Genomic DNA, 72,089 nt, shown 5'->3' on the forward strand with positions numbered 1-72,089 from the left:
ACTAAACAGTCTTTTCCATTTATAGCAACTGGGTCTCCTGTACACTGTTGGCCTAAGCAGTGAATGGAAGGCTTTCCAAAAATTATGAGGAACTGCAATGCCCCTTGAAACAGACGTGGATTACAGCGTACTAAAAACCTTCTACCCATTTTTGGGGAGTGGGTCTCCCTTAGTGTTCGCCTATGCATTGAAAAGAAAAAGCTGACTAGAATTAGGAGGAAATGCAATGCCCGTTGGAATAGTCTTGGAGGTTAGAGATAATTAACAACAACATTTCAATGCCCCTTGGAAGAGCTGTGGAGTTCAGAGTGGTTTAACAAGTCAGTTTTAATGCCCCTTGGAAGAGACTTGGAGGTCACAGTAGCTTAACAAGACAGTTTTAATGTCCCTTGGAAGAGTGGTCGAGGTCCCAGTGGAATAAAAAGACAATATCAATGCCCCTTGAAGAGTGGTGGAGGTCGCAGTGGATTAAAAAGACAATATCAATGCCCCTTGGAAGAGTGGTGGAGGTCGCACTGGAATAAAAAGACAATATCAATGCCCCGTGGAAGAAAAGTGGAGGTCACAGTAGCTTAACAAGCTGATTTTAATGCCCTTTACAAGAGCCATGCAGTACAGCATATTAAAAACATTAATTCCATTATTGGGGAGTGGATCTCCCATAGTCTTTGCCTATACCTTCCAAGCAAAAGCTGCCAAAAATTAGGACGGAGGAACTTGCAATGCTGGCAACACGGACCACGGTCACCCTGGTGGTATAGTGGTGGTGGAGGCTGAGGATAAGGAGAAGAGCAAAAAAACAGCTGAAATGAGGAAGCGTATACCCATGTGTGGGTGTGAAGCGGTGCATGGGAATACACCTCCCGAAACAACACAGTGGATTGGACTGTATATTACTCTGCTGTCATTTGGTGGTGATGAGAAGTCTGGCCCAATTCAGCCCTTGTTCGTTTTGATAAGGGTCAGCTTGTCAGCGTTGTCAGTTGACAGGCGAGTGCGCTTATCAGTTATAATTCCCCCAGCGGCACTAAAAACACGCTCCGATAACATGCTAGCGGCAGGGCAGGCCAGGACATCCAAGGCGTACAGAGCGAGTTCATTCCAAGTGTCCAGCTTGGATACCCAATAATTAAAAGGCACAGAGAAATCACGGAGGACGCTGGTACGGTCGGCAAGGTACTCCCTCACCATCTTTTGAAACTTGACACTCCTTGTGAGAATACCCCGCACCTCAGGGCCTGTAAGCTGGGCGGGTCTCAGAAAACTGTCCCAGAACGTTGACAGTGTTCCCCTGCTTCTGCTGGATTGGAGTTGCGTCTCTCTCGCCTGTACGCCTTGGTTGGTCAACGAACTGTGACCTCTGCCGCTAGCGTGTTCAGATGGGAATTTTTTTAACAGTTCTGCAGCAAGGGCCTTCTGGTACTGCCCCATTTTTGTAGACCTCTCCACCTCAGGAATAAGAGAGTGAAAGTTCTCCTTGTAGCGAGGGTGTAAATGTGTCACCAACCAGTAATGACTGTCACCCAACATTTCGACAACACAAGGGTCACGGTTAAGGCAGCGTAACATAAAGTCAGCCATTTGTGCCAGACTGGTAACGGGCAAGACTTCCGTGTCCTCACCAAGATGACGACTGACCATGCTCTCCTCCTCCTCCCCCCTGTCCTCAGGCCACCCACGCTGAACCGACGGTATGACAGTTGTACAGGTACTACCGTCTACAGCGCATGATACCAGCTCCTGCTCTTCCTCCTCCTCCTCCTCCTCTCCCTCTTTGTCCCCCAATGCACGTTGGGATGAGATGAGGCTGGGCTGTGTGTAATCGCCCACTACGGCTTCTTGATCCATCTCATCATACTCTGACTGCAATGCCTCCTCTTTAATTCTCTGCAGAGAGCGTTGCAAAAGACAGACAAGTGGGGTGCTGACGCTAATGACGGCGTCATCGCCACTCACCATCTTGGTGGACTCCTCAAAGTTTGTCAGGATGGTACATATGTCAGACATCCAGGTCCACTCCTGAGGTCTTATGTGTGGAGTCTGACTTGAATATCGACGGCTTTGTTGCAGCTGGTACTCCACAACTGCTCTCTTCTGCTCACAAATCCTTTGCAACATGTGGAGGGTAGAGTTCCAACGTGTGGGGACATCACACACCAGTCGGTGTGGCGAAAGCTGCAAACGCTGCTGCAAAACAGCAAGGGTAGCGGAAGCTGTAGTCGACTTGAAAAAATGAGCTGATAGACGGCGTACTTTGACGAGCAGATCTGGCAACTCGGGGTACGATTTAAGAAACCGCTGAACCACGAGGTTAAGCACATGAGCCAGGCATGGTACATGTGTGATCTCGCCTTGCCTCAGAGCCGCCACTAGGTTACGGCCATTGTCACACACGACCATGCCTGGATGTAGATTCAGTGGTCTCAGCCACAGATCTGCCTGCTCTTTCACAGTTGTTCACAACTCACAAGCAGTGTGAGGTTTATCACCTAAGCTTATGAGTTTCAGCACAGCCTGTTGCCGCTTGGTTGAGGCAGTACTGCAGTGCTTCCAGCTTGTAACTGATGTGGTGATATCTGAGATGGAGGCTGAACATGAGGAGGAGGATGATGCGCAGGAGCTGTACACTGTGGGGGCAACTCTGACTGACATAGGGCCTGCAATCCTCGGTGTGGGGAGGATGTGTTCCGTCCCAAGGTCCGACTGGGTCCCGGCTTCCACTATGTTTACCCAGGGTGCCGTCAGGGAGATGTACCATCCCTGGCCACAAGCACTTGTCCCCGTGTCTGTTGTCAGGTGGACTCTCCCTGTAACTGCGTTGTTGAGGGCACGGCAGATGTTTTGGGACACGTGCTTGTGTAGTGCGGGGATGGCACACCGGGCAAAATAGTGTCGACTGGGTACCGAGGGACGGCCACCGCCATAAGGTTGCGGAAGGATTCCGTCTCCACCAGCCTAAAAGGCAGCATTTCCAACGCAAGCAGTCATGAAATGTGCGAATTTAGGACTGTGGCCTGTGGGGCGTTGGCTGCGAATTTGCTCTTTCGTTCAAAGGGCTGGGATATGGACAATTGAACGCTGCGGTGGGACGTGGACGTTGATGCTGTTTCTTGAGAAACAGTGAAGACTGAGAGGAGGGGGCATCTTTGCATGCAGAATGGACAGGGGATTGCCTTGCACGCACAACAGGGGGTTCTCTTACACGCTCAACAGCGGAAGAAGCAGTGGTGACACCCGCTGACACTGGTCGTGGACCCTTGGGTTCGCCCCACAAAGTCTGGTGCTTTGCTGACATGTGCCTGATCATGCTGGTGGTGGTCAGGCTGGTACTTTTGTCACCCCTGCTGATGCTAGCATGGCCGGTGGTACAAATGGCCTTTTTGGGGTTATCAGCAGAGTCTTTAAAAAAATTCCAGACTCTGGAAGACCTACCGGTTGTACTGGCAACGTCCCTCGTGTTGGTGTACAATCCTCATGCTTTTTTTCTGCCAGGGAGATGCAGAAACGCTCAGGAAAAATCAGGAGCATTTCTGCATCGTGAGCACATAGCCTTACAGTCTCCTTAGGAGACTTGACTGTGTAATCATCCGATCACTTGTGCTATACATGGCTAAAATGATAATCTGCTATGAGCAATGGGCAATGCTCAAAGCAAATCGGCACAAGATCCTGCTAAAAAACAGATTGCAGTTAAACAAGAAAACAATTTAAGACATTCCCGTCCCCATTTAACTTAACTAATTTTGCATTGTACCTTTTCATTTCCATTTTTATCACCCCAAACAAATTCAAAAACAGGTATAACTACCAGACATGTGAACATAGCCTTACAATACAATGCAACGAATGATAGTCGTATTTAGTGCTTACGTTGGCTGCACCTCCTCATCCTCACTGTCTTCAATTATTGGGCGCTTTAAGCCTCTTATTCTGGACTTCCTTCCTAAAATATATAACAAAACTGATTATGATTCTCATTCACCTCCAGATTTACACATCATCAGAGAAGCAGTCTCCACCTCTCACCATGGAAGAAGTGGAACCTATCACACACTATAGGGATAAAACTATTGGGACACATACACATTACTCCTGGAGGAGTTACATGTTTAGGTACTGGATTTATATACCCATGGCAAAGGAACCAAAAGAGAAAACCTTAATTCAATGATTAGGAAGTGACTTTCCTTACTTGTTCATACAGTGTAAAGCCTCCTTCAGATGCACGTGTTTTCAGTACATGTGGCATTCGCTTTCACACGCATCGGAGACACGTATCCACACATACAGGTGCATCTCACTAAATTAGAATATCATCAAAAAGTTAATTTATTTAATTTCTTCAATACAAAAAGTGAAACTCGTATATTATATGAACATACATTTCAGTAGGCCCACATTTCGGATTTTAAAATCATTTTTCAAGCTGGTGTTATAAAGTATTCTAATTTACTGAGATAATGACTTTTGTGTCTTCATTGGCTGTAAGCCATAATCATCAACATTAACAGAAGTAAACACTTGAAATAGATCACTCTGTTTGTAATGACTCTATATAATATATGAGTTTCACTTTTTGTATTGAAGAACTGAAATAAATTAACTTTTTGATGATATTCTAATTAAGTGAGATGCACCTGTACCTATCATAATCTATGGTGATCTTCACATGAACTACACGGAGACCCGGCCGCTTTCTCCCGGCCGCGCAGATGACAAGGGCCAATACACGTTTATGGCTGCGTGTAAAACATCCTTGTGACATCCGTGTGCTGTACATGTTTAACATTGCAAAGTATAGGAGAAGCTTTGGAATTGATATTTCTTAAGTCATAGTGGAGGAAAACGAATGGCACACGGATGGAACACTGATGGTCCAAAATACTGAGCACACCGGTACCATTTTTTCCAGTACTGGTCTTATACGGACGTGTGACAGGTGGCTTAGTCAAAGCAATCTGTTAAATATGTCATCCATCAGGTAAAAAATCCTAAGCTGGAGGTTGCAGCGAGGCAGACATAGAGCTTTTTCCCGGGGTATTGTAACCTAAGTTTTTTCCTCTCCTTCTAATAAGAGCCATAACCTTTTTATATTTCGACATAGCTGCATTTTTGCAGAACACCATTTATTCTATGAAATAACTGGAAACGGTGAGGAGAAAAACAGTGTTTCAGCATTTTCTTTTTTCGGGTTTTGCATTAGCGCCACTCACTTTGTGGCAATCTGGTGGTGATCTGTTAACTTTGTTCTATGCGTCAGTTATGGGATACCAAATCTATGTAATTCTACTTTTCATTTACTACTTAAAAATAACATAATATACAAAAACAATTGGCTTTTGTCACCATATTCTGAGAGACATATTTTTTTTAAAAGTAGGCATCCGGCAGTCAAGATAACCCTTGTCAATCTGCATTCCTACTGCACGGGGGGTCCATGGTCAACAGAACTGATGGCCACTATGTTGAAGTCTGTTACATGCCACTATCACACTTGACAGTGGTATTAAAGAAGTAAAACTGATGTGAATAGAATAGGCTAGATACACAGTGTTTGTGCTCACTAGCAGGTGCATTCCCTCAAGTGGCACAGTCAGCATGGGTGTCAAGGCATCCGTGTGCCGTTAGGGTTCACTGTAAGGAAAACCTATACTGTACACTATACGTTTCTTTGCTGTGGCCTTCTGTGTAAGAAGGCACAGCCCACTGCAATTTAATTTTCCATTTTTTTACCAAGTTTTTAATTTATTTTTTTATGATGTTCACTGAAGGGGTTAACTTACATTTTATAGATCAGGTTATTTCGGATGAGACAATAACAAATATGTATACTTCTTTCATTTTTATATAAATATACCTATTTATTGGTATTTTTTTTATTATTTTTATCTTTGAAATTGTAAAATATTTTTACTTTTTCTTTTCTTTTTCACTTTTTTTAGTAAGTCCATCTATGAGACTTTAACTTTTATTACTCTGATTAATGGGGCTTTGCATTTCAATGCACCAGCACTGCAATGTATTACAACTAGTGTTGAGCGAGCACTAAAATGCTCGAGTGCTCGAAGCTCGGGCCGAGCTCGCCGTGATACTCGGGTGCTCTATCCGAGCAACGAGCCCAATGTTAGTCTATGGGAGATCCGAACATTTTTGCGGCGGCACCCACGGCAGTCTGTAAAAAGCCTAAAAAGTGCCCAAAACAATACTGTCAGTGCTCAGATGACATGGGGATCGCCCAGGAGGCATTTCTGACCCCCAGGTCACTGCTGTCAACAACGTGGTCAGAGGTATTAAGCCACTTTTACGGGCTCACAATAAAACGTTCAAAAACGAAACTGAAACTGTTTTCCTGCGAAATATGTTAATGAACATCCTTTCCAGGGTAAAGACTTGCGTATAAGGTAAAATCAATAACCAAAAACAAAAATACTCCTCCAAACCTTCGGCTATGTTCACAAGTAGCATTTTTTATGCATTTTTGCACCTTTGTATTGCTTTCAACCGTGACAAATGCATTCACCGGGAAATGTCATTTTAACATTTTACAATCTTATCTGGCCATGTGCTGTGTGACACATGCATACAGTGCTGAAAAGACATGGGAACAGCATGAGGAAGACCCCTGGAAGCATCTCTGACACCTAGGTCACTGCCTAAAAGTGTGCCCATCAGAAGTCATCCTTGCCACATCAGAAGATGCAGACTTTCAGCTATCCCCGTGCAAGTCCTTGTCCCAGGGCAGTGTTCAATTGTACCTCCCCGATTCCTTGCAATGCAAGCGCAAGTATGTAGCCTGCCACCCCCAGGCTGCAATACCATACTGCTTGCTTGCTTGCACTTGAAATTGGGCCTTTTAGGCATGTGGAGGCGGAATCTGGCCACCACGTCATGGCTGCGTCGGTGGCCTGGTATCCATACTCAGTCCCCAGCCGCCCGGCGGCCGGGTGTCCACGCTCGGTCCCCAGCCGCCCCTATTTGTCCCGGTAACCTTCCCCACTCTTTTCTTAGCCTGGCCTGCTTTAGGGCAGCATTGGCCGAGCCCACCTGACCACCAGACTCCTCTGGTGGGCCCTGGCATCTCCATCAGGAGAGTTGAGAGTGCCAAGGTGAGGAGCATGATGATGATGATAGAAGTTAGCATCTGCGTTGTTTTCTTGTAATGCAAGCGTAAGTGTACTGCCTGCCACTCACCCACCCCCAGGCTGCAATACCATACTGCTAGCTTGCTTGCACTTGAAATGAGGCCTTTTAGGCTTGTGGAGGCAGACGCCGGCCACCATGTCATGGCTGCGTCGGCAGCCTGGTATCCATACTCAGTCCCCTATTTGTCCCGGTGCGCCTTATACACAAGCACGCATACTAAAACATTACCTGTGCCCTCCCCAGTGCATTTAGTGGGAAGGACAGCCTAACCACAAACACATGGACAAGTGAATGTGGCCAGGGATGGTCCATCTCACCGACGCCTTCACACTGGGTTAATATTGTGGAAGCTGGGACACAGTTGGACACTGGGATGCAACACGTCCTCCAGACATAGAGGATTGCGGGTCCTGGGTCAATCATGCTTCAACACAAAGTTCGGATGGTAGACAGCAGCAGTGGTCGGCCTTCTACACAATGAGTAAATTATTCATGATCATGAGGCCATCCATCTCCTTAGCTTTCTGTTCCTTGGAATGCAAGAGCATGTATGTAATAGCGGCTAGGCCTGAGGTGGTCAGCGTCTTGGCGCATATCCTACCTCCTCCGAGGATTGCTGGATGTTTTCCTGGTACTTTCTCAGTTCTATGACTCCCGTTAAAACAAAGTTTCTGGTCATGAATGATGGATGAGGTGGTGGCAAAGGAGAAAGAGCAGGAGTAATAGGGACCATTCACATCAATATCAGGCCAGTCAACCACACATGTCTTGCATGATTTGTTGCTGTACAAAAAGGAGCGGTTCGGCTACACAGTTATAGGGCATACAGTGAGTGCAATGCGTACCAAAAATTTCGAAGCACTCCAATGCCCCTTGGAAGTGACATGGAGGTCAGAGGGCCTTAACTAAACAGTCTTTTCCATTTATAGCAACTGGGTCTCCTGTACACTGTTGGCCTAAGCAGTGAATGGAAGGCTTTCCAAAAATTATGAGGAACTGCAATGCCCCTTGAAACGTGGATTACAGCGTACTAAAAACCTTCTACCCATTTTTGGGGAGTGGGTCTCCCTTAGTGTTCGCCTATGCATTGAAAAGAAAGAGCTGACTAGAATTAGGAGGAAATGCAATGCCCGTTGGAATAGTCTTGGAGGTTAGAGATAATTAACAACAACATTTCAATGCCCCTTGGAAGAGCTGTGGAGTTCAGAGTGGTTTAACAAGTCAGTTTTAATGCCCCTTGGAAGAGACTTGGAGGTCACAATAGCTTAACAAGACAGTTTTAATGTCCCTTGGAAGAGTGGTTGAGGTCCCAGTGGAATAAAAAGACAATATCAATGCCCCTTGAAGAGTGGTGGAGGTCGCAGTGGATTAAAAAGACAATATCAATGCCCCTTGGAAGAGTGGTGGAGGTCGCACTGGAATAAAAAGACAATATCAATGCCCCGTGGAAGAAAAGTGGAGGTCACAGTAGCTTAACAAGCTGATTTTAATGCCCTTTACAAGAGCCATGCAGTACAGCATATTAAAAACATTAAGTCCATTATTGGGGAGTGGATCTCCCATAGTCTTTGCCTATACCTTCCAAGCAAAAGTTGCCAAAAATTAGGACGGAGGAACTTGCAATGCTGGCAACACGGACCACGGTCACCCTGGTGGTATAGTGGTGGTGGAGGCTGAGGATAAGGAGAAGAGCAAAAAAACAGCTGAAATGAGGAAGCGTATACCCATGTGTGGGTGTGAAGCGGTGCATGGGAATACACCTCCCGAAACAACACAGTGGATTAGACTGTATATTACTCTGCTGTCATTTGGTGGTGATGAGAAGTCTGGCCCAATTCAGCCCTTGTTCGTTTTGATAAGGGTCAGCTTGTCAGCGTTGTCAGTTGACAGGCGAGTGCGCTTATCAGTTATAATTCCCCCAGCGGCACTAAAAACACGCTCCGATAACATGCTAGCGGCAGGGCAGGCCAGGACATCCAAGGCGTACAGAGCGAGTTCATTCCAAGTGTCCAGCTTGGATACCCAATAATTAAAAGGCACAGAGGAATCACGGAGGACGGTCGGCAAGGTACTCCCTCACCATCTTTTGAAACTTGACACTCCTTGTGAGAATACCCCGCACCTCAGGGCCTGTAAGCTGGGCGGGTCTCAGAAAACTGTCCCAGAACGTTGACAGTGTTCCCCTGCTTCTGCTGGATTGGAGTTGCGTCTCTCTCGCCTGTACGCCTTGGTTGGTCAACGAACTGTGACCTCTGCCGCTAGCGTGTTCAGATGGGAATTTTTTTAACAGTTCTGCAGCAAGGGCCTTCTGGTACTGCCCCATTTTTGTAGACCTCTCCACCTCAGGAATAAGAGAGTGAAAGTTCTCCTTGTAGCGAGGGTGTAAATGTGTCACCAACCAGTAATGACTGTCACCCAACATTTCGACAACACAAGGGTCACGGTTAAGGCAGCGTAACATAAAGTCAGCCATTTGTGCCAGACTGGTAACGGGCAAGACTTCCGTGTCCTCACCAAGATGACGACTGACCATGCTCTCCTCCTCCTCCCCCCTGTCCTCAGGCCACCCACGCTGAACCGACGGTATGACAGTTGTACAGGTACTACCGTCTACAGCGCATGATACCAGCTCCTGCTCTTCCTCCTCCTCCTCCTCCTCTCCCTCTTTGTCCCCCAATGCACGTTGGGATGAGATGAGGCTGGGCTGTGTGTAATCGCCCACTACGGCTTCTTGATCCATCTCATCATACTCTGACTGCAATGCCTCCTCTTTAATTCTCTGCAGAGAGCGTTGCAAAAGACAGACAAGTGGGGTGCTGACGCTAATGACGGCGTCATCGCCACTCACCATCTTGGTGGACTCCTCAAAGTTTGTCAGGATGGTACATATGTCAGACATCCAGGTCCACTCCTGAGGTCTTATGTGTGGAGTCTGACTTGAATATCGACGGCTTTGTTGCAGCTGGTACTCCACAACTGCTCTCTTCTGCTCACAAATCCTTTGCAACATGTGGAAGGTAGAGTTCCAACGTGTGGGGACATCACACACCAGTCGGTGTGGCGAAAGCTGCAAACGCTGCTGCAACACAGCAAGGGTAGCGGAAGCTGTAGTCGACTTGAAAAAATGAGCTGATAGACGGCGTACTTTGACGAGCAGATCTGGCAACTCGGGGTACGATTTAAGAAACCGCTGAACCACGAGGTTAAGCACATGAGCCAGGCATGGTACATGTGTGATCTCGCCTTGCCTCAGAGCCGCCACTAGGTTACGGCCATTGTCACACACGACCATGCCTGGATGTAGATTCAGTGGTCTCAGCCACAGATCTGCCTGCTCTTTCACAGTTGTTCACAACTCACAAGCAGTGTGAGGTTTATCACCTAAGCTTATGAGTTTCAGCACAGCCTGTTGCCGCTTGGTTGAGGCAGTACTGCAGTGCTTCCAGCTTGTAACTGATGTGGTGATATCTGAGATGGAGGCTGAACATGAGGAGGAGGAGGAGGAGGAGGATGATGCGCAGGAGCTGTACACTGTGGGGGCAACTCTGACTGACATAGGGCCTGCAATCCTCGGTGTGGGGAGGATGTGTTCCGTCCCAAGGTCCGACTGGGTCCCGGCTTCCACTATGTTTACCCAGGGTGCCGTCAGGGAGATGTACCATCCCTGGCTACAAGCACTTGTCCCCGTGTCTGTTGTCAGGTGGACTCTCCCTGTAACTGCGTTGTTGAGGGCACGGCAGATGTTTTGGGACACGTGCTTGTGTAGTGCGGGGATGGCACACCGGGCAAAATAGTGTCGACTGGGTACCGAGGGACGGCCACCGCCATAAGGTTGCGGAAGGATTCCGTCTCCACCAGCCTAAAAGGCAGCATTTCCAACGCAAGCAGTCATGAAATGTGCGAATTTAGGACTGTGGCCTGTGGGGCGTTGGCTGCGAATTTGCTCTTTCGTTCAAAGGGCTGGGATATGGACAATTGAACGCTGCGGTGGGACGTGGACGTTGATGCTGTTTCTTGAGAAACAGTGAAGACTGAGAGGAGGGGGCATCTTTGCATGCAGAATGGACAGGGGATTGCCTTGCACGCACAACAGGGGGTTCTCTTACACGCTCAACAGCGGAAGAAGCAGTGGTGACACCCGCTGACACTGGTCGTGGACCCTGGGGTTCGCCCCACAAAGTCTGGTGCTTTGCTGACATGTGCCTGATCATGCTGGTGGTGGTCAGGCTGGTAGTTTTGTCACCCCTGCTGATGCTAGCATGGCCGGTGGTACAAATGGCCTTTTTGGGGTTATCAGCAGAGTCTTTAAAAAAATTCCAGACTCTGGAAGACCTACCGGTTGTACTGGCAACGTCCCTCGTGTTGGTGTACAATCCTCATGCTTTTTTTCTGCCAGGGAGATGCAGAAACGCTCAGGAAAAATCAGGAGCATTTCTGCATCGTGAGCACATAGCCTTACAGTCTCCTTAGGAGACTTGACTGTGTAATCATCCGATCACTTGTGCTATACATGGCTAAAATGATAATCTGCTATGAGCAATGGGCAATGCTCAAAGCAAATCGGCACAAGATCCTGCTAAAAAACAGATTGCAGTTAAACAAGAAAACAATTTAAGACATTCCCGTCCCCATTTAACTTAACTAATTTTGCATTGTACCTTTTCATTTCCATTTTTATCACCCCAAACAAATTCAAAAACAGGTATAACTACCAGACATGTGAACATAGCCTTACAATACAATGCAACGAATGATAGTCGTATTTAGTGCTTACGTTGGCTGCACCTCCTCCTCACTGTCGTCCTCAATAATCGGACGCTTTATGCCTTTTATTCTGGACTTCCTTCCTAAAACATATAACAAAACTGATTATGATTCTCATTCACCTCCAGATTTACACATCATCAGAGAAGCAGTCTCCTCCTCTCACCATGGAAGAAGTGGAACCTATCACACACTATAGGGATAAAACTATTGGGACACATACACATTACTCCTGGAGGAGTTACATGTTTAGGTACTGGATTTATATACCCATGGCAAAGGAACCAAAAGAGAAAACCTTAATTCAATGATTAGGAAGTGACTTTCCTTACTTGTTCATACAGTGTAAAGCCTCCTTCAGATGCACGTGTTTTCAGTACATGTGGCATTCGCTTTCACACGCATCGGAGACACGTATCCACACATACAGGTGCATCTCACTAAATTAGAATATCATCAAAAAGTTAATTTATTTCATTTCTTCAATACAAAAAGTGAAACTCGTATATTATATGAACATACATTTCAGTAGGCCCACATTTCGGATTTTAAAATCATTTTTCAAGCTGGTGTTATAAAGTATTCTAATTTACTGAGATAATGACTTTTGTGTTTTCATTGGCTGTAAGCCATAATCATCAACATTAACAGCAATAAACACTTGAAATAGATCACTCTGTTTGTAATGACTCTATATAATATATAAGTTTCACTTTTTGTATTGAAGAACTGAAATAAATTAACTTTTTGATGATATTCTAATTAAGTGAGATGCACCTGTACCTATCATAATCTATGGTGATCTTCACATGAACTACACGGAGACCCGGCCGCTTTCTCCCGGCCGCGCAGATGACAAGGGCCAATACACGTTTATGGCTGCGTGTAAAACATCCTTGTGACATCCGTGTGCTGTACATGTTTAACATTGCAAAGTATAGGAGAAGCTTTGGAATTGATATTTCTTAAGTCATAGTGGAGGAAAACGAATGGCACACGGATGGAACACTGATGGTCCAAAATACTGAGCACACCGGTACCATTTTTTCCAGTACTGGTCTTATACGGACGTGTGACAGGTGGCTTAGTCAAAGCAATCTGTTAAATATGTCATCCATCAGGTAAAAAATCCTAAGCTGGAGGTTGCAGCGAGGCAGACATAGAGCTTTTTCCCGGGGTATTGTAACCTAAGTTTTTTCCTCTCCTTCTAATAAGAGCCATAACCTTTTTATATTTCGACATAGCTGCATTTTTGCAGAACACCATTTATTCTATGAAATAACTGGAAACGGTGAGGAGAAAAACAGTGTTTCAGCATTTTCTTTTTTCGGGTTTTGCATTAGCGCCACTCACTTTGTGGCAATCTGGTGGTGATCTGTTAACTTTGTTCTATGCGTCAGTTATGGGATACCAAATCTATGTAATTCTACTTTTCATTTACTACTTAAAAATAACATAATATACAAAAACAATTGGCTTTTGTCACCATATTCTGAGAGACATATTTTTTTTAAAAGTAGGCATCCGGCAGTCAAGATAACCCTTGTCAATCTGCATTCCTACTGCACGGGGGGTCCATGGTCAACAGAACTGATGGCCACTATGTTGAAGTCTGTTACATGCCACTATCACACTTGACAGTGGTATTAAAGAAGTAAAACTGATGTGAATAGAATAGGCTAGATACACAGTGTTTGTGCTCACTAGCAGGTGCATTCCCTCAAGTGGCACAGTCAGCATGGGTGTCAAGGCATCCGTGTGCCGTTAGGGTTCACTGTAAGGAAAACCTATACTGTACACTATACGTTTCTTTGCTGTGGCCTTCTGTGTAAGAAGGCACAGCCCACTGCAATTTAATTTTCCATTTTTTTACCAAGTTTTTAATTTATTTTTTTATGATGTTCACTGAAGGGGTTAACTTACATTTTATAGATCAGGTTATTTCGGATGAGACAATAACAAATATGTATACTTCTTTCATTTTTATATAAATATACCTATTTATTGGTATTTTTTTTATTATTTTTATCTTTGAAATTGTAAAATATTTTTACTTTTTCTTTTCTTTTTCACTTTTTTTAGTAAGTCCATCTATGAGACTTTAACTTTTATTACTCTGATTAATGGGGCTTTGCATTTCAATGCACCAGCACTGCAATGTATTACAACTAGTGTTGAGCGAGCACTAAAATGCTCGGGTGCTCGAAGCTCGGGCCGAGCTCGCCGTGATACTCGGGTGCTCTATCCGAGCAACGAGCCCAATGTTAGTCTATGGGAGATCCGAACATTTTTGCGGCGGCACCCACGGCAGTCTGTAAAAAGCCTAAAAAGTGCCCAAAACAATACTGTCAGTGCTCAGATGACATGGGGATCGCCCAGGAGGCATTTCTGACCCCCAGGTCACTGCTGTCAACAACGTGGTCAGAGGTATTAAGCCACTTTTACGGGCTCACAATAAAACGTTCAAAAACGAAACTGAAACTGTTTTCCTGCGAAATATGTTAATGAACATCCTTTCCAGGGTAAAGACTTGTGTATAAGGTAAAATCAATAACCAAAAACAAAAATACTCCTCCAAACCTTCGGCTATGTTCACAAGTAGCATTTTTTATGCATTTTTGCACTTTTGTATTGCTTTCAACCGTGACAAATGCATTCACCGGGAAATGTCATTTTAACATTTTACAACCTTATCTGGCCATGTGCTGTGTGACACATGCATACAGTGCTGAAAAGACATGGGAACAGCATGAGGAAGACCCCTGGAAGCATCTCTGACACCTAGGTCACTGCCTAAAAGTGTGCCCATCAGAAGTCATCCTTGCCACATCAGAAGATGCAGACTTTCAGCTATCCCCGTGCAAGTCCTTGTCCCAGGGCAGTGTTCAATTGTACCTCCCCGATTCCTTGCAATGCAAGCGCAAGTATGTAGCCTGCCACCCCCAGGCTGCAATACCATACTGCTTGCTTGCTTGCACTTGAAATTGGGCCTTTTAGGCATGTGGAGGCGGAATCTGGCCACCACGTCATGGCTGCGTCGGCGGCCTGGTATCCATACTCAGTCCCCAGCCGCCCGGCGGCCGGGTGTCCACGCTCGGTCCCCAGCCGCCCCTATTTGTCCCGGTAACCTTCCCCACTCTTTTCTTAGCCTGGCCTGCTTTAGGGCAGCATTGGCCGAGCCCACCTGACCACCAGACTCCTCTGGTGGGCCCTGGCATCTCCATCAGGAGAGTTGAGAGTGCCAAGGTGAGGAGCATGATGATGATGATAGAAGTTAGCATCTGCGTTGTTTTCTTGTAATGCAAGCGTAAGTGTACTGCCTGCCACTCACCCACCCCCAGGCTGCAATACCATACTGCTAGCTTGCTTGCACTTGAAATGAGGCCTTTTAGGCTTGTGGAGGCAGACGCCGGCCACCATGTCATGGCTGCGTCGGCAGCCTGGTATCCATACTCAGTCCCCTATTTGTCCCGGTGCGCCTTATACACAAGCACGCATACTAAAACATTACCTGTGCCCTCCCCAGTGCATTTAGTGGGAAGGACAGCCTAACCACAAACACATGGACAAGTGAATGTGGCCAGGGATGGTCCATCTCACCGACGCCTTCACACTGGGTTAATATTGTGGAAGCTGGGACACAGTTGGACACTGGGATGCAACACGTCCTCCAGACATAGAGGATTGCGGGTCCTGGGTCAATCATGCTTCAACACAAAGTTCGGATGGTAGACAGCAGCAGTGGTCGGCCTTCTACACAATGAGTAAATTATTCATGATCATGAGGCCATCCATCTCCTTAGCTTTCTGTTCCTTGGAATGCAAGAGCATGTATGTAATAGCGGCTAGGCCTGAGGTGGTCAGCGTCTTGGCGCATATCCTACCTCCTCCGAGGATTGCTGGATGTTTTCCTGGTACTTTCTCAGTTCTATGACTCCCGTTAAAACAAAGTTTCTGGTGATGAATGATGGATGAGGTGGTGGCAAAGGAGAAAGAGCAGGAGTAATAGGGACCATTCACATCAATATCAGGCCAGTCAACCACACATGTCTTGCATGATTTGTTGCTGTACAAAAAGGAGCGGTTCGGCTACACAGTTATAGGGCATACAGTGAGTGCAATGCGTACCAAAAATTTCGAAGCACTCCAATGCCCCTTGGAAGTGACATGGAGGTCAGAGGGCCTTAACTAAACAGTCTTTTCCATTTATAGCAACTGGGTCTCCTGTACACTGTTGGCCTAAGCAGTGAATGGAAGGCTTTCCAAAAATTATGAGGAACTGCAATGCCCCTTGAAACAGACGTGGATTACAGCGTACTAAAAACCTTCTACCCATTTTTGGGGAGTGGGTCTCCCTTAGTGTTCGCCTATGCATTGAAAAGAAAAAGCTGACTAGAATTAGGAGGAAATGCAATGCCCGTTAGAATAGTCTTGGAGGTTAGAGATAATTAACAACAACATTTCAATGCCCCTTGGAAGAGCTGTGGAGTTCAGAGTGGTTTAACAAGTCAGTTTTAATGCCCCTTGGAAGAGACTTGGAGGTCACAGTAGCTTAACAAGACAGTTTTAATGTCCCTTGGAAGAGTGGTCGAGGTCCCAGTGGAATAAAAAGACAATATCAATGCCCCTTGAAGAGTGGTGGAGGTCGCAGTGGATTAAAAAGACAATATCAATGCCCCTTGGAAGAGTGGTGGAGGTCGCACTGGAATAAAAAGACAATATCAATGCCCCGTGGAAGAAAAGTGGAGGTCACAGTAGCTTAACAAGCTGATTTTAATGCCCTTTACAAGAGCCATGCAGTACAGCATATTAAAAACATTAATTCCATTATTGGGGAGTGGATCTCCCATAGTCTTTGCCTATACCTTCCAAGCAAAAGCTGCCAAAAATTAGGACGGAGGAACTTGCAATGCTGGCAACACGGACCACGGTCACCCTGGTGGTATAGTGGTGGTGGAGGCTGAGGATAAGGAGAAGAGCAAAAAAACAGCTGAAATGAGGAAGCGTATACCCATGTGTGGGTGTGAAGCGGTGCATGGGAATACACCTCCCGAAACAACACAGTGGATTGGACTGTATATTACTCTGCTGTCATTTGGTGGTGATGAGAAGTCTGGCCCAATTCAGCCCTTGTTCGTTTTGATAAGGGTCAGCTTGTCAGCGTTGTCAGTTGACAGGCGAGTGCGCTTATCAGTTATAATTCCCCCAGCGGCACTAAAAACACGCTCCGATAACATGCTAGCGGCAGGGCAGGCCAGGACATCCAAGGCGTACAGAGCGAGTTCATTCCAAGTGTCCAGCTTGGATACCCAATAATTAAAAGGCACAGAGGAATCACGGAGGACGCTGGTACGGTCGGCAAGGTACTCCCTCACCATCTTTTGAAACTTGACACTCCTTGTGAGAATACCCCGCACCTCAGGGCCTGTAAGCTGGGCGGGTCTCAGAAAGCTGTCCCAGAACGTTGACAGTGTTCCCCTGCTTCTGCTGGATTGGAGTTGCGTCTCTCTCGCCTGTACGCCTTGGTTGGTCAACGAACTGTGACCTCTGCCGCTAGCGTGTTCAGATGGGAATTTTTTTAACAGTTCTGCAGCAAGGGCCTTCTGGTACTGCCCCATTTTTGTAGACCTCTCCACCTCAGGAATAAGAGAGTGAAAGTTCTCCTTGTAGCGAGGGTGTAAATGTGTCACCAACCAGTAATGACTGTCACCCAACATTTCGACAACACAAGGGTCACGGTTAAGGCAGCGTAACATAAAGTCAGCCATTTGTGCCAGACTGGTAACGGGCAAGACTTCCGTGTCCTCACCAAGATGACGACTGACCATGCTCTCCTCCTCCTCCCCCCTGTCCTCAGGCCACCCACGCTGAACCGACGGTATGACAGTTGTACAGGTACTACCGTCTACAGCGCATGATACCAGCTCCTGCTCTTCCTCCTCCTCCTCCTCCTCTCCCTCTTTGTCCCCCAATGCACGTTGGGATGAGATGAGGCTGGGCTGTGTGTAATCGCCCACTACGGCTTCTTGATCCATCTCATCATACTCTGACTGCAATGCCTCCTCTTTAATTCTCTGCAGAGAGCGTTGCAAAAGACAGACAAGTGGGGTGCTGACGCTAATGACGGCGTCATCGCCACTCACCATCTTGGTGGACTCCTCAAAGTTTGTCAGGATGGTACATATGTCAGACATCCAGGTCCACTGCTGAGGTCTTATGTGTGGAGTCTGACTTGAATATCGACGGCTTTGTTGCAGCTGGTACTCCACAACTGCTCTCTTCTGCTCACAAATCCTTTGCAACATGTGGAGGGTAGAGTTCCAACGTGTGGGGACATCACACACCAGTCGGTGTGGCGAAAGCTGCAAACGCTGCTGCAACACAGCAAGGGTAGCGGAAGCTGTAGTCGACTTGAAAAAATGAGCTGATAGACGGCGTACTTTGACGAGCAGATCTGGCAACTCGGGGTACGATTTAAGAAACCGCTGAACCACGAGGTTAAGCACATGAGCCAGGCATGGTACATGTGTGATCTCGCCTTGCCTCAGAGCCGCCACTAGGTTACGGCCATTGTCACACACGACCATGCCTGGATGTAGATTCAGTGGTCTCAGCCACAGATCTGCCTGCTCTTTCACAGTTGTTCACAACTCACAAGCAGTGTGAGGTTTATCACCTAAGCTTATGAGTTTCAGCACAGCCTATTGCCGCTTGGTTGAGGCAGTACTGCAGTGCTTCCAGCTTGTAACTGATGTGGTGATATCTGAGATGGAGGCTGAACATGAGGAGGAGGAGGAGGAGGAGGATGATGCGCAGGAGCTGTACACTGTGGGGGCAACTCTGACTGACATAGGGCCTGCAATCCTCGGTGTGGGGAGGATGTGTTCCGTCCCAAGGTCCGACTGGGTCCCGGCTTCCACTATGTTTACCCAGGGTGCCGTCAGGGAGATGTACCATCCCTGGCCACAAGCACTTGTCCCCGTGTCTGTTGTCAGGTGGAATCTCCCTGTAACTGCGTTGTTGAGGGCACGGCAGATGTTTTGGGACACGTGCTTGTGTAGTGCGGGGATGGCACACCGGGCAAAATAGTGTCGACTGGGTACCGAGGGACGGCCACCGCCATAAGGTTGCGGAAGGATTCCGTCTCCACCAGCCTAAAAGGCAGCATTTCCAACGCAAGCAGTCATGAAATGTGCGAATTTAGGACTGTGGCCTGTGGGGCGTTGGCTGCGAATTTGCTCTTTCGTTCAAAGGGCTGGGATATGGACAATTGAACGCTGCGGTGGGACGTGGACGTTGATGCTGTTTCTTGAGAAACAGTGAAGACTGAGAGGAGGGGGCATCTTTGCATGCAGAATGGACAGGGGATTGCCTTGCACGCACAACAGGGGGTTCTCTTACACGCTCAACAGCGGAAGAAGCAGTGGTGACACCCGCTGACACTGGTCGTGGACCCTGGGGTTCGCCCCACAAAGTCTGGTGCTTTGCTGACATGTGCCTGATCATGCTGGTGGTGGTCAGGCTGGTAGTTTTGTCACCCCTGCTGATGCTAGCATGGCCGGTGGTACAAATGGCCTTTTTGGGGTTATCAGCAGAGTCTTTAAAAAAATTCCAGACTCTGGAAGACCTACCGGTTGTACTGGCAACGTCCCTCGTGTTGGTGTACAATCCTCATGCTTTTTTTCTGCCAGGGAGATGCAGAAACGCTCAGGAAAAATCAGGAGCATTTCTGCATCGTGAGCACATAGCCTTACAGTCTCCTTAGGAGACTTGACTGTGTAATCATCCGATCACTTGTGCTATACATGGCTAAAATGATAATCTGCTATGAGCAATGGGCAATGCTCAAAGCAAATCGGCACAAGATCCTGCTAAAAAACAGATTGCAGTTAAACAAGAAAACAATTTAAGACATTCCCGTCCCCATTTAACTTAACTAATTTTGCATTGTACCTTTTCATTTCCATTTTTATCACCCCAAACAAATTCAAAAACAGGTATAACTACCAGACATGTGAACATAGCCTTACAATACAATGCAACGAATGATAGTCGTATTTAGTGCTTACGTTGGCTGCACCTCCTCATCCTCACTGTCTTCAATTATTGGGCGCTTTAAGCCTCTTATTCTGGACTTCCTTCCTAAAATATATAACAAAACTGATTATGATTCTCATTCACCTCCAGATTTACACATCATCAGAGAAGCAGTCTCCACCTCTCACCATGGAAGAAGTGGAACCTATCACACACTATAGGGATAAAACTATTGGGACACATACACATTACTCCTGGAGGAGTTACATGTTTAGGTGCTGGATTTATATACCCATGGCAAAGGAACCAAAAGAGAAAACCTTAATTCAATGATTAGGATGTGACTTTCCTTACTTGTTCATACAGTGTAAAGCCTCCTTCAGATGCACGTGTTTTCAGTACATGTGGCATTCGCTTTCACACGCATCGGAGACACGTATCCACACATACAGGTGCATCTCACTAAATTAGAATATCATCAAAAAGTTAATTTATTTCATTTCTTCAATACAAAAAGTGAAACTCGTATATTATATGAACATACATTTCAGTAGGCCCACATTTCGGATTTTAAAATCATTTTTCAAGCTGGTGTTATAAAGTATTCTAATTTACTGAGATAATGACTTTTGTGTTTTCATTGGCTGTAAGCCATAATCATCAACATTAACAGCAATAAACACTTGAAATAGATCACTCTGTTTGTAATGACTCTATATAATATATAAGTTTCACTTTTTGTATTGAAGAACTGAAATAAATTAACTTTTTGATGATATTCTAATTAAGTGAGATGCACCTGTACCTATCATAATCTATGGTGATCTTCACATGAACTACACGGAGACCCGGCCGCTTTCTCCCGGCCGCGCAGATGACAAGGGCCAATACACGTTTATGGCTGCGTGTAAAACATCCTTGTGACATCCGTGTGCTGTACATGTTTAACATTGCAAAGTATAGGAGAAGCTTTGGAATTGATATTTCTTAAGTCATAGTGGAGGAAAACGAATGGCACACGGATGGAACACTGATGGTCCAAAATACTGAGCACACCGGTACCATTTTTTCCAGTACTGGTCTTATACGGACGTGTGACAGGTGGCTTAGTCAAAGCAATCTGTTAAATATGTCATCCATCAGGTAAAAAATCCTAAGCTGGAGGTTGCAGCGAGGCAGACATAGAGCTTTTTCCCGGGGTATTGTAACCTAAGTTTTTTCCTCTCCTTCTAATAAGAGCCATAACCTTTTTATATTTCGACATAGCTGCATTTTTGCAGAACACCATTTATTCTATGAAATAACTGGAAACGGTGAGGAGAAAAACAGTGTTTCAGCATTTTCTTTTTTCGGGTTTTGCATTAGCGCCACTCACTTTGTGGCAATCTGGCGGTGATCTGTTAACTTTGTTCTATGCGTCAGTTATGGGATACCAAATCTATGTAATTCTACTTTTCATTTACTACTTAAAAATAACATAATATACAAAAACAATTGGCTTTTGTCACCATATTCTGAGAGACATATTTTTTTTAAAAGTAGGCATCCGGCAGTCAAGATAACCCTTGTCAATCTGCATTCATACTGCACGGGGGGTCCATGGTCAACAGAACTGATGGCCACTATGTTGAAGTCTGTTACATGCCACTATCACACTTGACAGTGGTATTAAAGAAGTAAAACTGATGTGAATAGAATAGACTAGATACACAGTGTTTGTGCTCACTAGCAGGTGCATTCCCTCAAGTGGCACAGTCAGCATGGGTGTCAAGGCATCCGTGTGCCGTTAGGGTTCACTGTAAGGAAAACCTATACTGTACACTATACGTTTCTTTGCTGTGGCCTTCTGTGTAAGAAGGCACAGCCCACTGCAATTTAATTTTCCATTTTTTTACCAAGTTTTTAATTTATTTTTTTATGATGTTCACTGAAGGGGTTAACTTACATTTTATAGATCAGGTTATTTCGGATGAGACAATAACAAATATGTATACTTCTTTCATTTTTATATAAATATACCTATTTATTGGTATTTTTTTTATTATTTTTATCTTTGAAATTGTAAAATATTTTTACTTTTTCTTTTCTTTTTCACTTTTTTTAGTAAGTCCATCTATGAGACTTTAACTTTTATTACTCTTATTAATGGGGCTTTGCATTTCAATGCACCAGCACTGCAATGTATTACAACTAGTGTTGAGCGAGCACTAAAATGCTCGGGTGCTCGAAGCTCGGGCCGAGCTCGCCGTGATACTCGGGTGCTCTATCCGAGCAACGAGCCCAATGTTAGTCTATGGGAGATCCGAACATTTTTGCGACGGCACCCACGGCAGTCTGTAAAAAGCCTAAAAAGTGCCCAAAACAATACTGTCAGTGCTCAGATGACATGGGGATCGCCCAGGAGGCATTTCTGACCCCCAGGTCACTGCTGTCAACAACGTGGTCAGAGGTATTAAGCCACTTTTACGGGCTCACAATAAAACGTTCAAAAACGAAACTGAAACTGTTTTCCTGCGAAATATGTTAATGAACATCCTTTCCAGGGTAAAGACTTGTGTATAAGGTAAAATCAATAACCAAAAACAAAAATACTCCTCCAAACCTTCGGCTATGTTCACAAGTAGCATTTTTTATGCATTTTTGCACTTTTGTATTGCTTTCAACCGTGACAAATGCATTCACCGGGAAATGTCATTTTAACATTTTACAACCTTATCTGGCCATGTGCTGTGTGACACATGCATACAGTGCTGAAAAGACATGGGAACAGCATGAGGAAGACCCCTGGAAGCATCTCTGACACCTAGGTCACTGCCTAAAAGTGTGCCCATCAGAAGTCATCCTTGCCACATCAGAAGATGCAGACTTTCAGCTATCCCCGTGCAAGTCCTTGTCCCAGGGCAGTGTTCAATTGTACCTCCCCGATTCCTTGCAATGCAAGCGCAAGTATGTAGCCTGCCACCCCCAGGCTGCAATACCATACTGCTTGCTTGCTTGCACTTGAAATTGGGCCTTTTAGGCATGTGGAGGCGGAATCTGGCCACCACGTCATGGCTGCGTCGGCGGCCTGGTATCCATACTCAGTCCCCAGCCGCCCGGCGGCCGGGTGTCCACGCTCGGTCCCCAGCCGCCCCTATTTGTCCCGGTAACCTTCCCCACTCTTTTCTTAGCCTGGCCTGCTTTAGGGCAGCATTGGCCGAGCCCACCTGACCACCAGACTCCTCTGGTGGGCCCTGGCATCTCCATCAGGAGAGTTGAGAGTGCCAAGGTGAGGAGCATGATGATGATGATAGAAGTTAGCATCTGCGTTGTTTTCTTGTAATGCAAGCTTAAGTGTACTGCCTGCCACTCACCCACCCCCAGGCTGCAATACCATACTGCTAGCTTGCTTGCACTTGAAATGAGGCCTTTTAGGCTTGTGGAGGCAGACGCCGGCCACCATGTCATGGCTGCGTCGGCAGCCTGGTATCCATACTCAGTCCCCTATTTGTCCCGGTGCGCCTTATACACAAGCACGCATACTAAAACATTACCTGTGCCCTCCCCAGTGCATTTAGTGGGAAGGACAGCCTAACCACAAACACATGGACAAGTGAATGTGGCCAGGGATGGTCCATCTCACCGACGCCTTCACACTGGGTTAATATTGTGGAAGCTGGGACACAGTTGGACACTGGGATGCAACACGTCCTCCAGACATAGAGGATTGCGGGTCCTGGGTCAATCATGCTTCAACACAAAGTTCGGATGGTAGACAGCAGCAGTGGTCGGCCTTCTACACAATGAGTAAATTATTCATGATCATGAGGCCATCCATCTCCTTAGCTTTCTGTTCCTTGGAATGCAAGAGCATGTATGTAATAGCGGCTAGGCCTGAGGTGGTCAGCGTCTTGGCGCATATCCTACCTCCTCCGAGGATTGCTGGATGTTTTCCTGGTACTTTCTCAGTTCTATGACTCCCGTTAAAACAAAGTTTCTGGTGATGAATGATGGATGAGGTGGTGGCAAAGGAGAAAGAGCAGGAGTAATAGGGACCATTCACATCAATATCAGGCCAGTCAACCACACATGTCTTGCATGATTTGTTGCTGTACAAAAAGGAGCGGTTCGGCTACACAGTTATAGGGCATACAGTGAGTGCAATGCGTACCAAAAATTTCGAAGCACTCCAATGCCCCTTGGAAGTGACATGGAGGTCAGAGGGCCTTAACTAAACAGTCTTTTCCATTTATAGCAACTGGGTCTCCTGTACACTGTTGGCCTAAGCAGTGAATGGAAGGCTTTCCAAAAATTATGAGGAACTGCAATGCCCCTTGAAACAGACGTGGATTACAGCGTACTAAAAACCTTCTACCCATTTTTGGGGAGTGGGTCTCCCTTAGTGTTCGCCTATGCATTGAAAAGAAAAAGCTGACTAGAATTAGGAGGAAATGCAATGCCCGTTAGAATAGTCTTGGAGGTTAGAGATAATTAACAACAACATTTCAATGCCCCTTGGAAGAGCTGTGGAGTTCAGAGTGGTTTAACAAGTCAGTTTTAATGCCCCTTGGAAGAGACTTGGAGGTCACAGTAGCTTAACAAGACAGTTTTAATGTCCCTTGGAAGAGTGGTCGAGGTCCCAGTGGAATAAAAAGACAATATCAATGCCCCTTGAAGAGTGGTGGAGGTCGCAGTGGATTAAAAAGACAATATCAATGCCCCTTGGAAGAGTGGTGGAGGTCGCACTGGAATAAAAAGACAATATCAATGCCCCGTGGAAGAAAAGTGGAGGTCACAGTAGCTTAACAAGCTGATTTTAATGCCCTTTACAAGAGCCATGCAGTACAGCATATTAAAAACATTAATTCCAGTATTGGGGAGTGGATCTCCCATAGTCTTTGCCTATACCTTCCAAGCAAAAGCTGCCAAAAATTAGGACGGAGGAACTTGCAATGCTGGCAACACGGACCACGGTCACCCTGGTGGTATAGTGGTGGTGGAGGCTGAGGATAAGGAGAAGAGCAAAAAAACAGCTGAAATGAGGAAGCGTATACCCATGTGTGGGTGTGAAGCGGTGCATGGGAATACACCTCCCGAAACAACACAGTGGATTGGACTGTATATTACTCTGCTGTCATTTGGTGGTGATGAGAAGTCTGGCCCAATTCAGCCCTTGTTCGTTTTGATAAGGGTCAGCTTGTCAGCGTTGTCAGTTGACAGGCGAGTGCGCTTATCAGTTATAATTCCCCCAGCGGCACTAAAAACACGCTCCGATAACATGCTAGCGGCAGGGCAGGCCAGGACATCCAAGGCGTACAGAGCGAGTTCATTCCAAGTGTCCAGCTTGGATACCCAATAATTAAAAGGCACAGAGGAATCACGGAGGACGCTGGTACGGTCGGCAAGGTACTCCCTCACCATCTTTTGAAACTTGACACTCCTTGTGAGAATACCCCGCACCTCAGGGCCTGTAAGCTGGGCGGGTCTCAGAAAGCTGTCCCAGAACGTTGACAGTGTTCCCCTGCTTCTGCTGGATTGGAGTTGCGTCTCTCTCGCCTGTACGCCTTGGTTGGTCAACGAACTGTGACCTCTGCCGCTAGCGTGTTCAGATGGGAATTTTTTTAACAGTTCTGCAGCAAGGGCCTTCTGGTACTGCCCCATTTTTGTAGACCTCTCCACCTCAGGAATAAGAGAGTGAAAGTTCTCCTTGTAGCGAGGGTGTAAATGTGTCACCAACCAGTAATGACTGTCACCCAACATTTCGACAACACAAGGGTCACGGTTAAGGCAGCGTAACATAAAGTCAGCCATTTGTGCCAGACTGGTAACGGGCAAGACTTCCGTGTCCTCACCAAGATGACGACTGACCATGCTCTCCTCCTCCTCCCCCCTGTCCTCAGGCCACCCACGCTGAACCGACGGTATGACAGTTGTACAGGTACTACCGTCTACAGCGCATGATACCAGCTCCTGCTCTTCCTCCTCCTCCTCCTCTCCCTCTTTGTCCCCCAATGCACGTTGGGATGAGATGAGGCTGGGCTGTGTGTAATCGCCCACTACGGCTTCTTGATCCATCTCATCATACTCTGACTGCAATGCCTCCTCTTTAATTCTCTGCAGAGAGCGTTGCAAAAGACAGACAAGTGGGGTGCTGACGCTAATGACGGCGTCATCGCCACTCACCATCTTGGTGGACTCCTCAAAGTTTGTCAGGATGGTACATATGTCAGACATCCAGGTCCACTCCTGAGGTCTTATGTGTGGAGTCTGACTTGAATATCGACGGCTTTGTTGCAGCGGGTACTCCACAACTGCTCTCTTCTGCTCACAAATCCTTTGCAACATGTGGAGGGTAGAGTTCCAACGTGTGGGGACATCACACACCAGTCGGTGTGGCGAAAGCTGCAAACGCTGCTGCAACACAGCAAGGGTAGCGGAAGCTGTAGTCGACTTGAAAAAATGAGCTGATAGATGGCGTACTTTGACGAGCAGATCTGGCAACTCGGGGTACGATTTAAGAAACCGCTGAACCACGAGGTTAAGCACATGAGCCAGGCATGGTACATGTGTGATCTCGCCTTGCCTCAGAGCCGCCACTAGGTTACGGCCATTGTCACACACGACCATGCCTGGATGTAGATTCAGTGGTCTCAGCCACAGATCTGCCTGCTCTTTCACAGTTGTTCACAACTCACAAGCAGTGTGAGGTTTATCACCTAAGCTTATGAGTTTCAGCACAGCCTGTTGCCGCTTGGTTGAGGCAGTACTGCAGTGCTTCCAGCTTGTAACTGATGTGGTGATATCTGAGATGGAGGCTGAACATGAGGAGGAGGAGGAGGAGGAGGATGATGCGCAGGAGCTGTACACTGTGGGGGCAACTCTGACTGACATAGGGCCTGCAATCCTCGGTGTGGGGAGGATGTGTTCCGTCCCAAGGTCCGACTGGGTCCCGGCTTCCACTATGTTTACCCAGGGTGCCGTCAGGGAGATGTACCATCCCTGGCCACAAGCACTTGTCCCCGTGTCTGTTGTCAGGTGGACTCTCCCTGTAACTGCGTTGTTGAGGGCACGGCAGATGTTTTGGGACACGTGCTTGTGTAGTGCGGGGATGGCACACCGGGCAAAATAGTGTCGACTGGGTACCGAGGGACGGCCACCGCCATAAGGTTGCGGAAGGATTCCGTCTCCACCAGCCTAAAAGGCAGCATTTCCAACGCAAGCAGTCATGAAATGTGCGAATTTAGGACTGTGGCCTGTGGGGCGTTGGCTGCGAATTTGCTCTTTCGTTCAAAGGGCTGGGATATGGACAATTGAACGCTGCGGTGGGACGTGGACGTTGATGCTGTTTCTTGAGAAACAGTGAAGACTGAGAGGAGGGGGCATCTTTGCATGCAGAATGGACAGGGGATTGCCTTGCACGCACAACAGGGGGTTCTCTTACATGCTCAACAGCGGAAGAAGCAGTGGTGACACCCGCTGACACTGGTCGTGGACCCTGGGGTTCGCCCCACAAAGTCTGGTGCTTTGCTGACATGTGCCTGATCATGCTGGTGGTGGTCAGGCTGGTAGTTTTGTCACCCCTGCTGATGCTAGCATGGCCGGTGGTACAAATGGCCTTTTTGGGGTTATCAGCAGAGTCTTTAAAAAAATTCCAGACTCTGGAAGACCTACCGGTTGTACTGGCAACGTCCCTCGTGTTGGTGTACAATCCTCATGCTTTTTTTCTGCCAGGGAGATGCAGAAATGCTCAGGAAAAATCAGGAGCATTTCTGCATCGTGAGCACATAGCCTTACAGTCTCCTTAGGAGACTTGACTGTGTAATCATCCGATCACTTGTGCTATACATGGCTAAAATGATAATCTGCTATGAGCAATGGGCAATGCTCAAAGCAAATCGGCACAAGATCCTGCTAAAAAACAGATTGCAGTTAAACAAGAAAACAATTTAAGACATTCCCGTCCCCATTTAACTTAACTAATTTTGCATTGTACCTTTTCATTTCCATTTTTATCACCCCAAACAAATTCAAAAACAGGTATAACTACCAGACATGTGAACATAGCCCTACAATACAATGCAACGAATGATAGTCGTATTTAGTGCTTACGTTGGCTGCACCTCCTCCTCACTGTCGTCCTCAATAATCGGACGCTTTATGCCTTTTATTCTGGACTTCCTTCCTAAAACATATAACAAAACTGATTATGATTCTCATTCACCTCCAGATTTACACATCATCAGAGAAGCAGTCTCCTCCTCTCACCATGGAAGAAGTGGAACCTATCACACACTATAGGGATAAAACTATTGGGACACATACACATTACTCCTGGAGGAGTTACATGTTTAGGTGCTGGATTTATATACCCATGGCAAAGGAACCAAAAGAGAAAACCTTAATTCAATGATTAGGAAGTGACTTTCCTTACTTGTTCATACAGTGTAAAGCCTCCTTCAGATGCACGTGTTTTCAGTACATGTGGCATTCGCTTTCACACGCATCGGAGACACGTATCCACACATACAGGTGCATCTCACTAAATTAGAATATCATCAAAAAGTTAATTTATTTCATTTCTTCAATACAAAAAGTGAAACTCGTATATTATATGAACATACATTTCAGTAGGCCCACATTTCGGATTTTAAAATCATTTTTCAAGCTGGTGTTATAAAGTATTCTAATTTACTGAGATAATGACTTTTGTGTTTTCATTGGCTGTAAGCCATAATCATCAACATTAACAGCAATAAACACTTGAAATAGATCACTCTGTTTGTAATGACTATATAATATATAAGTTTCACTTTTTGTATTGAAGAACTGAAATAAATTAACTTTTTGATGATATTCTAATTAAGTGAGATGCACCTGTACCTATCATAATCTATGGTGATCTTCACATGAACTACACGGAGACCCGGCCGCTTTCTCCCGGCCGCGCAGATGACAAGGGCCAATACACGTTTATGGCTGCGTGTAAAACATCCTTGTGACATCCGTGTGCTGTACATGTTTAACATTGCAAAGTATAGGAGAAGCTTTGGAATTGATATTTCTTAAGTCATAGTGGAGGAAAACGAATGGCACACGGATGGAACACTGATGGTCCAAAATACTGAGCACACCGGTACCATTTTTTCCAGTACTGGTCTTATACGGACGTGTGACAGGTAGCTTAGTCAAAGCAATCTGTTAAATATGTCATCCATCAGGTAAAAAATCCTAAGCTGGAGGTTGCAGCGAGGCAGACATAGAGCTTTTTCCCGGGGTATTGTAACCTAAGTTTTTTCCTCTCCTTCTAATAAGAGCCATAACCTTTTTATATTTCGACATAGCTGCATTTTTGCAGAACACCATTTATTCTATGAAATAACTGGAAACGGTGAGGAGAAAAACAGTGTTTCAGCATTTTCTTTTTTCGGGTTTTGCATTAGCGCCACTCACTTTGTGGCAATCTGGTGGTGATCTGTTAACTTTGTTCTATGCGTCAGTTATGGGATACCAAATCTATGTAATTCTACTTTTCATTTACTACTTAAAAATAACATAATATACAAAAACAATTGGCTTTTGTCACCATATTCTGAGAGACATATTTTTTTTAAAAGTAGGCATCCGGCAGTCAAGATAACCCTTGTCAATCTGCATTCATACTGCACGGGGGGTCCATGGTCAACAGAACTGATGGCCACTATGTTGAAGTCTGTTACATGCCACTATCACACTTGACAGTGGTATTAAAGAAGTAAAACTGATGTGAATAGAATAGGCTAGATACACAGTGTTTGTGCTCACTAGCAGGTGCATTCCCTCAAGTGGCACAGTCAGCATGGGTGTCAAGGCATCCGTGTGCCGTTAGGGTTCACTGTAAGGAAAACCTATACTGTACACTATACGTTTCTTTGCTGTGGCCTTCTGTGTAAGAAGGCACAGCCCACTGCAATTTAATTTTCCATTTTTTTACCAAGTTTTTAATTTATTTTTTTATGATGTTCACTGAAGGGGTTAACTTACATTTTATAGATCAGGTTATTTCGGATGAGACAATAACAAATATGTATACTTCTTTCATTTTTATATAAATATACCTATTTATTGGTATTTTTTTTATTATTTTTATCTTTGAAATTGTAAAATATTTTTACTTTTTCTTTTCTTTTTCACTTTTTTTAGTAAGTCCATCTATGAGACTTTAACTTTTATTACTCTGATTAATGGGGCTTTGCATTTCAATGCACCAGCACTGCAATGTATTACAACTAGTGTTGAGCGAGCACTAAAATGCTCGGGTGCTCGAAGCTCGGGCCGAGCTCGCCGTGATACTCGGGTGCTCTATCCGAGCAACGAGCCCAATGTTAGTCTATGGGAGATCCGAACATTTTTGCGGCGGCACCCACGGCAGTCTGTAAAAAGCCTAAAAAGTGCCCAAAACAATACTGTCAGTGCTCAGATGACATGGGGATCGCCCAGGAGGCATTTCTGACCCCCAGGTCACTGCTGTCAACAACGTGGTCAGAGGTATTAAGCCACTTTTACGGGCTCACAATAAAACGTTCAAAAACGAAACTGAAACTGTTTTCCTGCGAAATATGTTAATGAACATCCTTTCCAGGGTAAAGACTTGTGTATAAGGTAAAATCAATAACCAAAAACAAAAATACTCCTCCAAACCTTCGGCTATGTTCACAAGTAGCATTTTTTATGCATTTTTGCACTTTTGTATTGCTTTCAACCGTGACAAATGCATTCACCGGGAAATGTCATTTTAACATTTTACAACCTTATCTGGCCATGTGCTGTGTGACACATGCATACAGTGCTGAAAAGACATGGGAACAGCATGAGGAAGACCCCTGGAAGCATCTCTGACACCTAGGTCACTGCCTAAAAGTGTGCCCATCAGAAGTCATCCTTGCCACATCAGAAGATGCAGACTTTCAGCTATCCCCGTGCAAGTCCTTGTCCCAGGGCAGTGTTCAATTGTACCTCCCCGATTCCTTGCAATGCAAGCGCAAGTATGTAGCCTGCCACCCCCAGGCTGCAATACCATACTGCTTGCTTGCTTGCACTTGAAATTGGGCCTTTTAGGCATGTGGAGGCGGAATCTGGCCACCACGTCATGGCTGCGTCGGCGGCCTGGTATCCATACTCAGTCCCCAGCCGCCCGGCGGCCGGGTGTCCACGCTCGGTCCCCAGCCGCCCCTATTTGTCCCGGTAACCTTCCCCACTCTTTTCTTAGCCTGGCCTGCTTTAGGGCAGCATTGGCCGAGCCCACCTGACCACCAGACTCCTCTGGTGGGCCCTGGCATCTCCATCAGGAGAGTTGAGAGTGCCAAGGTGAGGAGCATGATGATGATGATAGAAGTTAGCATCTGCGTTGTTTTCTTGTAATGCAAGCGTAAGTGTACTGCCTGCCACTCACCCACCCCCAGGCTGCAATACCATACTGCTAGCTTGCTTGCACTTGAAATGAGGCCTTTTAGGCTTGTGGAGGCAGACGCCGGCCACCATGTCATGGCTGCGTCGGCAGCCTGGTATCCATACTCAGTCCCCTATTTGTCCCGGTGCGCCTTATACACAAGCACGCATACTAAAACATTACCTGTGCCCTCCCCAGTGCATTTAGTGGGAAGGACAGCCTAACCACAAACACATGGACAAGTGAATGTGGCCAGGGATGGTCCATCTCACCGACGCCTTCACACTGGGTTAATATTGTGGAAGCTGGGACACAGTTGGACACTGGGATGCAACACGTCCTCCAGACATAGAGGATTGCGGGTCCTGGGTCAATCATGCTTCAACACAAAGTTCGGATGGTAGACAGCAGCAGTGGTCGGCCTTCTACACAATGAGTAAATTATTCATGATCATGAGGCCATCCATCTCCTTAGCTTTCTGTTCCTTGGAATGCAAGAGCATGTATGTAATAGCGGCTAGGCCTGAGGTGGTCAGCGTCTTGGCGCATATCCTACCTCCTCCGAGGATTGCTGGATGTTTTCCTGGTACTTTCTCAGTTCTATGACTCCCGTTAAAACAAAGTTTCTGGTGATGAATGATGGATGAGGTGGTGGCAAAGGAGAAAGAGCAGGAGTAATAGGGACCATTCACATCAATATCAGGCCAGTCAACCACACATGTCTTGCATGATTTGTTGCTGTACAAAAAGGAGCGGTTCGGCTACACAGTTATAGGGCATACAGTGAGTGCAATGCGTACCAAAAATTTCGAAGCACTCCAATGCCCCTTGGAAGTGACATGGAGGTCAGAGGGCCTTAACTAAACAGTCTTTTCCATTTATAGCAACTGGGTCTCCTGTACACTGTTGGCCTAAGCAGTGAATGGAAGGCTTTCCAAAAATTATGAGGAACTGCAATGCCCCTTGAAACAGACGTGGATTACAGCGTACTAAAAACCTTCTACCCATTTTTGGGGAGTGGGTCTCCCTTAGTGTTCGCCTATGCATTGAAAAGAAAAAGCTGACTAGAATTAGGAGGAAATGCAATGCCCGTTAGAATAGTCTTGGAGGTTAGAGATAATTAACAACAACATTTCAATGCCCCTTGGAAGAGCTGTGGAGTTCAGAGTGGTTTAACAAGTCAGTTTTAATGCCCCTTGGAAGAGACTTGGAGGTCACAGTAGCTTAACAAGACAGTTTTAATGTCCCTTGGAAGAGTGGTCGAGGTCCCAGTGGAATAAAAAGACAATATCAATGCCCCTTGAAGAGTGGTGGAGGTCGCAGTGGATTAAAAAGACAATATCAATGCCCCTTGGAAGAGTGGTGGAGGTCGCACTGGAATAAAAAGACAATATCAATGCCCCGTGGAAGAAAAGTGGAGGTCACAGTAGCTTAACAAGCTGATTTTAATGCCCTTTACAAGAGCCATGCAGTACAGCATATTTAAAACATTAATTCCATTATTGGGGAGTGGATCTCCCATAGTCTTTGCCTATACCTTCCAAGCAAAAGCTGCCAAAAATTAGGACGGAGGAACTTGCAATGCTGGCAACACGGACCACGGTCACCCTGGTGGTATAGTGGTGGTGGAGGCTGAGGATAAGGAGAAGAGCAAAAAAACAGCTGAAATGAGGAAGCGTATACCCATGTGTGGGTGTGAAGCGGTGCATGGGAATACACCTCCCGAAACAACACAGTGGATTGGACTGTATATTACTCTGCTGTCATTTGGTGGTGATGAGAAGTCTGGCCCAATTCAGCCCTTGTTCGTTTTGATAAGGGTCAGCTTGTCAGCGTTGTCAGTTGACAGGCGAGTGCGCTTATCAGTTATAATTCCCCCAGCGGCACTAAAAACACGCTCCGATAACATGCTAGCGGCAGGGCAGGCCAGGACATCCAAGGCGTACAGAGCGAGTTCATTCCAAGTGTCCAGCTTGGATACCCAATAATTAAAAGGCACAGAGGAATCACGGAGGACGCTGGTACGGTCGGCAAGGTACTCCCTCACCATCTTTTGAAACTTGACACTCCTTGTGAGAATACCCCGCACCTCAGGGCCTGTAAGCTGGGCGGGTCTCAGAAAACTGTCCCAGAACGTTGACAGTGTTCCCCTGCTTCTGCTGGATTGGAGTTGCGTCTCTCTCGCCTGTACGCCTTGGTTGGTCAACGAACTGTGACCTCTGCCGCTAGCGTGTTCAGATGGGAATTTTTTTAACAGTTCTGCAGCAAGGGCCTTCTGGTACTGCCCCATTTTTGTAGACCTCTCCACCTCAGGAATAAGAGAGTGAAAGTTCTCCTTGTAGCGAGGGTGTAAATGTGTCACCAACCAGTAATGACTGTCACCCAACATTTCGACAACACAAGGGTCACGGTTAAGGCAGCGTAACATAAAGTCAGCCATTTGTGCCAGACTGGTAACGGGCAAGACTTCCGTGTCCTCACCAAGATGACGACTGACCATGCTCTCCTCCTCCTCCCCCCTGTCCTCAGGCCACCCACGCTGAACCGACGGTATGACAGTTGTACAGGTACTACCGTCTACAGCGCATGATACCAGCTCCTGCTCTTCCTCCTCCTCCTCCTCCTCTCCCTCTTTGTCCCCCAATGCACGTTGGGATGAGATGAGGCTGGGCTGTGTGTAATCGCCCACTACGGCTTCTTGATCCATCTCATCATACTCTGACTGCAATGCCTCCTCTTTAATTCTCTGCAGAGAGCGTTGCAAAAGACAGACAAGTGGGGTGCTGACGATAATGACGGCGTCATCGCCACTCACCATCTTGGTGGACTCCTCAAAGTTTGTCAGGATGGTACATATGTCAGACATCCAGGTCCACTCCTGAGGTCTTATGTGTGGAGTCTGACTTGAATATCGACGGCTTTGTTGCAGCTGGTACTCCACAACTGCTCTCTTCTGCTCACAAATCCTTTGCAACATGTGGAGGGTAGAGTTCCAACGTGTGGGGACATCACACACCAGTCGGTGTGGCGAAAGCTGCAAACGCTGCTGCAACACAGCAAGGGTAGCGGAAGCTGTAGTCGACTTGAAAAAATGAGCTGATAGACGGCGTACTTTGACGAGCAGATCTGGCAACTCGGGGTACGATTTAAGAAACCGCTGAACCACGAGGTTAAGCACATGAGCCAGGCATGGTACATGTGTGATCTCGCCTTGCCTCAGAGCCGCCACTAGGTTAAGGCCATTGTCACACACGACCATGCCTGGATGTAGATTCAGTGGTCTCAGCCACAGATCTGCCTGCTCTTTCACAGTTGTTCACAACTCACAAGCAGTGTGAGGTTTATCACCTAAGCTTATGAGTTTCAGCACAGCCTGTTGCCGCTTGGTTGAGGCAGTACTGCAGTGCTTCCAGCTTGTAACTGATGTGGTGATATCTGAGATGGAGGCTGAACATGAGGAGGAGGAGGAGGAGGAGGATGATGCGCAGGAGCTGTACACTGTGGGGGCAACTCTGACTGACATAGGGCCTGCAATCCTCGGTGTGGGGAGGATGTGTTCCGTCCCAAGGTCCGACTGGGTCCCGGCTTCCACTATGTTTACCCAGGGTGCCGTCAGGGAGATGTACCATCCCTGGCCACAAGCACTTGTCCCCGTGTCTGTTGTCAGGTGGACTCTCCCTGTAACTGCGTTGTTGAGGGCACGGCAGATGTTTTGGGACACGTGCTTGTGTAGTGCGGGGATGGCACACCGGGCAAAATAGTGTCGACTGGGTACCGAGGGACGGCCACCGCCATAAGGTTGCGGAAGGATTCCGTCTCCACCAGCCTAAAAGGCAGCATTTCCAACGCAAGCAGTCATGAAATGTGCGAATTTAGGACTGTGGCCTGTGGGGCGTTGGCTGCGAATTTGCTCTTTCGTTCAAAGGGCTGGGATATGGACAATTGAACGCTGCGGTGGGACGTGGACGTTGATGCTGTTTCTTGAGAAACAGTGAAGACTGAGAGGAGGGGGCATCTTTGCATGCAGAATGGACAGGGGATTGCCTTGCACGCACAACAGGGGGTTCTCTTACACGCTCAACAGCGGAAGAAGCAGTGGTGACACCCGCTGACACTGGTCGTGGACCCTGGGGTTCGCCCCACAAAGTCTGGTGCTTTGCTGACATGTGCCTGATCATGCTGGTGGTGGTCAGGCTGGTAGTTTTGTCACCCCTGCTGATGCTAGCATGGCCGGTGGTACAAATGGCCTTTTTGGGGTTATCAGCAGAGTCTTTAAAAAAATTCCAGACTCTGGAAGACCTACCGGTTGTACTGGCAACGTCCCTCGTGTTGGTGTACAATCCTCATGCTTTTTTTCTGCCAGGGAGATGCAGAAACGCTCAGGAAAAATCAGGAGCATTTCTGCATCGTGAGCACATAGCCTTACAGTCTCCTTAGGAGACTTGACTGTGTAATCATCCGATCACTTGTGCTATACATGGCTAAAATGATAATCTGCTATGAGCAATGGGCAATGCTCAAAGCAAATCGGCACAAGATCCTGCTAAAAAACAGATTGCAGTTAAACAAGAAAACAATTTAAGACATTCCCGTCCCCATTTAACTTAACTAATTTTGCATTGTACCTTTTCATTTCCATTTTTATCACCCCAAACAAATTCAAAAACAGGTATAACTACCAGACATGTGAACATAGCCTTACAATACAATGCAACGAATGATAGTCGTATTTAGTGCTTACGTTGGCTGCACCTCCTCATCCTCACTGTCTTCAATTATTGGGCGCTTTAAGCCTCTTATTCTGGACTTCCTTCCTAAAATATATAACAAAACTGATTATGATTCTCATTCACCTCCAGATTTACACATCATCAGAGAAGCAGTCTCCACCTCTCACCATGGAAGAAGTGGAACCTATCACACACTATAGGGATAAAACTATTGGGACACATACACATTACTCCTGGAGGAGTTACATGTTTAGGTGCTGGATTTATATACCCATGGCAAAGGAACCAAAAGAGAAAACCTTAATTCAATGATTAGGATGTGACTTTCCTTACTTGTTCATACAGTGTAAAGCCTCCTTCAGATGCACGTGTTTTCAGTACATGTGGCATTCGCTTTCACACGCATCGGAGACACGTATCCACACATACAGGTGCATCTCACTAAATTAGAATATCATCAAAAAGTTAATTTATTTCATTTCTTCAATACAAAAAGTGAAACTCGTATATTATATGAACATACATTTCAGTAGGCCCACATTTCGGATTTTAAAATCATTTTTCAAGCTGGTGTTATAAAGTATTCTAATTTACTGAGATAATGACTTTTGTGTTTTCATTGGCTGTAAGCCATAATCATCAACATTAACAGCAATAAACACTTGAAATAGATCACTCTGTTTGTAATGACTCTATATAATATATAAGTTTCACTTTTTGTATTGAAGAACTGAAATAAATTAACTTTTTGATGATATTCTAATTAAGTGAGATGCACCTGTACCTATCATAATCTATGGTGATCTTCACATGAACTACACGGAGACCCGGCCGCTTTCTCCCGGCCGCGCAGATGACAAGGGCCAATACACGTTTATGGCTGCGTGTAAAACATCCTTGTGACATCCGTGTGCTGTACATGTTTAACATTGCAAAGTATAGGAGAAGCTTTGGAATTGATATTTCTTAAGTCATAGTGGAGGAAAACGAATGGCACACGGATGGAACACTGATGGTCCAAAATACTGAGCACACCGGTACCATTTTTTCCAGTACTGGTCTTATACGGACGTGTGACAGGTGGCTTAGTCAAAGCAATCTGTTAAATATGTCATCCATCAGGTAAAAAATCCTAAGCTGGAGGTTGCAGCGAGGCAGACATAGAGCTTTTTCCCGGGGTATTGTAACCTAAGTTTTTTCCTCTCCTTCTAATAAGAGCCATAACCTTTTTATATTTCGACATAGCTGCATTTTTGCAGAACACCATTTATTCTATGAAATAACTGGAAACGGTGAGGAGAAAAACAGTGTTTCAGCATTTTCTTTTTTCGGGTTTTGCATTAGCGCCACTCACTTTGTGGCAATCTGGTGGTGATCTGTTAACTTTGTTCTATGCGTCAGTTATGGGATACCAAATCTATGTAATTCTACTTTTCATTTACTACTTAAAAATAACATAATATACAAAAACAATTGGCTTTTGTCACCATATTCTGAGAGACATATTTTTTTTAAAAGTAGGCATCCGGCAGTCAAGATAACCCTTGTCAATCTGCATTCATACTGCACGGGGGGTCCATGGTCAACAGAACTGATGGCCACTATGTTGAAGTCTGTTACATGCCACTATCACACTTGACAGTGGTATTAAAGAAGTAAAACTGATGTGAATAGAATAGGCTAGATACACAGTGTTTGTGCTCACTAGCAGGTGCATTCCCTCAAGTGGCACAGTCAGCATGGGTGTCAAGGCATCCGTGTGCCGTTAGGGTTCACTGTAAGGAAAACCTATACTGTACACTATACGTTTCTTTGCTGTGGCCTTCTGTGTAAGAAGGCACAGCCCACTGCAATTTAATTTTCCATTTTTTTACCAAGTTTTTAATTTATTTTTTTATGATGTTCACTGAAGGGGTTAACTTACATTTTATAGATCAGGTTATTTCGGATGAGACAATAACAAATATGTATACTTCTTTCATTTTTATATAAATATACCTATTTATTGGTATTTTTTTTATTATTTTTATCTTTGAAATTGTAAAATATTTTTACTTTTTCTTTTCTTTTTCACTTTTTTTAGTAAGTCCATCTATGAGACTTTAACTTTTATTACTCTGATTAATGGGGCTTTGCATTTCAATGCACCAGCACTGCAATGTATTACAACTAGTGTTGAGCGAGCACTAAAATGCTCGGGTGCTCGAAGCTCGGGCCGAGCTCGCCGTGATACTCGGGTGCTCTATCCGAGCAACGAGCCCAATGTTAGTCTATGGGAGATCCGAACATTTTTGCGGCGGCACCCACGGCAGTCTGTAAAAAGCCTAAAAAGTGCCCAAAACAATACTGTCAGTGCTCAGATGACATGGGGATCGCCCAGGAGGCATTTCTGACCCCCAGGTCACTGCTGTCAACAACGTGGTCAGAGGTATTAAGCCACTTTTACGGGCTCACAATAAAACGTTCAAAAACGAAACTGAAACTGTTTTCCTGCGAAATATGTTAATGAACATCCTTTCCAGGGTAAAGACTTGTGTATAAGGTAAAATCAATAACCAAAAACAAAAATACTCCTCCAAACCTTCGGCTATGTTCACAAGTAGCATTTTTTATGCATTTTTGCACTTTTGTATTGCTTTCAACCGTGACAAATGCATTCACCGGGAAATGTCATTTTAACATTTTACAACCTTATCTGGCCATGTGCTGTGTGACACATGCATACAGTGCTGAAAAGACATGGGAACAGCATGAGGAAGACCCCTGGAAGCATCTCTGACACCTAGGTCACTGCCTAAAAGTGTGCCCATCAGAAGTCATCCTTGCCACATCAGAAGATGCAGACTTTCAGCTATCCCCGTGCAAGTCCTTGTCCCAGGGCAGTGTTCAATTGTACCTCCCCGATTCCTTGCAATGCAAGCGCAAGTATGTAGCCTGCCACCCCCAGGCTGCAATACCATACTGCTTGCTTGCTTGCACTTGAAATTGGGCCTTTTAGGCATGTGGAGGCGGAATCTGGCCACCACGTCATGGCTGCGTCGGCGGCCTGGTATCCATACTCAGTCCCCAGCCGCCCGGCGGCCGGGTGTCCACGCTCGGTCCCCAGCCGCCCCTATTTGTCCCGGTAACCTTCCCCACTCTTTTCTTAGCCTGGCCTGCTTTAGGGCAGCATTGGCCGAGCCCACCTGACCACCAGACTCCTCTGGTGGGCCCTGGCATCTCCATCAGGAGAGTTGAGAGTGCCAAGGTGAGGAGCATGATGATGATGATAGAAGTTAGCATCTGCGTTGTTTTCTTGTAATGCAAGCGTAAGTGTACTGCCTGCCACTCACCCACCCCCAGGCTGCAATACCATACTGCTAGCTTGCTTGCACTTGAAATGAGGCCTTTTAGGCTTGTGGAGGCAGACGCCGGCCACCATGTCATGGCTGCGTCGGCAGCCTGGTATCCATACTCAGTCCCCTATTTGTCCCGGTGCGCCTTATACACAAGCACGCATACTAAAACATTACCTGTGCCCTCCCCAGTGCATTTAGTGGGAAGGACAGCCTAACCACAAACACATGGACAAGTGAATGTGGCCAGGGATGGTCCATCTCACCGACGCCTTCACACTGGGTTAATATTGTGGAAGCTGGGACACAGTTGGACACTGGGATGCAACACGTCCTCCAGACATAGAGGATTGCGGGTCCTGGGTCAATCATGCTTCAACACAAAGTTCGGATGGTAGACAGCAGCAGTGGTCGGCCTTCTACACAATGAGTAAATTATTCATGATCATGAGGCCATCCATCTCCTTAGCTTTCTGTTCCTTGGAATGCAAGAGCATGTATGTAATAGCGGCTAGGCCTGAGGTGGTCAGCGTCTTGGCGCATATCCTACCTCCTCCGAGGATTGCTGGATGTTTTCCTGGTACTTTCTCAGTTCTATGACTCCCGTTAAAACAAAGTTTCTGGTGATGAATGATGGATGAGGTGGTGGCAAAGGAGAAAGAGCAGGAGTAATAGGGACCATTCACATCAATATCAGGCCAGTCAACCACACATGTCTTGCATGATTTGTTGCTGTACAAAAAGGAGCGGTTCGGCTACACAGTTATAGGGCATACAGTGAGTGCAATGCGTACCAAAAATTTCGAAGCACTCCAATGCCCCTTGGAAGTGACATGGAGGTCAGAGGGCCTTAACTAAACAGTCTTTTCCATTTATAGCAACTGGGTCTCCTGTACACTGTTGGCCTAAGCAGTGAATGGAAGGCTTTCCAAAAATTATGAGGAACTGCAATGCCCCTTGAAACAGACGTGGATTACAGCGTACTAAAAACCTTCTACCCATTTTTGGGGAGTGGGTCTCCCTTAGTGTTCGCCTATGCATTGAAAAGAAAAAGCTGACTAGAATTAGGAGGAAATGCAATGCCCGTTAGAATAGTCTTGGAGGTTAGAGATAATTAACAACAACATTTCAATGCCCCTTGGAAGAGCTGTGGAGTTCAGAGTGGTTTAACAAGTCAGTTTTAATGCCCCTTGGAAGAGACTTGGAGGTCACAGTAGCTTAACAAGACAGTTTTAATGTCCCTTGGAAGAGTGGTCGAGGTCCCAGTGGAATAAAAAGACAATATCAATGCCCCTTGAAGAGTGGTGGAGGTCGCAGTGGATTAAAAAGACAATATCAATGCCCCTTGGAAGAGTGGTGGAGGTCGCACTGGAATAAAAAGACAATATCAATGCCCCGTGGAAGAAAAGTGGAGGTCACAGTAGCTTAACAAGCTGATTTTAATGCCCTTTACAAGAGCCATGCAGTACAGCATATTAAAAACATTAATTCCATTATTGGGGAGTGGATCTCCCATAGTCTTTGCCTATACCTTCCAAGCAAAAGCTGCCAAAAATTAGGACGGAGGAACTTGCAATGCTGGCAACACGGACCACGGTCACCCTGGTGGTATAGTGGTGGTGGAGGCTGAGGATAAGGAGAAGAGCAAAAAAACAGCTGAAATGAGGAAGCGTATACCCATGTGTGGGTGTGAAGCGGTGCATGGGAATACACCTCCCGAAACAACACAGTGGATTGGACTGTATATTACTCTGCTGTCATTTGGTGGTGATGAGAAGTCTGGCCCAATTCAGCCCTTGTTCGTTTTGATAAGGGTCAGCTTGTCAGCGTTGTCAGTTGACAGGCGAGTGCGCTTATCAGTTATAATTCCCCCAGCGGCACTAAAAACACGCTCCGATAACATGCTAGCGGCAGGGCAGGCCAGGACATCCAAGGCGTACAGAGCGAGTTCATTCCAAGTGTCCAGCTTGGATACCCAATAATTAAAAGGCACAGAGGAATCACGGAGGACGCTGGTACGGTCGGCAAGGTACTCCCTCACCATCTTTTGAAACTTGACACTCCTTGTGAGAATACCCCGCACCTCAGGGCCTGTAAGCTGGGCGGGTCTCAGAAAGCTGTCCCAGAACGTTGACAGTGTTCCCCTGCTTCTGCTGGATTGGAGTTGCGTCTCTCTCGCCTGTACGCCTTGGTTGGTCAACGAACTGTGACCTCTGCCGCTAGCGTGTTCAGATGGGAATTTTTTTAACAGTTCTGCAGCAAGGGCCTTCTGGTACTGCCCCATTTTTGTAGACCTCTCCACCTCAGGAATAAGAGAGTGAAAGTTCTCCTTGTAGCGAGGGTGTAAATGTGTCACCAACCAGTAATGACTGTCACCCAACATTTCGACAACACAAGGGTCACGGTTAAGGCAGCGTAACATAAAGTCAGCCATTTGTGCCAGACTGGTAACGGGCAAGACTTCCGTGTCCTCACCAAGATGACGACTGACCATGCTCTCCTCCTCCTCCCCCCTGTCCTCAGGCCACCCACGCTGAACCGACGGTATGACAGTTGTACAGGTACTACCGTCTACAGCGCATGATACCAGCTCCTGCTCTTCCTCCTCCTCCTCCTCCTCTCCCTCTTTGTCCCCCAATGCACGTTGGGATGAGATGAGGCTGGGCTGTGTGTAATCGCCCACTACGGCTTCTTGATCCATCTCATCATACTCTGACTGCAATGCCTCCTCTTTAATTCTCTGCAGAGAGCGTTGCAAAAGACAGACAAGTGGGGTGCTGACGCTAATGACGGCGTCATCGCCACTCACCATCTTGGTGGACTCCTCAAAGTTTGTCAGGATGGTACATATGTCAGACATCCAGGTCCACTCCTGAGGTCTTATGTGTGGAGTCTGACTTGAATATCGACGGCTTTGTTGCAGCTGGTACTCCACAACTGCTCTCTTCTGCTCACAAATCCTTTGCAACATGTGGAGGGTAGAGTTCCAACGTGTGGGGACATCACACACCAGTCGGTGTGGCGAAAGCTGCAAACGCTGCTGCAACACAGCAAGGGTAGCGGAAGCTGTAGTCGACTTGAAAAAATGAGCTGATAGACGGCGTACTTTGACGAGCAGATCTGGCAACTCGGGGTACGATTTAAGAAACCGCTGAACCACGAGGTTAAGCACATGAGCCAGGCATGGTACATGTGTGATCTCGCCTTGCCTCAGAGCCGCCACTAGGTTACGGCCATTGTCACACACGACCATGCCTGGATGTAGATTCAGTGGTCTCAGCCACAGATCTGCCTGCTCTTTCACAGTTGTTCACAACTCACAAGCAGTGTGAGGTTTATCACCTAAGCTTATGAGTTTCAGCACAGCCTATTGCCGCTTGGTTGAGGCAGTACTGCAGTGCTTCCAGCTTGTAACTGATGTGGTGATATCTGAGATGGAGGCTGAACATGAGGAGGAGGAGGAGGAGGAGGATGATGCGCAGGAGCTGTACACTGTGGGGGCAACTCTGACTGACATAGGGCCTGCAATCCTCGGTGTGGGGAGGATGTGTTCCGTCCCAAGGTCCGACTGGGTCCCGGCTTCCACTATGTTTACCCAGGGTGCCGTCAGGGAGATGTACCATCCCTGGCCACAAGCACTTGTCCCCGTGTCTGTTGTCAGGTGGAATCTCCCTGTAACTGCGTTGTTGAGGGCACGGCAGATGTTTTGGGACACGTGCTTGTGTAGTGCGGGGATGGCACACCGGGCAAAATAGTGTCGACTGGGTACCGAGGGACGGCCACCGCCATAAGGTTGCGGAAGGATTCCGTCTCCACCAGCCTAAAAGGCAGCATTTCCAACGCAAGCAGTCATGAAATGTGCGAATTTAGGACTGTGGCCTGTGGGGCGTTGGCTGCGAATTTGCTCTTTCGTTCAAAGGGCTGGGATATGGACAATTGAACGCTGCGGTGGGACGTGGACGTTGATGCTGTTTCTTGAGAAACAGTGAAGACTGAGAGGAGGGGGCATCTTTGCATGCAGAATGGACAGGGGATTGCCTTGCACGCACAACAGGGGGTTCTCTTACACGCTCAACAGCGGAAGAAGCAGTGGTGACACCCGCTGACACTGGTCGTGGACCCTGGGGTTCGCCCCACAAAGTCTGGTGCTTTGCTGACATGTGCCTGATCATGCTGGTGGTGGTCAGGCTGGTAGTTTTGTCACCCCTGCTGATGCTAGCATGGCCGGTGGTACAAATGGCCTTTTTGGGGTTATCAGCAGAGTCTTTAAAAAAATTCCAGACTCTGGAAGACCTACCGGTTGTACTGGCAACGTCCCTCGTGTTGGTGTACAATCCTCATGCTTTTTTTCTGCCAGGGAGATGCAGAAACGCTCAGGAAAAATCAGGAGCATTTCTGCATCGTGAGCACATAGCCTTACAGTCTCCTTAGGAGACTTGACTGTGTAATCATCCGATCACTTGTGCTATACATGGCTAAAATGATAATCTGCTATGAGCAATGGGCAATGCTCAAAGCAAATCGGCACAAGATCCTGCTAAAAAACAGATTGCAGTTAAACAAGAAAACAATTTAAGACATTCCCGTCCCCATTTAACTTAACTAATTTTGCATTGTACCTTTTCATTTCCATTTTTATCACCCCAAACAAATTCAAAAACAGGTATAACTACCAGACATGTGAACATAGCCTTACAATACAATGCAACGAATGATAGTCGTATTTAGTGCTTACGTTGGCTGCACCTCCTCATCCTCACTGTCTTCAATTATTGGGCGCTTTAAGCCTCTTATTCTGGACTTCCTTCCTAAAATATATAACAAAACTGATTATGATTCTCATTCACCTCCAGATTTACACATCATCAGAGAAGCAGTCTCCACCTCTCACCATGGAAGAAGTGGAACCTATCACACACTATAGGGATAAAACTATTGGGACACATACACATTACTCCTGGAGGAGTTACATGTTTAGGTGCTGGATTTATATACCCATGGCAAAGGAACCAAAAGAGAAAACCTTAATTCAATGATTAGGATGTGACTTTCCTTACTTGTTCATACAGTGTAAAGCCTCCTTCAGATGCACGTGTTTTCAGTACATGTGGCATTCGCTTTCACACGCATCGGAGACACGTATCCACACATACAGGTGCATCTCACTAAATTAGAATATCATCAAAAAGTTAATTTATTTCATTTCTTCAATACAAAAAGTGAAACTCGTATATTATATGAACATACATTTCAGTAGGCCCACATTTCGGATTTTAAAATCATTTTTCAAGCTGGTGTTATAAAGTATTCTAATTTACTGAGATAATGACTTTTGTGTTTTCATTGGCTGTAAGCCATAATCATCAACATTAACAGCAATAAACACTTGAAATAGATCACTCTGTTTGTAATGACTCTATATAATATATAAGTTTCACTTTTTGTATTGAAGAACTGAAATAAATTAACTTTTTGATGATATTCTAATTAAGTGAGATGCACCTGTACCTATCATAATCTATGGTGATCTTCACATGAACTACACGGAGACCCGGCCGCTTTCTCCCGGCCGCGCAGATGACAAGGGCCAATACACGTTTATGGCTGCGTGTAAAACATCCTTGTGACATCCGTGTGCTGTACATGTTTAACATTGCAAAGTATAGGAGAAGCTTTGGAATTGATATTTCTTAAGTCATAGTGGAGGAAAACGAATGGCACACGGATGGAACACTGATGGTCCAAAATACTGAGCACACCGGTACCATTTTTTCCAGTACTGGTCTTATACGGACGTGTGACAGGTGGCTTAGTCAAAGCAATCTGTTAAATATGTCATCCATCAGGTAAAAAATCCTAAGCTGGAGGTTGCAGCGAGGCAGACATAGAGCTTTTTCCCGGGGTATTGTAACCTAAGTTTTTTCCTCTCCTTCTAATAAGAGCCATAACCTTTTTATATTTCGACATAGCTGCATTTTTGCAGAACACCATTTATTCTATGAAATAACTGGAAACGGTGAGGAGAAAAACAGTGTTTCAGCATTTTCTTTTTTCGGGTTTTGCATTAGCGCCACTCACTTTGTGGCAATCTGGTGGTGATCTGTTAACTTTGTTCTATGCGTCAGTTATGGGATACCAAATCTATGTAATTCTACTTTTCATTTACTACTTAAAAATAACATAATATACAAAAACAATTGGCTTTTGTCACCATATTCTGAGAGACATATTTTTTTTAAAAGTAGGCATCCGGCAGTCAAGATAACCCTTGTCAATCTGCATTCATACTGCACGGGGGGTCCATGGTCAACAGAACTGATGGCCACTATGTTGAAGTCTGTTACATGCCACTATCACACTTGACAGTGGTATTAAAGAAGTAAAACTGATGTGAATAGAATAGACTAGATACACAGTGTTTGTGCTCACTAGCAGGTGCATTCCCTCAAGTGGCACAGTCAGCATGGGTGTCAAGGCATCCGTGTGCCGTTAGGGTTCACTGTAAGGAAAACCTATACTGTACACTATACGTTTCTTTGCTGTGGCCTTCTGTGTAAGAAGGCACAGCCCACTGCAATTTAATTTTCCATTTTTTTACCAAGTTTTTAATTTATTTTTTTATGATGTTCACTGAAGGGGTTAACTTACATTTTATAGATCAGGTTATTTCGGATGAGACAATAACAAATATGTATACTTCTTTCATTTTTATATAAATATACCTATTTATTGGTATTTTTTTTATTATTTTTATCTTTGAAATTGTAAAATATTTTTACTTTTTCTTTTCTTTTTCACTTTTTTTAGTAAGTCCATCTATGAGACTTTAACTTTTATTACTCTGATTAATGGGGCTTTGCATTTCAATGCACCAGCACTGCAATGTATTACAACTAGTGTTGAGCGAGCACTAAAATGCTCGGGTGCTCGAAGCTCGGGCCGAGCTCGCCGTGATACTCGGGTGCTCTATCCGAGCAACGAGCCCAATGTTAGTCTATGGGAGATCCGAACATTTTTGCGACGGCACCCACGGCAGTCTGTAAAAAGCCTAAAAAGTGCCCAAAACAATACTGTCAGTGCTCAGATGACATGGGGATCGCCCAGGAGGCATTTCTGACCCCCAGGTCACTGCTGTCAACAACGTGGTCAGAGGTATTAAGCCACTTTTACGGGCTCACAATAAAACGTTCAAAAACGAAACTGAAACTGTTTTCCTGCGAAATATGTTAATGAACATCCTTTCCAGGGTAAAGACTTGTGTATAAGGTAAAATCAATAACCAAAAACAAAAATACTCCTCCAAACCTTCGGCTATGTTCACAAGTAGCATTTTTTATGCATTTTTGCACTTTTGTATTGCTTTCAACCGTGACAAATGCATTCACCGGGAAATGTCATTTTAACATTTTACAACCTTATCTGGCCATGTGCTGTGTGACACATGCATACAGTGCTGAAAAGACATGGGAACAGCATGAGGAAGACCCCTGGAAGCATCTCTGACACCTAGGTCACTGCCTAAAAGTGTGCCCATCAGAAGTCATCCTTGCCACATCAGAAGATGCAGACTTTCAGCTATCCCCGTGCAAGTCCTTGTCCCAGGGCAGTGTTCAATTGTACCTCCCCGATTCCTTGCAATGCAAGCGCAAGTATGTAGCCTGCCACCCCCAGGCTGCAATACCATACTGCTTGCTTGCTTGCACTTGAAATTGGGCCTTTTAGGCATGTGGAGGCGGAATCTGGCCACCACGTCATGGCTGCGTCGGCGGCCTGGTATCCATACTCAGTCCCCAGCCGCCCGGCGGCCGGGTGTCCACGCTCGGTCCCCAGCCGCCCCTATTTGTCCCGGTAACCTTCCCCACTCTTTTCTTAGCCTGGCCTGCTTTAGGGCAGCATTGGCCGAGCCCACCTGACCACCAGACTCCTCTGGTGGGCCCTGGCATCTCCATCAGGAGAGTTGAGAGTGCCAAGGTGAGGAGCATGATGATGATGATAGAAGTTAGCATCTGCGTTGTTTTCTTGTAATGCAAGCGTAAGTGTACTGCCTGCCACTCACCCACCCCCAGGCTGCAATACCATACTGCTAGCTTGCTTGCACTTGAAATGAGGCCTTTTAGGCTTGTGGAGGCAGACGCCGGCCACCATGTCATGGCTGCGTCGGCAGCCTGGTATCCATACTCAGTCCCCTATTTGTCCCGGTGCGCCTTATACACAAGCACGCATACTAAAACATTACCTGTGCCCTCCCCAGTGCATTTAGTGGGAAGGACAGCCTAACCACAAACACATGGACAAGTGAATGTGGCCAGGGATGGTCCATCTCACCGACGCCTTCACACTGGGTTAATATTGTGGAAGCTGGGACACAGTTGGACACTGGGATGCAACACGTCCTCCAGACATAGAGGATTGCGGGTCCTGGGTCAATCATGCTTCAACACAAAGTTCGGATGGTAGACAGCAGCAGTGGTCGGCCTTCTACACAATGAGTAAATTATTCATGATCATGAGGCCATCCATCTCCTTAGCTTTCTGTTCCTTGGAATGCAAGAGCATGTATGTAATAGCGGCTAGGCCTGAGGTGGTCAGCGTCTTGGCGCATATCCTACCTCCTCCGAGGATTGCTGGATGTTTTCCTGGTACTTTCTCAGTTCTATGACTCCCGTTAAAACAAAGTTTCTGGTGATGAATGATGGATGAGGTGGTGGCAAAGGAGAAAGAGCAGGAGTAATAGGGACCATTCACATCAATATCAGGCCAGTCAACCACACATGTCTTGCATGATTTGTTGCTGTACAAAAAGGAGCGGTTCGGCTACACAGTTATAGGGCATACAGTGAGTGCAATGCGTACCAAAAATTTCGAAGCACTCCAATGCCCCTTGGAAGTGACATGGAGGTCAGAGGGCCTTAACTAAACAGTCTTTTCCATTTATAGCAACTGGGTCTCCTGTACACTGTTGGCCTAAGCAGTGAATGGAAGGCTTTCCAAAAATTATGAGGAACTGCAATGCCCCTTGAAACAGACGTGGATTACAGCGTACTAAAAACCTTCTACCCATTTTTGGGGAGTGGGTCTCCCTTAGTGTTCGCCTATGCATTGAAAAGAAAAAGCTGACTAGAATTAGGAGGAAATGCAATGCCCGTTAGAATAGTCTTGGAGGTTAGAGATAATTAACAACATTTCAATGCCCCTTGGAAGAGCTGTGGAGTTCAGAGTGGTTTAACAAGTCAGTTTTAATGCCCCTTGGAAGAGACTTGGAGGTCACAGTAGCTTAACAAGACAGTTTTAATGTCCCTTGGAAGAGTGGTCGAGGTCCCAGTGGAATAAAAAGACAATATCAATGCCCCTTGAAGAGTGGTGGAGGTCGCAGTGGATTAAAAAGACAATATCAATGCCCCTTGGAAGAGTGGTGGAGGTCGCACTGGAATAAAAAGACAATATCAATGCCCCGTGGAAGAAAAGTGGAGGTCACAGTAGCTTAACAAGCTGATTTTAATGCCCTTTACAAGAGCCATGCAGTACAGCATATTAAAAACATTAATTCCAGTATTGGGGAGTGGATCTCCCATAGTCTTTGCCTATACCTTCCAAGCAAAAGCTGCCAAAAATTAGGACGGAGGAACTTGCAATGCTGGCAACACGGACCACGGTCACCCTGGTGGTATAGTGGTGGTGGAGGCTGAGGATAAGGAGAAGAGCAAAAAAACAGCTGAAATGAGGAAGCGTATACCCATGTGTGGGTGTGAAGCGGTGCATGGGAATACACCTCCCGAAACAACACAGTGGATTGGACTGTATATTACTCTGCTGTCATTTGGTGGTGATGAGAAGTCTGGCCCAATTCAGCCCTTGTTCGTTTTGATAAGGGTCAGCTTGTCAGCGTTGTCAGTTGACAGGCGAGTGCGCTTATCAGTTATAATTCCCCCAGCGGCACTAAAAACACGCTCCGATAACATGCTAGCGGCAGGGCAGGCCAGGACATCCAAGGCGTACAGAGCGAGTTCATTCCAAGTGTCCAGCTTGGATACCCAATAATTAAAAGGCACAGAGGAATCACGGAGGACGCTGGTACGGTCGGCAAGGTACTCCCTCACCATCTTTTGAAACTTGACACTCCTTGTGAGAATACCCCGCACCTCAGGGCCTGTAAGCTGGGCGGGTCTCAGAAAACTGTCCCAGAACGTTGACAGTGTTCCCCTGCTTCTGCTGGATTGGAGTTGCGTCTCTCTCGCCTGTACGCCTTGGTTGGTCAACGAACTGTGACCTCTGCCGCTAGCGTGTTCAGATGGGAATTTTTTTAACAGTTCTGCAGCAAGGGCCTTCTGGTACTGCCCCATTTTTGTAGACCTCTCCACCTCAGGAATAAGAGAGTGAAAGTTCTCCTTGTAGCGAGGGTGTAAATGTGTCACCAACCAGTAATGACTGTCACCCAACATTTCGACAACACAAGGGTCACGGTTAAGGCAGCGTAACATAAAGTCAGCCATTTGTGCCAGACTGGTAACGGGCAAGACTTCCGTGTCCTCACCAAGATGACGACTGACCATGCTCTCCTCCTCCTCCCCCCTGTCCTCAGGCCACCCACGCTGAACCGACGGTATGACAGTTGTACAGGTACTACCGTCTACAGCGCATGATACCAGCTCCTGCTCTTCCTCCTCCTCCTCCTCCTCTCCCTCTTTGTCCCCCAATGCACGTTGGGATGAGATGAGGCTGGGCTGTGTGTAATCGCCCACTACGGCTTCTTGATCCATCTCATCATACTCTGACTGCAATGCCTCCTCTTTAATTCTCTGCAGAGAGCGTTGCAAAAGACAGACAAGTGGGGTGCTGACGCTAATGACGGCGTCATCGCCACTCACCATCTTGGTGGACTCCTCAAAGTTTGTCAGGATGGTACATATGTCAGACATCCAGGTCCACTCCTGAGGTCTTATGTGTGGAGTCTGACTTGAATATCGACGGCTTTGTTGCAGCTGGTACTCCACAACTGCTCTCTTCTGCTCACAAATCCTTTGCAACATGTGGAGGGTAGAGTTCCAACGTGTGGGGACATCACACACCAGTCGGTGTGGCGAAAGCTGCAAACGCTGCTGCAACACAGCAAGGGTAGCGGAAGCTGTAGTCGACTTGAAAAAATGAGCTGATAGACGGCGTACTTTGACGAGCAGATCTGGCAACTCGGGGTACGATTTAAGAAACCGCTGAACCACGAGGTTAAGCACATGAGCCAGGCATGGTACATGTGTGATCTCGCCTTGCCTCAGAGCCGCCACTAGGTTACGGCCATTGTCACACACGACCATGCCTGGATGTAGATTCAGTGGTCTCAGCCACAGATCTGCCTGCTCTTTCACAGTTGTTCACAACTCACAAGCAGTGTGAGGTTTATCACCTAAGCTTATGAGTTTCAGCACAGCCTATTGCCGCTTGGTTGAGGCAGTACTGCAGTGCTTCCAGCTTGTAACTGATGTGGTGATATCTGAGATGGAGGCTGAACATGAGGAGGAGGAGGAGGAGGAGGATGATGCGCAGGAGCTGTACACTGTGGGGGCAACTCTGACTGACATAGGGCCTGCAATCCTCGGTGTGGGGAGGATGTGTTCCGTCCCAAGGTCCGACTGGGTCCCGGCTTCCACTATGTTTACCCAGGGTGCCGTCAGGGAGATGTACCATCCCTGGCCACAAGCACTTGTCCCCGTGTCTGTTGTCAGGTGGAATCTCCCTGTAACTGCGTTGTTGAGGGCACGGCAGATGTTTTGGGACACGTGCTTGTGTAGTGCGGGGATGGCACACCGGGCAAAATAGTGTCGACTGGGTACCGAGGGACGGCCACCGCCATAAGGTTGCGGAAGGATTCCGTCTCCACCAGCCTAAAAGGCAGCATTTCCAACGCAAGCAGTCATGAAATGTGCGAATTTAGGACTGTGGCCTGTGGGGCGTTGGCTGCGAATTTGCTCTTTCGTTCAAAGGGCTGGGATATGGACAATTGAACGCTGCGGTGGGACGTGGACGTTGATGCTGTTTCTTGAGAAACAGTGAAGACTGAGAGGAGGGGGCATCTTTGCATGCAGAATGGACAGGGGATTGCCTTGCACGCACAACAGGGGGTTCTCTTACACGCTCAACAGCGGAAGAAGCAGTGGTGACACCCGCTGACACTGGTCGTGGACCCTGGGGTTCGCCCCACAAAGTCTGGTGCTTTGCTGACATGTGCCTGATCATGCTGGTGGTGGTCAGGCTGGTAGTTTTGTCACCCCTGCTGATGCTAGCATGGCCGGTGGTACAAATGGCCTTTTTGGGGTTATCAGCAGAGTCTTTAAAAAAATTCCAGACTCTGGAAGACCTACCGGTTGTACTGGCAACGTCCCTCGTGTTGGTGTACAATCCTCATGCTTTTTTTCTGCCAGGGAGATGCAGAAACGCTCAGGAAAAATCAGGAGCATTTCTGCATCGTGAGCACATAGCCTTACAGTCTCCTTAGGAGACTTGACTGTGTAATCATACGATCACTTGTGCTATACATGGCTAAAATGATAATCTGCTATGAGCAATGGGCAATGCTCAAAGCAAATCGGCACAAGATCCTGCTAAAAAACAGATTGCAGTTAAACAAGAAAACAATTTAAGACATTCCCGTCCCCATTTAACTTAACTAATTTTGCATTGTACCTTTTCATTTCCATTTTTATCACCCCAAACAAATTCAAAAACAGGTATAACTACCAGACATGTGAACATAGCCTTACAATACAATGCAACGAATGATAGTCGTATTTAGTGCTTACGTTGGCTGCACCTCCTCATCCTCACTGTCTTCAATTATTGGGCGCTTTAAGCCTCTTATTCTGGACTTCCTTCCTAAAATATATAACAAAACTGATTATGATTCTCATTCACCTCCAGATTTACACATCATCAGAGAAGCAGTCTCCACCTCTCACCATGGAAGAAGTGGAACCTATCACACACTATAGGGATAAAACTATTGGGACACATACACATTACTCCTGGAGGAGTTACATGTTTAGGTGCTGGATTTATATACCCATGGCAAAGGAACCAAAAGAGAAAACCTTAATTCAATGATTAGGATGTGACTTTCCTTACTTGTTCATACAGTGTAAAGCCTCCTTCAGATGCACGTGTTTTCAGTACATGTGGCATTCGCTTTCACACGCATCGGAGACACGTATCCACACATACAGGTGCATCTCACTAAATTAGAATATCATCAAAAAGTTAATTTATTTCATTTCTTCAATACAAAAAGTGAAACTCGTATATTATATGAACATACATTTCAGTAGGCCCACATTTCGGATTTTAAAATCATTTTTCAAGCTGGTGTTATAAAGTATTCTAATTTACTGAGATAATGACTTTTGTGTCTTCATTGGCTGTAAGCCATAATCATCAACATTAACAGAAGTAAACACTTGAAATAGATCACTCTGTTTGTAATGACTCTATATAATATATGAGTTTCACTTTTTGTATTGAAGAACTGAAATAAATTAACTTTTTGATGATATTCTAATTAAGTGAGATGCACCTGTACCTATCATAATCTATGGTGATCTTCACATGAACTACACGGAGACCCGGCCGCTTTCTCCCGGCCGCGCAGATGACAAGGGCCAATACACGTTTATGGCTGCGTGTAAAACATCCTTGTGACATCCGTGTGCTGTACATGTTTAACATTGCAAAGTATAGGAGAAGCTTTGGAATTGATATTTCTTAAGTCATAGTGGAGGAAAACGAATGGCACACGGATGGAACACTGATGGTCCAAAATACTGAGCACACCGGTACCATTTTTTCCAGTACTGGTCTTATACGGACGTGTGACAGGTGGCTTAGTCAAAGCAATCTGTTAAATATGTCATCCATCAGGTAAAAAATCCTAAGCTGGAGGTTGCAGCGAGGCAGACATAGAGCTTTTTCCCGGGGTATTGTAACCTAAGTTTTTTCCTCTCCTTCTAATAAGAGCCATAACCTTTTTATATTTCGACATAGCTGCATTTTTGCAGAACACCATTTATTCTATGAAATAACTGGAAACGGTGAGGAGAAAAACAGTGTTTCAGCATTTTCTTTTTTCGGGTTTTGCATTAGCGCCACTCACTTTGTGGCAATCTGGCGGTGATCTGTTAACTTTGTTCTATGCGTCAGTTATGGGATACCAAATCTATGTAATTCTACTTTTCATTTACTACTTAAAAATAACATAATATACAAAAACAATTGGCTTTTGTCACCATATTCTGAGAGACATATTTTTTTTAAAAGTAGGCATCCGGCAGTCAAGATAACCCTTGTCAATCTGCATTCATACTGCACGGGGGGTCCATGGTCAACAGAACTGATGGCCACTATGTTGAAGTCTGTTACATGCCACTATCACACTTGACAGTGGTATTAAAGAAGTAAAACTGATGTGAATAGAATAGGCTAGATACACAGTGTTTGTGCTCACTAGCAGGTGCATTCCCTCAAGTGGCACAGTCAGCATGGGTGTCAAGGCATCCGTGTGCCGTTAGGGTTCACTGTAAGGAAAACCTATACTGTACACTATACGTTTCTTTGCTGTGGCCTTCTGTGTAAGAAGGCACAGCCCACTGCAATTTAATTTTCCATTTTTTTACCAAGTTTTTAATTTATTTTTTTATGATGTTCACTGAAGGGGTTAACTTACATTTTATAGATCAGGTTATTTCGGATGAGACAATAACAAATATGTATACTTCTTTCATTTTTATATAAATATACCTATTTATTTGTATTTTTTTTATTATTTTTATCTTTGAAATTGTAAAATATTTTTACTTTTTCTTTTCTTTTTCACTTTTTTTAGTAAGTCCATCTATGAGACTTTAACTTTTATTACTCTGATTAATGGGGCTTTGCATTTCAATGCACCAGCACTGCAATGTATTACAACTAGTGTTGAGCGAGCACTAAAATGCTCGGGTGCTCGAAGCTCGGGCCGAGCTCGCCGTGATACTCGGGTGCTCTATCCGAGCAACAAGCCCAATGTTAGTCTATGGGAGATCCGAACATTTTTGCGGCGGCACCCACGGCAGTCTGTAAAAAGCCTAAAAAGTGCCCAAAACAATACTGTCAGTGCTCAGATGACATGGGGATCGCCCAGGAGGCATTTCTGACCCCCAGGTCACTGCTGTCAACAACGTGGTCAGAGGTATTAAGCCACTTTTACGGGCTCACAATAAAACGTTCAAAAACGAAACTGAAACTGTTTTCCTGCGAAATATGTTAATGAACATCCTTTCCAGGGTAAAGACTTGTGTATAAGGTAAAATCAATAACCAAAAACAAAAATACTCCTCCAAACCTTCGGCTATGTTCACAAGTAGCATTTTTTATGCATTTTTGCACTTTTGTATTGCTTTCAACCGTGACAAATGCATTCACCGGGAAATGTCATTTTAACATTTTACAACCTTATCTGGCCATGTGCTGTGTGACACATGCATACAGTGCTGAAAAGACATGGGAACAGCATGAGGAAGACCCCTGGAAGCATCTCTGACACCTAGGTCACTGCCTAAAAGTGTGCCCATCAGAAGTCATCCTTGCCACATCAGAAGATGCAGACTTTCAGCTATCCCCGTGCAAGTCCTTGTCCCAGGGCAGTGTTCAATTGTACCTCCCCGATTCCTTGCAATGCAAGCGCAAGTATGTAGCCTGCCACCCCCAGGCTGCAATACCATACTGCTTGCTTGCTTGCACTTGAAATTGGGCCTTTTAGGCATGTGGAGGCGGAATCTGGCCACCACGTCATGGCTGCGTCGGTGGCCTGGTATCCATACTCAGTCCCCAGCCGCCCGGCGGCCGGGTGTCCACGCTCGGTCCCCAGCCGCCCCTATTTGTCCCGGTAACCTTCCCCACTCTCTTCTTAGCCTGGCCTGCTTTAGGGCAGCATTGGCCGAGCCCACCTGACCACCAGACTCCTCTGGTGGGCCCTGGCATCTCCATCAGGAGAGTTGAGAGTGCCAAGGTGAGGAGCATGATGATGATGATAGAAGTTAGCATCTGCGTTGTTTTCTTGTAATGCAAGCGTAAGTGTACTGCCTGCCACTCACCCACCCCCAGGCTGCAATACCATACTGCTAGCTTGCTTGCACTTGAAATGAGGCCTTTTAGGCTTGTGGAGGCAGACGCCGGCCACCATGTCATGGCTGCGTCGGCAGCCTGGTATCCATACTCAGTCCCCTATTTGTCCCGGTGCGCCTTATACACAAGCACGCATACTAAAACATTACCTGTGCCCTCCCCAGTGCATTTAGTGGGAAGGACAGCCTAACCACAAACACATGGACAAGTGAATGTGGCCAGGGATGGTCCATCTCACCGACGCCTTCACACTGGGTTAATATTGTGGAAGCTGGGACACAGTTGGACACTGGGATGCAACACGTCCTCCAGACATAGAGGATTGCGGGTCCTGGGTCAATCATGCTTCAACACAAAGTTCGGATGGTAGACAGCAGCAGTGGTCGGCCTTCTACACAATGAGTAAATTATTCATGATCATGAGGCCATCCATCTCCTTAACTTTCTGTTCCTTGGAATGCAAGAGCATGTATGTAATAGCGGCTAGGCCTGAGGTGGTCAGCGTCTTGGCGCATATCCTACCTCCTCCGAGGATTGCTGGATGTTTTCCTGGTACTTTCTCAGTTCTATGACTCCCGTTAAAACAAAGTTTCTGGTGATGAATGATGGATGAGGTGGTGGCAAAGGAGAAAGAGCAGGAGTAATAGGGACCATTCACATCAATATCAGGCCAGTCAACCACACATGTCTTGCATGATTTGTTGCTGTACAAAAAGGAGCGGTTCGGCTACACAGTTATAGGGCATACAGTGAGTGCAATGCGTACCAAAAATTTCGAAGCACTCCAATGCCCCTTGGAAGTGACATGGAGGTCAGAGGGCCTTAACTAAACAGTCTTTTCCATTTATAGCAACTGGGTCTCCTGTACACTGTTGGCCTAAGCAGTGAATGGAAGGCTTTCCAAAAATTATGAGGAACTGCAATGCCCCTTGAAACAGACGTGGATTACAGCGTACTAAAAACCTTCTACCCATTTTTGGGGAGTGGGTCTCCCTTAGTGTTCGCCTATGCATTGAAAAGAAAAAGCTGACTAGAATTAGGAGGAAATGCAATGCCCGTTGGAATAGTCTTGGAGGTTAGAGATAATTAACAACAACATTTCAATGCCCCTTGGAAGAGCTGTGGAGTTCAGAGTGGTTTAACAAGTCAGTTTTAATGCCCCTTGGAAGAGACTTGGAGGTCACAGTAGCTTAACAAGACAGTTTTAATGTCCCTTGGAAGAGTGGTCGAGGTCCCAGTGGAATAAAAAGACAATATCAATGCCCCTTGAAGAGTGGTGGAGGTCGCAGTGGATTAAAAAGACAATATCAATGCCCCTTGGAAGAGTGGTGGAGGTCGCACTGGAATAAAAAGACAATATCAATGCCCCGTGGAAGAAAAGTGGAGGTCACAGTAGCTTAACAAGCTGATTTTAATGCCCTTTACAAGAGCCATGCAGTACAGCATATTAAAAACATTAATTCCATTATTGGGGAGTGGATCTCCCATAGTCTTTGCCTATACCTTCCAAGCAAAAGCTGCCAAAAATTAGGACGGAGGAACTTGCAATGCTGGCAACACGGACCACGGTCACCCTGGTGGTATAGTGGTGGTGGAGGCTGAGGATAAGGAGAAGAGCAAAAAAACAGCTGAAATGAGGAAGCGTATACCCATGTGTGGGTGTGAAGCGGTGCATGGGAATACACCTCCCGAAACAACACAGTGGATTGGACTGTATATTACTCTGCTGTCATTTGGTGGTGATGAGAAGTCTGGCCCAATTCAGCCCTTGTTCGTTTTGATAAGGGTCAGCTTGTCAGCGTTGTCAGTTGACAGGCGAGTGCGCTTATCAGTTATAATTCCCCCAGCGGCACTAAAAACACGCTCCGATAACATGCTAGCGGCAGGGCAGGCCAGGACATCCAAGGCGTACAGAGCGAGTTCATTCCAAGTGTCCAGCTTGGATACCCAATAATTAAAAGGCACAGAGGAATCACGGAGGACGCTGGTACGGTCGGCAAGGTACTCCCTCACCATCTTTTGAAACTTGACACTCCTTGTGAGAATACCCCGCACCTCAGGGCCTGTAAGCTGGGCGGGTCTCAGAAAACTGTCCCAGAACGTTGACAGTGTTCCCCTGCTTCTGCTGGATTGGAGTTGCGTCTCTCTCGTCTGTACGCCTTGGTTGGTCAACGAACTGTGACCTCTGCCGCTAGCGTGTTCAGATGGGAATTTTTTTAACAGTTCTGCAGCAAGGGCCTTCTGGTACTGCCCCATTTTTGTAGACCTCTCCACCTCAGGAATAAGAGAGTGAAAGTTCTCCTTGTAGCGAGGGTGTAAATGTGTCACCAACCAGTAATGACTGTCACCCAACATTTCGACAACACAAGGGTCACGGTTAAGTCAGCGTAACATAAAGTCAGCCATTTGTGCCAGACTGGTAACGGGCAAGACTTCCGTGTCCTCACCAAGATGACGACTGACCATGCTCTCCTCCTCCTCCCCCCTGTCCTCAGGCCACCCACGCTGAACCGACGGTATGACAGTTGTACAGGTACTACCGTCTACAGCGCATGATACCAGCTCCTGCTCTTCCTCCTCCTCCTCTCCCTCTTTGTCCCCCAATGCACGTTGGGATGAGATGAGGCTGGGCTGTGTGTAATCGCCCACTACGGCTTCTTGATCCATCTCATCATACTCTGACTGCAATGCCTCCTCTTTAATTCTCTGCAGAGAGCGTTGCAAAAGACAGACAAGTGGGGTGCTGACGCTAATGACGGTGTCATCGCCACTCACCATCTTGGTGGACTCCTCAAAGTTTGTCAGGATGGTACATATGTCAGACATCCAGGTCCACTCCTGAGGTCTTATGTGTGGAGTCTGACTTGAATATCGACGGCTTTGTTGCAGCTGGTACTCCACAACTGCTCTCTTCTGCTCACAAATCCTTTGCAACATGTGGAGGGTAGAGTTCCAACGTGTGGGGACATCACACACCAGTCGGTGTGGCGAAAGCTGCAAACGCTGCTGCAACACAGCAAGGGTAGCGGAAGCTGTAGTCGACTTGAAAAAATGAGCTGATAGACGGCGTACTTTGACGAGCAGATCTGGCAACTCGGGGTACGATTTAAGAAACCGCTGAACCACGAGGTTAAGCACATGAGCCAGGCATGGTACATGTGTGATCTCGCCTTGCCTCAGAGCCGCCACTAGGTTACGGCCATTGTCACACACGACCATGCCTGGATGTAGATTCAGTGGTCTCAGCCACAGATCTGCCTGCTCTTTCACAGTTGTTCACAACTCACAAGCAGTGTGAGGTTTATCACCTAAGCTTATGAGTTTCAGCACAGCCTGTTGCCGCTTGGTTGAGGCAGTACTGCAGTGCTTCCAGCTTGTAACTGATGTGGTGATATCTGAGATGGAGGCTGAACATGAGGAGGAGGAGGAGGATGATGCGCAGGAGCTGTACACTGTGGGGGCAACTCTGACTGACATAGGGCCTGCAATCCTCGGTGTGGGGAGGATGTGTTCCGTCCCAAGGTCCGACTGGGTCCCGGCTTCCACTATGTTTACCCAGGGTGCCGTCAGGGAGATGTACCATCCCTGGCCACAAGCACTTGTCCCCGTGTCTGTTGTCAGGTGGACTCTCCCTGTAACTGCGTTGTTGAGGGCACGGCAGATGTTTTGGGACACGTGCTTGTGTAGTGCGGGGATGGCACACCGGGCAAAATAGTGTCGACTGGGTACCGAGGGACGGCCACCGCCATAAGGTTGCGGAAGGATTCCGTCTCCACCAGCCTAAAAGGCAGCATTTCCAACGCAAGCAGTCATGAAATGTGCGAATTTAGGACTGTGGCCTGTGGGGCGTTGGCTGCGAATTTGCTCTTTCGTTCAAAGGGCTGGGATATGGACAATTGAACGCTGCGGTGGGACGTGGACGTTGATGCTGTTTCTTGAGAAACAGTGAAGACTGAGAGGAGGGGGCATCTTTGCATGCAGAATGGACAGGGGATTGCCTTGCACGCACAACAGGGGGTTCTCTTACACGCTCAACAGCGGAAGAAGCAGTGGTGACACCCGCTGACACTGGTCGTGGACCCTGGGGTTCGCCCCACAAAGTCTGGTGCTTTGCTGACATGTGCCTGATCATGCTGGTGGTGGTCAGGCTGGTAGTTTTGTCACCCCTGCTGATGCTAGCATGGCTGGTGGTACAAATGGCCTTTTTGGGGTTATCAGCAGAGTCTTTAAAAAAATTCCAGACTCTGGAAGACCTACCGGTTGTACTGGCAACGTCCCTCGTGTTGGTGTTATGGGGAACGGTTGCCTTCTGTCTGCGGCCACCACACTGCTTCTTCCTGACTGTTGGGGTACTCTGCCTCCCTCCCCCTGTGTGCTGCTGGCCTCGCTATGCGTGTCCTCCTGCCATGTTGGGTCAGTTACTAGATCATCCACCACCTCCTCCTCTTCCACTTCCGCACCACTGTCCTCCTCCTCACTTAGTGGCAATTGTGTCTCGTCATCGTCCACCTCTTGTAACAAATTGCCAGCGTCGCCTTCCTGTGGCCGTGGCTGTTCAAATATTTGGCCATCGCTTCATGGGATCTCCTCTTCCACCACTTCAAGCGGAGCAGGCGAGGGGCCCAAATATGGAAATGGACCAGTGAACAGCTCTTCAGAGTGTCCAACTGTGGGATCAGTTGCTGTCTGAAGACACTCGGCTTGGTGGGAGGAAGGAGCATCAGGGTGAGGAGGAGTATGCGGTCGAGACTCATGGCTACTAAGACTTGACCGTGTGGAAGACCGACCGGAGGTGGTGGTGCCCAGTTGACTGGAAGTATTATCTGCTATCCAATTAATAACCTGTTCACACTGATCAGTTCGCAATAGTGGTGTTGTTGTGTGCTTCCCTAGTAATTCGGTCAAGAACTGGGAGCGAGAAGATGTGGCTGTTGGTTGTGGCACATTTTCACCTTGGCCACGGCCCCGTCCTCTACACGCACCATCACCAGAACGTCCAGTTCCACGTCCCTTGCCATGCACCTTGCCCATTGTAAATGAATTAAAATAGCTTACACTCGCACTATCAATGGCAAACGGGTAATAAAAAGGAGATTAGAACCGTGGAAGAGGAAAACCACAGTTTTATTTCTCTGGCCTACACTAGACTCTTTTAAACAGATATATTGGTGTCTGAACAGTCAGCGAAACACTGAAAATGTTTTTTTTTTATGGAAAAAAGACAAAAAAGTGGATAATACAGAGATTTGAACCGTGGAACTGCAAAAACCACAGTTATAATTTCCTGGTGTATACCAGACTTGTTAAAATAGATATATTTGAGTCTGAACAGTCAGCTACACACACAAACTGTTTTTTTTTATGGAAAAAAGTCAAGCAGGTTGATAACACCCAGATTTGAACCGTGGAAGAGGAAAACCACAGTTCTATTTCTCTGGTCTACACCAGAATCTTTTAAACAGATATATTTTTGTCTGAACACTCACAGACACACTCAATTTTTTTTTTTTTGGTGGGAAAAAATACCAAAAGGTTAATAAGACGGGTATTTGTACAGTCTGACTGAGGAAAAACAAAACAAAACAGGATTTAAATGAAAAAAAAAGGATTTTTCCTGGCCCTTGAGACCCGGGGATAAGTCTATCAATTTGACCAGCAGGAGCAGCACACAGGACTATAATGCAGTGTTTGGTGGTATAACCACTGCGTCTCCTATACAGCCTGCCTGCCTGCCTGATATCTGGGATCAAAAGAAGAAGGGGAGAAAGGGAAGCTGACCATAAAGTCCCAAATATCAAGGTGTAGTGAATAATTCCATTTTTATTATTAATTAACAACAGGTGACAACAATGAATAGCAGATCAAATACATGATAAAAATAAGACGCGCGTTTCGGCAAGCGCCTTCGTCAGGGGGTGGAGATACCAGGCGACCAGGAAGTATAAAAGGAGATAGGGACCAATCATATAAGAGGGCGTGTGGTAATAGACCAATTACAGGAGAGGGGGCGTAGTATGACACGATGTAAGCCCCAAACCAATCATGTAGGGGGCGTGTGTGAATGGACCAATCATCCAGGAGGAGGCGTGGCGCGATGCGACGCAAGCCCCAGCGTCCGCGCGTCACCGCAGCAACCACGTCACGTGACCCGCAGTCACGAGACACACGTAGGGCACGTGGTCTCGAACCACAGGGCACATGATAGACGCGGTCGTCACGGAGACAGCACAGGACACGGGGACACATGCCACATACCGCCTGCTCCAGAATGGTAGGGGAGGCGTGGAATGACGCACATGACGCCACGATGACCAAGGGCAGCCGCGACCCCCCTGTCATGCGACCAAGAGAGGGCCACATGGAGACACAGGGGCCGCGGGTATCCATGGCAGCGCGGCGGCAGTGCGTACCGCCCCCAAACTGTGTATATTTCATTGATTCTTTATGTGTATAAGAATCAATGAAAAGTGTAATGTGAGGAGAATATATAAAAGAGAGGGTATGGGGAGGGGGAGGGGGGTAGGAAGGGGGGGGGAGGGGGACGGAAGGGGAGGAGAAGAAGGGGAGTGGGGGAATGTGTACGAAACATAGGTGCAATGGTGAAAGTGAGGAATGTGAATGTGTGAAAAGGTGTAGAAAGTAACGAATAGTGATGATGAAAGGCTAAGAAATAAAAAAAAAAAAAAAAAAGAAAAATGAATGAAAAGTAAAAGTGAACAAAAAATGAATGAATATAATACATAAGGTGAAAATATATGAGATAATTAATTACATATAAGTGCAGAGTATAAGTACGTGCATAAAATGCACATAATTTCATTACATAGATGATATGACAACAAAAAGACGCAAACACATGCAGTGGTGTCCACTCGTTCTTGGATAGTAAGCAGCCAGAAAAAATACGACCAAGTCCATGGATGTCATATAAGTCCATCAGGTCCGCCAGATGGTAATAGACGAAACGCCCCACACCATGATATCCCACACATGAGTCAAATCGATGGAATATAAACTAACAGGACATAAAGATAAATGTAAATATATGAACAACATAAGGTCCAAAAGAGAAACAAAAAATATATATATGTATATATATCTCTCTCGCACACTCCTACAATACTAAAAACGTAGTCAAGAAACACACAGTATATATCACATAAAATATAATATGAAGAAAACATGAATATTAAAAATAAATTAGAGCCGGCCTGGAATCAAAATAGATGGTCAGAGAAATGGGACAAAACTGTTATATTCATTAAGCCCAAGGGGGTGGACCGTATTTAAAGTCCAAATCCATTTTGTTTCCCGCTGAGCAAGATTGCGATTGATATTACCACCGCGAATGGTAGAGGAAATGGAGTCAATGCCACGAACCATCAATTTAGTACTATCGCAGTCATGGTGAGTTTTGAAGTGCCTTGGGATCGTTTTTAAACTAGAGACATCATTTTCTTCCCTGGCAGCTATAATGCCCAAAATATGTTCTCGTACCCGTACTTTTAATTGTCGAGATGTCATCCCGACATATATTTTAGGGCATGGACACGTGGCATAATATATCACGGCCTTAGTGGTACAGGAAATTTTTTTGTTAATTTTGTATGATTTAAGACCCATTGAGTCAAGGAAGGTATTAGATCGTTCGATATTAGGGCATGCCACACATCGCCCACATGGCGAGCAGCCCCCTATCGAGGGATAATTGTCCAAAAACGTTTTCGGAGACACTGATTGATAATGACTGGAGATAAGTAGGTCATGTAAATTTTTGGACCTGCGAAACGTAATTTGTGGTTTATCCGGAAGATATTGGGATAGTATGGGATCTGCCAAAAGGATAGGCCATGACTTGTCCAAACTTCGCCTCACAGCATCAGCATGTACGTTGAATGTTGTAATAAACCGAACAAGGTTTTTGTCAGCTGATTGTCTGGAGGAATATAAGAGTTGATGGCGTGGTGTGTGTTTGGCCCTATGATAGGCCCGTTTGACCATCCTATGGCTGTAGCCACGTTCATGAAAGCGAGCTCTCAATTCCAAGGCTCGTCTCTCAAAGTCCGTATTTAGGGAACAAATCCTACGAAGTCTCAGAAATTGGCCAACAAGAATAGAATTGATCATAAAGGAAGGGTGGGCTGAAGAGGCATGTAGGAGTGAATTGACGGACGTTGGTTTCCGATACATATCGGTTTGTAATGCACCATCAATATCACGCTTAATATTCACATCCAAAAAATTAATGGATGAAGTATCCGCCTCAAAGGTAAGATGAATGTTGGAGTTGTTATCATTCAATTGAGACATGAAGTCACCAAGAGAATCTATGTCCCCCTGCCAGATCAAAAATATGTCGTCAATGTACCGCGTCCAAAAAAGGACGCGGTCCATTGACGACAGACGATCCGACAAAAAGAGGTCTCTCTCCCACAGCCCCAGGAACAGGTTGGCATAAGAGGGCGCAAAGGCTGCGCCCATCGCTGTTCCCTGGAGCTGCAGGTAGAAGGACCCCTTAAAGACAAAAAAATTGTGTGATAAGGTAAATTCCAAAAGTTGTAAAATAAATGAGGACATTGTAGTAGATATATTAGAAGTTTGGAGAAAAAACTGAACAGCTTTAATACCATCCACATGTCTAATATTAGTGTAGAGGGACTCTACATCGCATGTGACCAACAATGTATCGTCATCAATATGCAATCCATCCACCTTTTTAAGGAATTCACTGGTATCTTTTGTGAATGATGGGAGACATTCCACCATGGGTTGAAGTTTCGCATCAATGAATTTATTGACAAGCTCCAAGTAATTGCCCATGCCCGAAACGATCGGTCTACCCGGTGGTACTTGTATGTTTTTATGTACCTTCGGAAGGAGGTACAGTGTAGGGATAGTGGGGTCTTTAACTTGGAGTGCCAGAAACAATTCTTGAGTTATTACTCCATTATCCTTGGCAAGTGATAATAGATTGCAAAGTTGAGACTGAAAACCACTGGATGGATTATACGTTAATTTTTTGTAACAATCAATATTACCAAGTTGGCGGAACGCCTCACCCTCATACATATGTGTGGGCCAGATAACAATGTTACCTCCCTTATCGGACGGTTTAATTACCACATCGTCAAGGTTTTGTAATTTGTCTAGGGAGAGGCGCTCCGCCCTGCTAAGATTGTCATGTGTTTTCCCCCCAGTAGTCATTTCCAAATCTTTGGCCACAATTTGAACAAATAAGTCAATATTGGGACATGTTGACAGAGCAGGGAATTTTTTGGACTTGGGCCGTATTGTGGATGGAATCTTACCGCCATCTGAGGTATCATGTTCGATGGCTAGTTCCTCCAAAGTTCTTAATGCTTCTTGTTCCGTCTCTGTAGGAAATAATGCATGGGAAGAATGATCATGAAAATGTTTTTTAAAAATCAAAGATCTCGCAAACATATGCAGGTCCTTAGTGACAGTGAACAAATCCAACTTAGCTGTAGGTGAAAAAGACAGCCCACGTGTAAGTACCTGCATATCGGTGGAGGATAGAATGTGTGAACTAAGGTTGATTACCTTCATATCATATTGATTCCTCTCCGTTAGAGGATCGTACTGTCTTTTATTAGGAGGTTGTCTAGATTCCAACTTCCGTTTTGGTCTCGTCGCAAATCTAGTGGCATAGGGATACGATGAAGTATCTGAAGTATCACTTGTGGACGTGAGGGATGATATAGATGGAGTACGGTTCACATGGTTAGTATGGATCGAAACTTTTTTCCACCGATAGACCGATCCAAGATGGAAATCCTTTACGTCTCTATTATATTTATTCATCTGATTGTCTTGTATATTTTTAACCAAATTTTCAACGTGCTTCTCCATCTGTATATTCATTAATTGTAAATTATCAGCCGATAATTCAGATTTAGCCTGAGTATATATATTATCTAAATCCTTGTCAATCTCAACAAGGGTTTTATTGTTAAGTCCAATGAGCAACTCCATAAATCTTATGGACGTATTGTTGCATACTTCTTCCCAGTCTTTCATAAATGTCTCATCATTAACTGGGAAAGATGGTATGACTCTGACTCTAAGACCTCTAGGAATAAGTTGTTTCAATATGTAGTTTTCAAGAAATGTTCTGTTCCACCACAATCTAGTGCGTTTAGAAAGCATTTGTTTAATGGAATTAGTGATCTCAATTCTCTGACCACCAATGTTGTTTTGATCCGCAGATCCACTATTGCCAAAAACCTGATTTACTTTGCCCAGCCAGATTTGTTCACTGGCCTTGTAGTCCATGGCCCTTGTTGGAAAACCTGTGCAGAACACAGCAATAGTACAATGAAGGAATAAAACAAGGAAACCAATAAACAGGATATATTTCTGGCGGAAATCAATGTTAGTATATAATTGTAGAGTACATGAATATTCAACCCGCCAGAATGAGGGACCAATATAAGCAAAAAGGGACAATCGGAAAAAGCATCAAAAGAAGAAGGGGAGAAAGGGAAGCCGACCATAAAGTCCCAAATATCAAGGTGTAGTGAATAATTCCATTTTTATTATTAATTAACAACAGGTGACAACAATGAATAGCAGATCAAATACATGATAAAAATAAGACGCGCGTTTCGGCAAGCGCCTTCGTCAGGGGGTGGAGATACCAGGCGACCAGGAAGTATAAAAGGAGATAGGGACCAATCATATAAGAGGGCGTGTGGTAATAGACCAATTACAGGAGAGGGGGCGTAGTATGACACGATGTAAGCCCCAAACCAATCATGTAGGGGGCGTGTGTGAATGGACCAATCATCCAGGAGGAGGCGTGGCGCGATGCGACGCAAGCTACATGATTACCACACGCCCTCTTATATGATTGGTCCCTATCTCCTTTTATACTTCCTGGTCGCCTGGTATCTCCACCCCAAGGGCATCGACTCAACAATCAAGAAGAGAATTCAATGCCATAAAAACATTATTTTTATTGAAGTATTTAAAATTCACAAATAACAATCAAAAAAGTGAATGAATAAAAACCGTCAGCAAGACAGATCCATCAAGAATTGATAATAAGATCTAGTTTTTAGCAGCAAACAGTATCAGTTAATAATATACTATATGCAGAATTCCTAACCCCCTTACCTAGAGAGTATTTAACCTCTATCAAGAGAGGAGTAAGATGGAATCAAAATATCCTCTCACCTTTGATGTAGCTAACTCACATAATATTAAATGCCTTTTCTAAGGAAATGTTAAAGCATAGTGTAGAGAGTTCTGAAATTGTAAGTGCCTCTGTAGTATCCCTATATGCCCCAATCGTAAAGAGACAGCACATTGAGACTGAAAGAGAAACAACACTGAATCTAAAGAATCTAGCACTGCAATATATCTCCAGTTAAACACTGGTGTAGTCCCCTTTAAGAAAGTTTTATATGCTATCCAAAGCAAAGGGGGCTTATGGTAATGCAGGTAAGAACTTATGTGTACATATATGAACTGCCTCAAAAGGTGAACAGACAGATTGTTATATGTAAGAGGGTATGGACTGCAAGGCATAAAGGAAAGAAAGTTGTCAGAAAGTCATACTCACTGCTAATGATGAATCTGACCACACGTGCACACTGTCTGATCCGGAGCAACTGTGTCCAAGATGGCGGCGCCCGGTTTTAAATACTCGAGGTGACGCTGTGCGGCCAGCCAATCACTGTAATGCCCACAAACAACATGGCTGTGGCATTACAGTGACTGGCTGGCAATCCCTGCATGTTCATTGGCTCTGTAAAGAGCGCCAAACATGCAAGGCGGAGACCAGAGCTCCCGCCCGAGTAACCCGGAAATGCTCGGTGCTCGCCGAACATCCCGAGTAGTGAGATGCTGGGGCGAGTACCGAGCAGTGTCGAGCATGCTCGTTCAACACTAATTATAACTGTCAGTGTTACGCTATGATCACACGTTGCGTTTTTGATTAGTGTTTTTTGATGCAACTTAACCTACACCCCCTGGCCATTTTCCATTTTTGCGCTTCTGTTTTTTTGCTCCCCTTCTTCCAGAGCCAAAACTTTTTCATTTTTCTGTCAATATGGCCATGTGAGGGCTTGTTTTTTGCCGGGCGAGTTGTACTTTTGAACAACACCATTGATTTTACCATAAAATGTGCTGGAAAACAGGAAAAACTTTTAAGTGTGGCAAAATTGCAAAAAAAGTGCAATTCCACAAATGTTTTGAGGTTCTTTTCTCTACCATGTTCACTGAATAGTTTTGCGATGGTGTAAAAGTACCAGCTTTCCGATCACCCTACCGGTTTGGGATACATTTTCCCCACACCTCTGACAGGCTATGGGTACCTTCCTGCTATACTCCTGACAGACAGAGTGACATACTTTCCTGTTACCTCGCCTGGTTATGCAGCCTACCTTTTTACCGGCCATCATTTTTACCTTGGAAGCTGTGCTCTCTAGGGGGGAGCTATGACCGGCCATGTCACAGCCCGTCGTGACACGGGTCGTCAGCACGGGACCACTTTTCCTATGATCCCCTTGTTTCTCCCCATCCTTCCACATTACCTCTGGAGCCGTGCTAGTCATGGGGCAGCTACCACCGACCATGTTACCATCTGGTGTGACACTGGTCACCTGCACGGGATTACCTGCTTCCTGGTATCCGTGCCTGCTTCCCTTGTCCCTAGCACTTATACTGGCTCACTTTAGGGGCTCCTCAATAGCATCACCCCATGGGGAGAGGCAGCTGAGTTCCCCTTTATCACAACACACACTTTTATTATACATCACATTGACATTTTTGACAGTGGCATTACATGACATATCAGATCTGGGAGGGTTGTCAGGGATGTATCGGGGAACCAACCATCCCAGATCAGTTCCCAATAGCACATTAGTGGGGAGATTCTCCGACCCCCCCACTTCCCTTAACCCCCTCCCCGCACCCCAGTCCAGGAAAACTCGGACTATCGGTATGAGATGGCGGACATCCCCAAACCCAGTGACAGTCAGGGTCTTCCCAGGAATGAGTTCCTCTGGTAACACAAACTCAGGGCGGATCAGGGTACGTTCTGCGCCAGTGTCCTTAAGGCCGACAGTGACTGTGTTTCCCACGGTAACGGGTTGTAAGTTCTCCCGGGCCCGGCCAACCGCCCCACCCACAAAAAGAATGGCTGCAGTAGGCCCTGGGGCCTCAGGTGTGGGGTTCATCTTCTGCCTTTCCGGGCAGACAAGGCTGATGTGACCCATTTGGTCACAAGTATAGCACTTTCAGGAGTCAAATGCGGGCTGGGTGCTAAAAGATGGGGCAGGACCCGCTGAGGGCCGGCTGGCTGGAACACTGGGGGTGGTCGTCGGCTTACCCCCTTTCCAACTGGCGGTGGCTGACTTCCGCACCTCTGGTGTGCGGTTGGCCTCATAGGTGTCCGCGATCTGGGCTGGTTTGGCGGCTTCCCTCGGCTCCCGGTCGAGCACAAACTCTCACTTCCACTGGGCAAAGATGAAGAAACTGGTCCTACACCATCTGATCCTTCAGGTCCTCGAAGGTGGTGACTGACAGTCCTCGGATCCACTGCTCAAAGTTGGTTCTGAGCCCGTCTACCACATCACTGTAGGTGTCATGTGGTCCACGTTGGAGAGCTCTGAACTTTTTCGGGTAAACCTCCGGAGTCAGCTGGTACAAGGCTTTTCCTCAGAGCCCTGGAGTTAAGTACCTGGCCCACTAGTCCGTGGGCAGCTGATACTGCCTGCAGGCCTTTTCAAAGCCTCGCAGAAATGTGTTCAAGTCCCCCTCCTTTTCCATCACAGGGAAATGCTCGGAACGGGGTTTAAAGCAGTCGGCACTGTTGGACTCACTGGTCTGCGCAGAGGATGACTCCTTCTGAATCCAGGCTAGCTCCAGCTAGTGTTATCGGTCAGCTTGCGCCTGGCGCTCCTCTCGGTCAGCCCGGGCCTGGCGCTCAGCAGCCTCTCGGTCTGCCTTGGCCTGTTGCTCTGCTCACTCCTGGAACTTCAGAATCAGCTGCAGTCGTCCGTCACAATCATCTGTGGCGAGCTGCTCCAAGGCCATCTGCAGGTGGGGGTCCACACTACCCTGGCTGCGGGTATGGCTGTCAATCACAGGTGAGACCCCTGCAGCAGCGCCATCCGGGTCTTGGCTGGCTGCCCCATCATCAGGGCTCTGCTGTCGGACAGGCTCTGCATCACCTTGCAACAGTTCAGCAATCAAATGAGCCTTGGTTTTGCCCGTGGGGTCAATCTGCCTCAGCTCACAGAGGGCAGTGATAGTGTCCTCTGACTGCTGGTGTACCAGTTCTCTCCACGTGTAGCCATTATTGCCAAATAAAAGATAGGACAGAAAAACAAGAGAAGGTAGGGGATGCAACTGCTACACGTATAGTAATGTCCCAGATACAAAAATATTAAAACACTGAGTCTGATTTCTTAAAACTCTGCACAGAATTCTCACAAGAACCGTGCAAGTTTTCAGTGACAGGAGCGATTGCTCAATCCAGCCACTGATGTTCAGTAATATCCCACCGCTGCCACCAATTTGTCAGGAAAATTCCAGCACACACAGAGGGACGACACCAGGGAGATCACACAATATCTCACCGTGTCGTCACGCTGTCCGTATTTTGTCCGGAGTCGCGAGCACGCGATCCAGACTACTCTCTACGTAGGTATCGGTAAGCGACCATTGAGCGTATGGCGCAACACCCTGGGTTCCACAGCCTGGAATCCGTGTTTAACGCCCTCAGTACGGTCACTGTCAGCTTCACGATATCCCAATTATTAATACTCTCTGCCACCAGCGGCCGAGTTTGAAATATAATACAGGCCTGGCCAGACGCCTGCGTTTTGGTAACGTATATGGCTTCAGGGAAGGGAACGATTACAGAACAAAAGAAACAGAACTATTAAATTTTATATTTAATCCAAAAGGGAGGCAGTGTTTAGGGAAAATCTATACAATGATGTTACAAAGAGGACACTAAAATACATACGCACTTACATAAAATAAACAGGGTAAAAAGAAGACAACTTACTCTATACGATCATGGAGACGATTCAATATAGGTGGAGGAGGGGCTCCCCTGTTGGAATATGCTGTTATTGAACAGGACCCGTTCCTTATAATTCTTATGTACATTTTTATTAAAAAGGCTAACTTCTGCGATAACTCATCGCTCGTTGATCGCAGAAGCTTGCAAACTGCGCCATTTTTTCCCTTATGGTTTTATCTTTATCTAGATATCACACATCACATAGCTGCCGTCTGCCATTCTAGTGTTTTTGTGCTACAGCTACCTGATTTTGGTTACAGCCCTGGAAAACTACCTATACATTCCTGGGCTGATTTGGTCACTACACATATGGGTCCCGTTACTGTCGGACCTATGGAACTCACAAGATTTCATATTTCATATCGGAGTCCGTGCGTCTACAAATTTTCCTTTAAGGCTCGGGAAGCAGCCTCATGGGTACACGCAAATTAGTGCAAGCCTGAATTTTAATTACCTCTTGCGTCTTTCAGAGACAAGCTGCTTGCTTCCTAACAAAGTTATAACACTCCTTGCCTGGCATCGTTTGCATAAGCTATTTCCCAGGTGTGTGCTAATTGGGGCTTTTGTGCTGAGCAGAAGGGGAATAAGGGAGGGGGGTGAACATCTATGTCAGGTAGCTGTAGAAGAACATTTCCCTGATATTAATATTTCCCTGACAATAGTCATATTTAGTGCTTACGTTGGCTGCACCTCTTCATCCTCACTATCGTAAATTACGGGTCGCTTCTTTCCTCTGAGTCTGGACTTCCTTCCTAAAATATATAACAAAACTGATTATGATTCTCATTCACCTCCAGATTTACACATCATCAGAGAAGCAGTCTCCTCCTCTCACCATGGAAGAAGTGGAACCTATCACACACTATAGGGATAAAACTATTGGGACACATACACATTACTCCTGGAGGAGTTACATGTTTAGGTGCTGGATTTATATACCCATGGCAAAGGAACCAAAAGAGAAAACCTTAACGCAATGATTAGGAAGTGACTTTCCTTACTTGTCCATACAATGTAAAGCCTCCTTCAGATGCACGTGTTTTCAGTACATGTGGCATTCGCTTTCACACGCATCGGAGACACGTATCCACACATACAGGTGCATCTCACTAAATTAGAATATCATCAAAAAGTTAATTTATTTCATTTCTTCAGTACAGAAAGTGAAACTCGTATATTATATGAACATACATTTCAGTAGGCCCACATTTCGGATTTTAAAATCATTTATCAAGCTGGTGTTATAAAGTATTCTAATTTACTGAGATAATGACTTTTGTGTCTTCATTGGCTGTAAGCCATAATCATCAACATTAACAGAAATAAACACTTGAACTAGATCACTCTGTGTGTAATGACTCTATATAATATATGAGTTTCACTTTTTGTATTGAAGAACTGAAATAAATTAACTTTTTGATGATATTCTAATTAAGTGAGATGCACCTGTACCTATCATAATCTATGGTGATCTT

This window comes from Phyllobates terribilis, unplaced genomic scaffold, assembly GCF_046119375.1.
Source record: "Phyllobates terribilis strain yellow unplaced genomic scaffold, ASM4611937v1 Scaffold_357__1_contigs__length_1953880, whole genome shotgun sequence".
NCBI lineage: Eukaryota > Metazoa > Chordata > Amphibia > Anura > Dendrobatidae > Phyllobates > Phyllobates terribilis.